Source organism: Tupaia chinensis, unplaced genomic scaffold (genome assembly GCF_000334495.1).
Source record: "Tupaia chinensis unplaced genomic scaffold, TupChi_1.0 Scaffold000085_1, whole genome shotgun sequence".
Taxonomy (NCBI): domain Eukaryota; kingdom Metazoa; phylum Chordata; class Mammalia; order Scandentia; family Tupaiidae; genus Tupaia; species Tupaia belangeri.
Genome location: NW_006159547.1, coordinates 7,308,104 through 7,380,192, shown reverse-complemented (window position 1 = coordinate 7,380,192; position 72,089 = coordinate 7,308,104). Strand labels below are relative to the sequence as shown.

At 35.0% G+C, this 72,089-nt stretch overlaps 1 long non-coding RNA gene across 2 annotated transcripts; it reads right to left on the bottom strand.

Moving 5' to 3' along the window:
* Nucleotides 1-17,479: 17,479 nt before the first annotated feature.
* Nucleotides 17,480-54,516, bottom strand: LOC102478073 (uncharacterized). 2 transcript variants are annotated; one of them, XR_333738.1, is made up of 4 exons: nt 54,406-54,516; nt 20,875-21,054; nt 18,038-18,186; nt 17,480-17,555 (listed from the first exon to the last, which is right to left on the bottom strand). It is a non-coding gene; the product is annotated as an uncharacterized LOC102478073 (long non-coding RNA). The 2 variants fall into 2 exon arrangements; XR_333737.1 differs by lacking the exon at nt 17,480-17,555 and having other exon boundaries at nt 17,996-18,186.
* Nucleotides 54,517-72,089: the final 17,573 nt, after the last annotated feature.

The window sequence follows — 72,089 nt, the reverse complement described above, 5'->3', positions numbered from 1 at the left end:
CAAGTTTTCTTAGAACAAGAATATTATTAGGAATAAAAGTTTAAAAACTTAAAGCTCCAATGTCTTTACTGTACAATCAATTAAAATAAATTAGAAGCAACAAGCCCCAAATGTGAGTAACCATAATTTTGAGAAAATCAGACCTTAAAGTTCTTCTCATGAATATTTTGAAAATACAAAGCAATGGCTCAGGCTTTGACATCTTTCGAAATAATAGAATAGAAGGAAAAAGAATATGTACAAGTCAGATATCTTTGAAAATATTAAGGTTCAATATTAGCAAGGTTTGAATGAAGGTTTTTAAAACACACCTTATTTATTATTATTATTATTATTATTATTATTTGTTTGCTACAGGACACATTTGCTCACCAGAGAGAGGCAGAGAGAGAGCGAGAGAGAGTGAGAGAAAGAGTGAGAAAGCAAGCCACCAGGTCCAGGACTCAGTATCCTAACCACCAAGCCACCTGATGTCCCTTTGGATGAAAGTTTTTTAATTAGATCTTGTCATCATAAGATTTCTATCTAATGAACCATTAATGTAGTAATTTGTTTACAAGATAATCTCCTACTACATTTTAGTTTTATTGCAATGGTTTATGGTTACTTTATTGTTAACCTTGAGATTTTGATACTTGCTTACTTGAGTGTAACAGAAAGCTGTACTTAATCTTTATGGATTTTTTGTTTTTTAGAAAATTGGTTTTAAATGGCATTCAAATTTAGCCTGCTGGCAATTACTTAATTGATCTTGCTCTAATTAATTTGACTTCTTTACAACAGAATTAAATCAATATGTATACATGAGTATTCAAATCCCCATGGAGTTAGCAATCAGTAAATTAAGTAATAGCTATTATGATTAAGTAAAAAACAAAGTAAATATAATACAAATATTTGTAAAGACAAAATATCATTGCCATATCAGGAAAAATTAGTGAATTTAAACCAAGTGTCCTGAATTTCTATAGGGAACTGTCAGAACCCAACCTGTTTTTCACCAATACCTATGTTCTCATCTTTTCTGACATGCTACTAGACATTTCTAGCTCCTTATGAGATGGAGCCAAGAGACCAGGTTCTGGTCCTTTTAATATGGGCCTGAGTGAAGTGTATCCTAAGATTGGTCTCATAAACCCTTGAATAATATCCTCCAGCTACTTTCTTCTTGTTCTTTGGCTGCACAAATTCAATAGAAGATCTGAAAATCTTAGATGAAAGAGCTGCATAAAAGGAACTAGACCCTGAATAACCTAACCATAGAGGCCGAGTTCACCACTACCTGTGATGTGATGAAAATAAATATCTATTGTATCAAGTCACTGAGATTTGAGGATAGTTAAAACAAATAGTCTAACCTGCTTGCTGAATATGCTTTCAATTCCTAACTCCCACTCAATGTGCTCACACTTGCTGTATACTAAGTTAACACTTAATTGTGTTAGCAGTTGGTCTAAATAAAGGTGAATTTGACTTGGGTATTGATAGAAAATCTATTTGTCAATTCTAGCATTTTTACAAGAAATATGAGTCTAAATTAAAGTATACAACCATTACTATAAAATCAAAATACTATTTATCCCACAAAACATTAAAATACTTTTTTTAATTCTTAATATTTTTTCTTCTGCAGACTCCATATTCTCTGCTAAGTTATTTTTACTAAACATCCTCCTATCAGTATAAAAAGAATAATTTGAGTTTCTAAGGAGTCTGATTTAATGAAAATCTATTTGGTAGTTAAAACCCATTTTACCAAATCATATTTTGAAATACTTGTTCCAATTATCATTAATCCTCATCTAATTTTATCTTATAAAATGAATATATTTCCTACTTTACATTGAATAACAATGTTATATGCTAGCTGCTAGACTGATTAGTTTTTAGCAATGTAAGTTTTCTCATTCTTTAAGTGTATCATAAGGAGAAATTTGATTACAGTGGCTAACAAAATGAGTACAATTAGTTCTGAGGCATCGTACATTGATTATACATAATTTTATCCAGAACCCAAACATAATAATAAGGTTTCTTTGTTACTCTGAAGTAGTAATTTTGGCTTATTGATCTCATGGATAAACAAAACGCTTTTCATAATTAATTCAACCTAACAGAAACTGGACATTTTACATTATATACTTCTCGTTTTACAGTTGAGGAAACTGGAAGAGAGAGAAAGTAACTTTCCTGGAGTTCTCTAACTAGCAGGTGGAGGAGTTATGACTTGATCCATTCAAGATTGTGTCTGATGACCTGAGCTCCCAATGACTAAGTCTAGTACCAGGATTTATTAGCCCTAAGAGTTTGTAGACTGTTAAGAATATCTGGGGCTCACTAAGCTTCTATAGATTAGGAAATGCTGTAAGTAACTACTAAATGCAATGTTATGTTATCTCTTGTCTAATAAAACAAAAAACACAAAATTGATGTTACAAGGTAAGTTGCACGGTATAATTAAACTATTAGATGATCTAAAACTTGTTTGTACATACATGCGTAGCTAACATCCACCTATTCATCTGATTAGTGAAGTCTGAACTTGAGTGGGGTACAAATAGTTTTAGTTTTCTCCAATCTCTGCCTGTATAATACTCTTTGCTCAGTTTGTGGACTGAGATATGCAAACCCCTATCAATCTGAGACCATAAGTCTTATTTTATAAGTCACTACCTGTCTACTAATGAAAATAGGCTAGCAACTTGACTATCTTCTTTGTTGTATATGGTAATTAAATGTGTTTTCAGATTTGAGAACATAACCGTGGAAGCTGGTGCTAGGATGATGGAATTGAAAAGCTGAAGGCAAAGTTCTGAGTACTCCAAAATGAAAGCATGCCATTTTCTTCAATCCTGACCTCTGGAACTACAACCCCATTCACAAGAAGCAGCCAAATCGGTCTTCACCCACTTCCCCTCAGAATTGAGAGGTTTTTCAAAGAATAGGGGGGCTGAAACTGAGCAGGGACCCCCTAAGAGGGATAGGTCCTCGGTCTCCCCTTCTGCTAAAGAAAAAGTAAGAATTTCCCAAACTGAACATTAATAAGGGCCGAACTAAAAGTAAAGTGTATTTTTTAAGGTTCTTGGGGAATACAAGGCCCATTTACACTGTAAGAACCCAGAGTAAGGGGTAAGATTTCAGACTTTGGTTATGATAATAAAACAACATTGGCCATGAATAAAGGCCATTAGACCTCTAAAATTCTCACTTAAAGGAAAGATAAGGTTTTCATTTCAATATGTAAAATCTTTTATAGGATGGAAACTGTTGGCTGTGAGCTCAAAACCCCCTGAATAGGCTGAATAGCTCCAGCAATCTGAACAGAATTTTGATGATCTAAGACCTCACCAATCAAGAATGCCCAGAGATGATCACACTCTCTTGAACCAATCATTTCATTAATCATGTGCCTGGGACCTCTCTGCCCCTAATTTTGTCCTTGAAAATGTATGTGGGAAACACCTTGGGGAGACCCTGGTCTTTTCAGCATAAGCTGCCTGCTCTCTTTGATTTGTGCTTTGCAATAAAGCTGTACTTCCTTCATCCTAAATAAATAAATAAACAAATAAATAAATAAATAAAATGAATAAAGGGGAAATATGGCTCTAAGATGATCAATTTCTTTATACACAATTCTTAAGTGTTATTTCCTGAGACTGATCTGCGAGTGAATCTGTAGAGAAAACTTAAGGCGAATCTCCATTTTCTACCCCTCTCCCTATCCTATCCTACTTGATAGATGAAAGGCACATACCTCAGAACCTTTCTGGATATCAAACAAAGTGACTTCAAAGTATCAGTCCAAGAAAAGAAATCGTTCTTAATGGATAACTGAGGAAACATAAAACATTTTGGGACTAAAATACCTTTTAGATATTTCTGTTGAAGGTGAAAGACTAGCATTTAAAAGATTATTGTCTTTAATTAACATTAATTATTTAATGTTAATGTTTAAAGACCTCGCCACTCCCATCTTCCTACTATGGTCAAAGAAACCAAGAATTTTGAGGGAGTTCCACAAGAGCAAAGAAATAGCGTATGAGTAAGAAATGCTGAATACTGAAAACAGCTTTTTTCACATATTTAAATAGAGCAGTTCTTTTTGGCTATTCTAAGCATTCATCTCGTGGTATCATATTAGATGAAAAGAAAAACCTTCAGTTGAAGCAGGACAGGTTAATGAACTTGATTATTTTAATATCATTGGAATCTATCTTCGGGCCACCAACATTTTCAAGATACACTGGATTAAAATCCATGGGTGTAATTTTAAAAAATTTCTTACAGATTTTACATGCATTATTCAAAAGGTTGGTAGGACTCCATTTTATCAAGTCATACAATACTTGCTCTTGTTTTAAAAATTAATTTGTTTATATCATGAGAGAGAGAAACACTTCAACAATCTCATGTCCTGCTTCTCCTCCCTCTTCCAAGTCTTTCCCTGCCAGCTAGGATCACATATACAAGCAAACACAAAAATCAAACTCCTACCTTCCATATGGCTTCCAGAATTGCAGTGTTGTGCTTCTGTCATGCTCCACAGGTAGGTCATGAAATACTGATTCTAATTACTTAATCCTCGTCTTATTTCATCTTAGAAAATGACTACATTTTCTACTTTTTATTAACAAAATAAAAACATATGGTTCTCTTTTTTTAACACACAATAAAGTTTGATTATGAGTTTGATTATGATAGCTAATGAAATTATTAGTTTTTTTGTTTGTTTTTCTTTTAGAGATTTTTGCTATAGGGTACGTGTTCTTGCTGGAGAGACAGAGAGACAGAAAGCAAGAAATCCCAACCCCCTGGGGGGGATGCCAAGCTACAATCCCTTCTCCTCCATTCCCCTCTCAGGATTTTGGGCATGCACACACATTTGCCTGGTGTGAGTTTTAAGCCACCTGGTCTGGGTCTCAATCCACAGTCAACTACGTGGGAGTACAGTGACATAACCATTTCGCCATCTGCTGGTTCTGATTCTTTCTGGTTTTATACATTATTTTAATTTAATTCCCAATTTTCCACCTATCAGAGTTTGAAACAAATTTGTACTAATATCTAGTATGAAAATATTGTTGGATTCATAATGATTTATGATATAAGCTAAATATTATATTTATTAATTAAAATAAGTAAAAAGAAATGGACACTGATTTATAACTTTATTTTATAAATTATTATAATATTGGGTTAATTAATCTTACAATTAAGACAATTAAGAGGACTCTATCTGATAAAAGGAAAATTTCTAGTGTTTTGAAATACAATAAGGTGAATATAATTAGCACCAATTTACTGTTTTTCAGCTCAACTAAAAACGAGGGTTTTAAATGTTTCTAACACAAAGTAATGTCAAATAGTTGAGGTGATGTACATACTAATCACCCTGATTTAATTATAACACATCATATTCTTATACTAAAAAAAATCACATTGTACCCTACAAATATGTACAATTACTATATGTAAATTAAAATATATAAGGTCGGCCTTGAAGCCTAGTGATAATGGAAATTGGATCACACATGGCCAGCCATGGTTCCAATCCCCGCCCTGGCCACTTGATAAACATGTATGATACATTCGCATATGTGCTCAAAATCCTGATGGGGTAGCAAAATGGAGGATAAGAGATTATACCATGATCATATCCCATGGGGGGGTACTTACCCTCTCTCTTCCGTCTCCCTGTTGGGCATATATGCCCTCTTACAAAAAAAAAAAATAAAAGCAGTATGTATTTCACAACACGTATATGACAATAATAACATGTAGGGCCTCATAATTTTCATAGAAACTTTTATGATTCATTTTCATAAACCTAGTCACCTAGAGAGGCCAATACAGCAATTTAATAAACCCAAGACTAATTATGATTACATTATATCTTAAAAATGGACATTATGTAATAAGGTGCAGCTAAACTCCCCCAGGAAAACACAGTGGTTATTTTCAATGGATATTTCTATTAGATACAGGAACAGTAATGAGCAGCTTTGAAAATTTAATAGTCTCTGTCCTCTCTGGAGGACTAAGTCAGTGGATAGAAATGAAATGTTATGTTGGATGTCAAAATAGAATATTCTGAACTCTATACACAAATTAATATCAGCAATTGTTCAGAAAAAAGAAAAACAATCAAACATTGTGCATTTTAAACCAGCCATGTAAAATGGCATGAGTTCATAAGTTCAAGGGCTTCATCAAATACTGCTGTGAGCAAATAACCATTTGAATCCAGACTGAAACTATACCCCTCAGGTCTCCAGTTGACCATATCTTCCAGTGAGTTACATATGCACTATCACATTTTTGTAATCATGGATCTGCAGGTCCTAAAAATAAACACAAATAGTCACCTTGCAGTCAAGTTATTAACAACTCAGTGGAATTCAATTTGGCTAAAAGCCAACATCGGCAGTCTTCTGTCTGATCTCCTGCAGATATTTTTTTCTTTCCTGTGCAATACAGCCAGTGTTTTAAGCGACAATATACATCAATGTTAACCATCACCAAACATATCTAAGTATGACCGCTCATGTATTTTGATATGTGAAATTGACAAATTATTTCTGAGCAAATGTTGCACATTTTAATTGCCATTTACTGATTTCTGGACCTTCCCCAAGAATAGCACTTTTGAGTCAATAATCCAACATTGTTATTGCTATATTTCTATGAGGCATTCTGTTAACTGTTTTTAGCATTCCATTATATGTAATTAGAGTTAAAAGTACAAATTAAATTAAAATAAAAATTCTACTGCATGTTTGATTCATCCATTTGTAAGGCAATTGAATAAAATGAAATCCTGCCATCTGTTCTTTGTATTTAAAACCCATGTGTTTGTACCATGGCCCTTTTTAACTTTTTGATAGTTATGATTTCTAGTGGAAAAATATTAATGATATTTTTTAAGGTCACTTCTCAAAATATACTGTATGGATTCATGGTTCTTGATATGTATCTGTTTTTCTTTTAATTACTTTTGTATTACATATCAGTGGGTTTTTGTTCATTTGTTTGTTTGCTTTTTAGGTTTTTGTCATAGGGTGCCTGTGTTTGGTGGAGAGAGAGTCAGAGAGAGATAGTAAGAGGGAAAGTGAGAAATTACCCCCCCCCCAGGGGGCATGGTCATGCCACAATTCCTTTTCCTACAGTTTCCTCCTAGTGTTTTTGGGCACACATGCATATGCACCTGGTGTTATTTTCAAGTCACCAGGTCTAGGACTTGAGTTAAAGTGGACCAAGGGGGTGGGGAGAAGTGAGGAGGAGTGCAGCACTTTTGCCACCACACCACCTGCTGGCTGTTGTGGGAGTATTTTAAATAATGGAAATAGTTTTTAGCTTGTTTTCTTAAGTGCTTAAATAAATTAAAGAAAAATGTGTTTCCTTGGGCACAGTTGCTGAAATCTCAAATGAAGGTGTTTTAGGCACATTACCATTGGGAAAAAAAAAGAGCTTGTTTTTATAGTAATCGTGTATAAAAATCACCAGATGGCATCTCCTAATCCCTATAGAAGATTTCTGTTTCCTTGGTAGACAAAACATTTAAATGAATAAAAGAAAATATGCTCTACCAAAAAAGAGGTGTTTCTAAATACTAGCTGTTTATTTTTGTATTGTATTGTACTTTTTCACTAAAGTTAGTCTCTGCTCCCATTTTTACTGATAGAAAAAGCAAAACAAAACAAGCATTTTATTGCCTACATAAGAGGATAAAGTTTATGGTCTTAGAAAGTTCTAAAAGCGACCACTAACATTTCCTTCTTAATATCTCTCTCCAAAGTCATAAAGCCCCTGTGTCAAATGTCTGACTGATGCCCATACCAGGATAATGGTACTTCTAACTGGTACTGGGAGCTTTGCCATTGCAAAGCACTGCCCAAAAGGCAAAATTAAATGTGCAATGTCGAACCAGAGCTCACTGATCGTTCTTGTTTTCCTTCAAGAATCTCAAGCTGTGGTTTACAAACAGTTTTTTTGTGAAATGTGTTGTGAAATAGCAAGCTGCTTTTTAACTTACCCTTTACCTTGGGGCTTTGTTTACAATCTTAAATGGAGAAGCAGCAGGATATAATGTAGAATTCTGGAAAAGTATACCATCTAAGACTGTTTCCCAAGTCCTTTTGTGAAGAAAAATACCATCTTGGACAAAGATGTTGTAGAAATAATCGATTAAACCAAGGTAAATGTTTTTGCTTGCCTGCTTGTTTGAGATGACTCAGGGTTTTTCCTATCCTAATGTCCTTGATGAAGTGGAAGGAAATATAGATAAAAGTTAGCTTGATTGAATTATACTACAGTGTGTACGTGCATCAAAATATCGCATTGTATCCCATAAAAACATATAATTATCATTTGTCAATTTTAAAAAATCATGTGTCAGGCCAGCTTGGTGGCAAAGAGGATACGTGCTACTGGATTCATATGGAAGGCCGCAGGTTCAGTTTCCCAATCAACTTATACACAGCGGATACGGGCCCATGGTCCTAGCTAGCTGAGAAGGCTGGGGGACGATTGTCCAGAGAGACCTTGTAGAGGGTACTCGTCTTCTCTCCCTCTCATGAAATAAATTAATATACTATGAAAAATAAAAATAATTAAAAAATAAGATTAAAAAGTGACGTAAACAATTATTTAACCTCAGAGTATATGTTTTGTTCATTCATATCAAGGTGCGACTTTAAATGACCATACCTTGGGAAATGTTGACCTGGTGGATGTTAATCACTTGTTGTAGTGAATCAATTATGAAAATTTTCAACATGATCTATGATGATTTCATTTTTGGTTTTAAGTGTGTTGTGAATGAATAACAAGAACCGGAATATTTTTCTATTCCATTTTTGATGAAAATGTAGTGCATTTTAAGTGTATTACATATCATCACATATTTCTCAGAGAGAAGTACTGAATTACAGTAAGTGGCTGAGTTTTCACATTTAATACAAATGTATTGATGTAAACTGTGACATGTACTGACATAAACTGTGTCATGCACAATTATTCAAATGTTAAAAAATTTGTTTCTGCTGAATTACTCAGAAGGCTAAAACAAAGATATCATTTGGATTATCTAAATAAACTCACTACCTTTACTTTAAGACTATTCCAGAACAAAGATATCATTTGGATTATCTAAATAAATGCATTACCTTTATTTTAAGACTATTCCAACTCAGAGAAGTAAAGTAATATTTTCAAGATTGAGTAATAGGAAGAATAAAAAGCAAAAATAAAGTTAAAACAATAATATTAAACAAAGAACTACAAACATAAACAACTTTGCTTCTCTCTCCCATTCAGGGAGTTCAAAGATTCCAGCCCAGACTCCCAGTCTTGTTATGATAATGGGTTTCATTTTCCAAGCCACCTGAAGGTCCTTGAAAATTGCTAAAGATTCTGTACATAGTTACTCATTCTTTATTTATTTTTAGAACTGTTTATTTATTTATTTATTTATTTTTCATTTGACCAGAAAGGGACAGAGAGAGAAAGGGAAAATGAGAAAGCAAGCCGTCAGGTCCAGGACTCAAACCATGGTTGGCCATGTGGGAGTTGAGTGCCCTTAACCATCAAACCACCTTCTGGCCCCTGTAGTTGCTCAGTCTAATCATCAAGAGAGAAGGATGAAAATGGCTGTATTTAAGAACAATTCCCAGGGACCAGCAGGTGGCATGGTGGTTAAGGATGCAAGACTCCCACATGACTGACTATGGTTCATGTCCCAGACCTTGTGACTTGTTTTTGCACTTCCTCTCTCTCTGACCAAGTTAAAATAATAACGATAATAAATAAAGTTAAATAAAATGATCCTTTAAAAATAATACATTTTAAAAACAAAAAAAGCACATTTCCTATAAGTTGTACACTCTACTCTCTTTATATCCATTAACTAGAATTTAGATGTATGGCTGAACCTAAATGCAATGAAGCCATGTGTCCAGCTAAAAACTGAGAATAAAGCAAGGACAGTGACTGGGAGATAATTAGTAGACTCTAACACTCAGGAGATTAGATAAGGCAGGACATTAGAGCCAGTTTAACTCTTTAGAATTGTCTATTCTTTTTTATCCCATTCTACTCAGGTTCTCCACCATTGTACTTTTCTTCTTTTTTTAAAAAAAAGCTTATTTATTTATTTCTTACCTGAGCAAGAGAGAAAGACAGTACCCAACAGAGTCTTGATGCTGTGATTCATCCCTAGCTTCCAAACTAATGTCAACCTGGAACCTTCCTGTGTGGGTCTGCCTCACAGACCCCTGTTTTACCATTGCTCCACTGCCTGGCCCCACCATTATTAAATTTTTCAAGTCCTGCTTCATGGTTTTTCCTACCTTATGTTTTTTCCTACCTCTGAATATATCAGAACACAAAGATATAAACCTCAGAACAATGGTTTATCTCTTTGAGTTCTGACATATCCAATCTACACAGCAAATTTTGGGTTGTAATGTATTATATAGGCACTTCTGTTTATATGGACACTCTCTCCAACAATACGGCAAGACTCAGGAGAACAGGGAATATGACTTTATTACAGGATTGGGACTGAACTGAGATTTGTAGGATACAATGGCCTTTCAGACATCATCCTAGGTGACTGCATGTGACCTTGTTGACTATTGCTATGACAGAATCTCACCTCACCCTTTGGCTTATGTGTCACCAACTTGTAAAGTTTTCTAATGAATGCCAACTCATGTTAATGTTGGAATACCGTGTACATGCAGTCCACAGAATTCTTGAACTTTGACCCTCATCAGTGCTTATTTTACTTTATTTATCTATATATTTTACATTCCATCACTGTATATCATTACAGTATACCACATGAGTTTACTTTTTGTAAATACGTTGTATATAGGTTCAGTCAAAGATATTACCATACATATGATCATCAACAGATCATTTTCCACTCCTAGGCTATTTTAATATATTCCAAGTTTTCAGACTATTGGATTGAAGACTGGATATATTTGATTTATAGATACATTTTTTTTTTTTTGGCTCATGTAAGGTCATTAAAAGAGTGATCTAATTGTCAGCCTTTAAAAATCAAGAGATGTTGTTGCTAGCAGGTGGTATGGTGATTAAGGTACTGGACACTCCCACATGGTCAACCATGCTTCAAGTCCCAGACATGGTGGCTTTCTTTCTCACTTTCCCTCTCACTCTTTGTGTCTCTCTCTTTGGTCAAATTAAAAGAAATAAATGAATATATAAATTAAATAATTAATTCTTTTTAAAAAAATCAAGAGATGCCATATCAAAAAGAAAACCCAATTTCAGCATCTCATGAAAAGTTGGAGAGTTGACAACATTGGGCCAACATTCCCATATGCTACTAATAGTTTTGGGCTGCAAAGCTATTCTCTGTAGAAGACATAATGCCATGTGTTCACTAGATCTCATTTAGTTTTCTTTCCAAGTACACAACTAGATTATGTTTCCCAGTGAATTAGGTATGACTGTTTGACTGAGTTCAGTCAGTTAAATATAGTAAAAAGTGTTCTGTACCACTTGGGAGAATGGCCATAAAAAATTGCCTATAATATAATCAACAATTACTTTCTTATCCTGTAAGTGAGACCAATGCAAAGGATACAGTTGGAAGACATCTGAAATAATAATAGATGATGGAGGCACTGCATGGAAAGACCCTGGATCCCTGAACTATTACATGGAGCAGAGTGCCCATACTAATCCTCACTGTAGCATAAGCAACTAATAAACTTTTATAGTACTAAACCATTGGGATTTGTTTTTACAGCAGTTAACCTAACCTGGTAAATGCATGCTTTTTAAATAATGGTAGGCAGTCTACTTCACTGCAGTCTCTACCACGCCTGATCTTTCCCCCTTATACCTGTAAGCAATTGATTTTTTTGACTCTTACATTATGCTTCTACACTACTCATAGAGTTAATTTTGAGAACCAAATTTTTTATAAATTTGACAAACCGAAGCATGGTTAAAAACTGTTTCTGGGACCAGCAGTTGGTGTAATGGCTATGTTGCTGGACTCCCATGTAGTTGACTTCAGTTTGAGTCCTGGACCCAGTGGCTTGAACTCATGCCGGATGCGTGTGCGCAGGTGCCCAAGATCCCAAGAGGAGAATGGAGAAGAAGGGATTGGAGCATGGTCAATCCCCTGGGTGGTGACTTCTTGCTTTCTGTCTCTCTCTGTCATTCTGGTGAGCGAACGTGCCCTATAGCAAAAAAACCTCTCGATAAAAATACAAAAAGCAAAAAATAACCAGCTTATCAAGGCCTGGACTACTTGTCATGAAAAGTAAAGCTGAAGGATTAAGTATGCGCAGGTTGGAAATGGAAGATTTAGAAGATACTTTAAACAATCTCCGAATATTTGAAAGGGTTTATGCCATGAGGAATTGAACATGCTCTGAATCATAATAAGGACCAACTGGGTAGAAATAGAAGTTGAAACACCATCTTCTATCTTAATATTGGATAATAGGTTAAACAAAAGGACCCCTGAATGCCAGAAAAATACCTCGATTATATTAAATTGATGTTATAAACCTTACCTTTTAAGTGAATGCATATACTTGTTATTGGATAGCTTTGCTTGAAATATTACACTTTTCATTTGTTTGATTTGTTTTAGTTTTAGTTGTCATAGTGAGCTCACAACGCTTGGTTATGACAAAGTGAACTTCAGCTGTATTATAAAGTGATTTGCTTATTATGGACATAAAATGAAGCTATTTGGTGGAGTAATTAGCCATCAATGAGTCCTGATCATGTCATTTTTTACCATCATTTTTAGTATTGAAGATAGATACATGAGTACTTGTTTCTTTGTGTGAATACACTTAAATAGGTCCAATAGGTATTCAATTTATAGCTACTTATAGATTTCATATGAATTTTTACAGAATTTCAGTTAATGTTAATATCATTAGATATATAAAATATATTTAAATGACTTTAAAAAACTTATTCTAAAATCCCCAAGTATTTTCATTCATCTATCTTTTTTTAAAAGCTTCTCTGGTCTAATATGAAATAAAAATGTAAATTGAGGCCAGCAGGTGGCATGGTGGTTAAGGGTGCTGGATTTCCACATGACCAACCACAGTTCAAGTCCCAGACCTGGTGACTTGCTTTCTCACTTTCCCTCTCTCTCTCACTCTGTCTCTCTCTAGTCAAATTAAAGTAAATAAATAAAGAGAGATACATTTTTAAAAAAAAGATTCTTATAAAAAAAGATACAGTTAAATTTCCCTAGATTCCCCTTCTATGATCCTATTTACGTCTTTCTTTTTTTGGAAATAATTATGAGCCTAAATTTAAACATATCATCACTATTCATTGCTTTGAATGATTATTGCATCAGCAAGTATCAATAAATTATATAGTTATTTCACTTCTATTAAAATATATATGCATATATCTATCATGCAAAATGTAACTTGCTTTTTCTTGTTCAACATTGTTTTTTTAAAAAAGCAAATGCATTTCTGTTACATATTTCATATATTTTTCCCTTTAAGCATTCAAATAATTAACCAATTTGTGGAATAGCTCATCTATTCCCATAGTTTGAAAGTCAATAAGCATAAATAACTATAGAGTTAAAAGTCTTCCTCCCACCTCTGTACTTTAACCACCCAGTTTCCACCCACTTCAGTCCCTCAAAATAAGTACCCATGGTTACAAGTTTTTTTGTGTGTATCCTTCAAGAAATGATTGTAATGTAGAAAGAAATGTTCTGCATACTGTTCTGTACATTGACTTTCACTTATATTATTTTTTAATATCAGTACATAAAGAACATCCTTTCCTTTCTCAGTGTAGCATGTTTCATCTTAGGAATAAACCTTAAAATATTTAACTACAATTCTATTGATAAGCATTTAGGTTATTTCTATTTTTTAGCAATTTCAAATAATGCAGTAATACATAGTGTGTGTGTATACATGTGTATACACACATATTTATGCACATATGAGTCATATTAATCATCTATTGCTGCATAACACGTTCTGCGGGCCCAAATTCAGGCACAGGTTAGCTATATTCTTCTGCCCCCAAATTATTACAAGGTTACAGTTAAGGATTAACTAGGTCTATGTTCTCATCTGAAAGCTTGAGTGAGGGAAGATCTGCTTCCATGGTCATTCACACAATTGTTTTTAGGATTCAGTTGATTAGAAGCTGAGAACCTCAGTTCCTTCTTGGCTTTTGGTGAGAGACCTTCCTTTTGTGCCAGATAGGCCTCTCCATAGGATAGCTTACAATATGCCAACTTATTTCTTCAAGAGCAAGGATTCTGCCAGAGGAAAAGAGAGAGAAAGAGAAAAGGGAGATAGATAGATAAATAGAAGATAGGTATATAGATTGACAGACAGACAGACATAGCAGAGAGGGTGCCCCATAATGAAGTTTTCCTCAACAGGAATGTGTGAGAGTACCCATTTCTATATATGCTTCCAATACATTTTTAAAAAACATTTATTATTTATTTATTTCTTCCAGCATGAATACATTATGTATTGGTCCAGTCAAGCATCAAAAAAGTCTAACTTAATGTGTTTTCATTTGAATTTCTCTTATTATAACCAAAGTTAAGCATTTTTCCATGTTTAAGACACACTTATATTTTCTTTTTTCTTTTTGAGAGAGAGATTTTTGCAATAGGGAATGTGTGCTCACTGGAGAGAGAGAGAGACAGAAAATGAGAGATCACCCGCTGGAGACAGGGATGGCCATGCTGCAATCCCTTCTCCTCCATTCTCCTCTCAGGATCCTGGGCACATATGCATGCACACACACCTGACTTGAATCTCAAGCCACTGGGTCCAGGATTGAAACCATTGTCAACCACAAGAGAGTCCAGCGCCTTAACCACCATGCCACCTACTGATGCCAATATTATCTGTTAACTTTTCCCAATATTCTATTGAGTTATCAGATTTTGACTTACCAATATGTAGGCAAACTTTTTGTATTAATTTGATAAGTACTCTGTTAATACTGTGAACTATAAATATTTTTGTCATTTTACTATTTGCCTTTTGGCTTTCTTTATAATGTTCTTTGTCATGGAGAGTTTATTTAGCATTTTAGTTAGATTTATTGGACTTTTTCATTATAGTTAAAAATTTCACATATATTCCTCTAATTTTTTCTTTTCTTTTTTTTTTACATCTTATCTTTGATTTATTTGGAATTTATTATGACATAGCATATGAGGGATAGATCTAACATTATTTTTTTTTAGTTGTCTCAAAACTATTTGCTAACTTTTCCATTGATTTGAGATGCCACCTATAAAAATTACTAAAATTGTTTCTGTATTAATATTTGGACCTGCTTCGTAATTTCCTATTATGTTCCATTTGTTTATCTTTTTTTTTTTTTGCACCGGTACTACGTTTTCACTACTGAGACCTTATACTGTTTTTGTATCTAACTAGGCTAGTTTGTTGCTCTTCTTTTTCAGAACTTGTTGGTTTTTGTGATATCTCAGTGAGGATACAGCCATATTTATATTATTAAACCTAATAGCATAATTAGTTACAGAAATTTTATGTTTGTACATACCATAGATGAGTACATGTATGTGTATGTCTCTTTGTCATAAAAACAGAAGGTTTTTTTTTAGCAACTGTAGAGCATTCATAAAAATTGACTACATATCATAACATAAGTAGAAGCTCAATAAATACTTCCAAGTACAAAGATTTCATTAACATCTTTGACAATGATGCAATGAAACTAGTAATTAATACTAATACCAGAAAACCAAAAGCCTCTACTAACCAGCATTTAAAATTAAAAAGACTTTAAAATTTTTGACCAAAGAAAAATGATAAACCAAATGCACTTAATAATTGAAAGTCAAAAAATTAAAATAGTATATATCATAACCTATTGGATACATTTAAGGCATTTTAAACAAAAATTTAAAGTCACAAATGTCAGTAAATAGTAATAACTTAGAACGTTGAAGTAACATCTCTTCTTCCTAGAATTTTTGAATTAATGTCATCTTGTGTGTTTTTAATGTATTTCTTTTATTTGTCAAAAAATGTTGATGTGACAGTATTAGTGTTCAGACATTTATATCAGTAGCCTCTCTGTACCCAGATTGACACACATAACTTAATCTTTTTTCTGTTAACTCAGAAAGGATTTGTCACTGAAGTATCTACAATAAGCTTACTAGAATACTGGTATCTCTTACTGATTGTTCCTAGTTATTTTTCCTAGTACAAAGCATGCACATGTAGTATATAGATTTAAGTCTCCTTGTAGTTCAGAAAAGCTTTCTTCAGTTATACTTCTAGAAATTTGTTTTATTCATTATTTTAGTTTCCTTTAATAGAGTCTTCAATTACAAATTCATATTCCCTATTAACTTTATCCTCTGCATCTATTACTTTGCTTCTTATTCTTTGTAGTTATTTCTATTTCATAATACTTATTTTCTTTATTTCTATTTTTCATGGAGTATTCCACAGTTCCTTTTTCTTGTTGTTGTTGTTGGTCCCAGTTGCATTTTGATTCTTATGTGGTTTAACTAGTTTGTTTCTACTTTGATTTTGAGTTTGTGTTCTTTTTATTTTTATTATTTTTTTTGGTCTTTATTTTTGATAGCTTTGTTTTGTTTTAGGCATGATGACTATGTGAGTTATGTTGGTGTTTGGGCTTGTAACAAGAATTAAATGACAATTTAAAAGAAAATTTTTAAGGAATTGACTTAGCTAATGATCTCAATATTGGTATAACTTGAAAAGCTTCTGTGAGAAAAATGTATACACATTTCATTCTATGGATTATAAAATATTAATCTTAGCTTCATTATTTTAATATACTCACTTCTCTTCAGTGAGAATTCGAAAAATGCTGTTTTAGAAAGCATTCCTGTATTTCCTCTTATTTTCTCCTACCACTTATTTTTAAATGTATTTCTTTCATGAATGAGAAAAACAGAGACAAAGAGACAGTACTCTAAAGAAGGTCTTCATGCCATGATCCATCATGTCTCAACCAGTCTTGGATCATGAGCATTCATGTACCTGGTGTAATGTGAAAGGTCTTCCCATGTAAACCCAGAATCTTCCCACATGGATCAGCCTTGTAGAGCATGGTGTTTTATTGCTTTACCACTGTCTGCCCCCCTGAATCCCACATGGCCGATCATAGTTCAAATCCTTGTCTTGCCAGTTTTTCAAATCTTTGAAAAACCACAGCATGAGTGACTACTCAAAATCCTATCAGGTTGGGGAAATGGAAGAGAAATTATTGCAGCATGACTGCACTCTACTGTGTAGTACTTTCCCCTCTCTTTTTCTGTCTCTATGTCTCTAATAGCAAACACACATGGCCTCTGACAAAAACAAACAAACAAACAAACAAACATAGAAAACAAGTCTAGACAAAGATTTATTTTTTAAAAAGACACTGGAATTTACATTTAAGAATTTTAAACCCAGCTGTGGTGTCACGTGAGAAGGCGCAGCAGCAGGGTAGCTGATAGTGCATAGGAAGTCCAAGTTGGTTCATGGCCCAACCTAGACAGATCATACATGGTGGCATGCACCTGTTATCCTATTTAATTTGGAGGCTAAGACAGGAAAACATTGATGAAATCTTGTTAAAAACATACCCATGACTTTTTCTTCACTCACTCACCCACCATGGTCCTTCTCTCATAGGAAAATAAATATAGTTGCATTGCCATAGTTTTGATTGCTATGATAAACTCAGAATAATGTAATATTTAAAAACATACACAGTAGTTTCCACTTCTATGGGGTTATATATTAAGACCCCCAGTGGATGCCTGAAACCATAAATAGTTTAAAATCCTCTACATAATATGCTTTTCTCCTTTGCATACATACTTATGATAAAGTAAATTTAAAAATTATGCACAATAGGAGATTATTACCAGCAACTAATAATAAAATAAAACAGGGAAAGTATAAACTTTAATAAAAGTTATGTGGATGTGGTCTCTCTATCTCAGAATATCTTATTGTGCTATACTCACCCTTCTTTTGGTGGTAAAGAAGGGATGGAGTTAGGCAGCATGTGATTTTACCATTCAGAATGGTGGACAACTTAAAACTTATGAATTGTTTGTGTATAGAATTTTCCATGCAGTATGTTCAAACCATGGTTATACGTGAGTAACTGCAACTGTGGGGGGGGGGAGGAAAAAAAAAGGACAGTTAAGAAGGAACTGTATGATTTAGGTAGATAAAATTTTAAACTTACAAAGATAATAAATAATTACCTAGGCAAGAGGACATGAGAAAACTTCTCTCTATAGATCTTTATTTTAAAACATTATTTACATAATTATTTTTAAATTGACAAAATCTGGGACCAGCAGTTAGTGTAATGGCTATGTCGCTGGACTCCCACGTAGTCGGCCGTGGTTCACGTCCTGGACCTGGTGGCTTAAACTCATGCCGGGTGCATGTGCGTGGGTGCCCAAGATCCCAAGAGGAGAATGGAGGAGAAGGGATTGCGGCATGGCCATCCCCCCTGGGGGGTGTTTTCTCGCTTTCTGTCTCTCTATCTCTCTCTGTCTGTCTGGCGAGCACACGCGCCCTATAGCAAAAAAAACTCTCAAAAAAATTGACAAAATCATTTGTATTTACTATGCATATGTTGTTTTGGAATATGTATACATTACAAAATTGCTCTATCAAGCAAATTAAATATGAAATACTTCACATATTTATTGTGTGTGTGTGTGTGTGTGTGTGTGTGTTGTGAAAACACTTAAATTCTATTCTATGATGGGGCTGACAGGTGGCGTGGTGGTTAAGGGTGTTGGACTCTCACATGGTCGAGTGCAGTTTGAGCCCTGAACCGGTGGCTTGCTTTCTCACTTTCTCCCTCTCTTTCTCTCTGTCCCTATCTGGTCAAATTAAAGGAAAGAAAGAAAGGAAGAAAGAAAGAAAGAGAAAGAAAATAAAGTTTAAAATATCTACCCCCCCCAAAAAAAAAATCTGGGACCAATAATTGGCATAATGGCCCCTGGGGGGTGACTTCTCACTTTCTGTTTCTCTGTCTCTCCCTGTTTTTCTGGCGAGCACACAGGCCCTATAGCAAAAACCTCTCCAAAAATAAATATATAAATAAATTAATTAATATAAAAAAAACCTATTCTGTGATCAATTTTCAAGAAACAATACATTATTATTGACTATAGTAACCGGTAGTTTTTTTTTAAACTTATATTTTTATATGTTTTTCACAGAAGTATAGCTTTACTAATTGTAAAACATTGTAGACTTTTAGGTGACATTTTCATTTCTGTTATAGTTTAATTTCTGGTAAGCATTCTTCATATATTAAAATTTTTTGCCACTCTACAGTCACAGACTGTCTGATGTGCACACGCAATAAATTGCTTCATTGCTGCTACCACAGAAACAAACTGCTTCCTGCAATTATGGCTTGTTTCTGTGATGTATATTGAGGCTATGCTTCATTTTCACTTTCGAATTAAACGAGTCCTTGGGGGCATCTATTTCCACCTCTGGTGGTAAAGAAGAAACCTGATTGTTGCATGATGAAAACAAATTTCACTTACAGAAAGTTCATTTTTCTCCCTCTGATATCTAGTTCCAGTGAACACACTGTGATTTCTCTGCAGTGTTTCTTATTCAATTTATTCCATGAAATGCCTGTGTGAGCCTATTGACTTTGGGAAGGGCTACAAGAAATGTTGAATCTGAGTATTGTTTTTAGACAATTGATTTGCCAAAAATAGAGTTCACAGGTTTTGGTCAATAACATTTTGGTCCCACTTATTCACCTCTCCCCATGTCCATCCTCTTGTCACTGGCCCTGGGGGGTTTGGCTATGTGACTTGATGTGGTGGGCAACGAATGGGCAGAAATGATAGTCTGCCAGTTCCTGGCCTTGATCGTAACAGGCTTTGTGTCGTTGCTTTCACTATTAGTCTCTGTCATTACTACCCTGGCTAGCTTACTGGTCCAAGAAGGATGGGAGACACATGAAGCAGAACCACCTCATGTGACACAAAGACCTGCAGTGAGAAGTGGAGCTATCAGTCACCACTGCCTGCTGCAGAGCTGCACTGATGAGCCCAGCTAACCTGCAGATGTAGCTGCAATGATAACTGTGTTAAGCCACCAAGTTTTACATTTGTTATGCAGCTAATGAATGCACATGTTACTAAACAGTTCTCTTTGCTTAAAAATTTTTCCTAGAGACATGGGAAAGATGATGATTTACTCAGTCATATTGATCCTAAAACACCAGCATTTAAAAATAATCACTTTTTATTGATTTAGGTATATTTAGTTCATTTCAAAGATTGCGGCAGTTTATTTTATATTACGATTTCTTTATTCAACTTCCTCTGTGCTGAACCTTTGTAATATTTGTATTTTTTAAATTAGTATTTAAACCATCTCTGAAAAGATGAAGGCTGTAGTGACAAGCTCAGTTTTTGAATCTTCTTAAATTTTCATGTGAAATTAGAAAAAGCATCAAGTTAGCAAAACCAAATCCATTGACACTTTTCTAGAATAACTAGTTGATTAAGTGTACAGAAAAGCTCTCAAATACAGATGCATGGGAGATAAACCAGCAGTAGCCACAAGATCTGTGCATGCATCTGTGTTTGGTGGCACAGGAGGAGTATCAGGGCAGGGGAAATAGGACAAAGCAATAGGGGCATGGTTAGGTGGAAGAACACCCCAACAGCCAATAACTATTCAGTGGAACGTGCTGATAGCCAGTAATAGCACTGAACTGGGAAAGGTTTAGTATGCTTCAAATAAGAGCATGCAGTAAGAAAGAAGGAGGTAGGGACACTCTTGCCCAATATGAATTGAAATTTACCTGCTAACACTCACATCCAGGACAGGGCCCCAAGGAGTAACTGCTGGGAGTGAGATCCAGATTTAGCATGTCTTCGGTATCAGAGTACGGAAAGGATGTTCAGGTGGGACAGAAAGCAGAGCCAGGAATCTCAGGACACAAGCAAGCAGAAGAAACTACAGGAAGGGGAGCTCTATAAAGCTGTAAATACAAAGGGAGTCATTTTGAAAGTTCAGAAAAGCGAATTGCATGCAAAAATGAGCAACATGAAAATATTAAGGTTGAATTGCATATGTAAAAATAAGGAATGAAATAGCATCCACACAATAAAAAGGACTCCAGAAAATACGTGGAATTAGATAGATAAATAGATAAATAATATATAGATGATAGATACATTGTGCAATAGATGATAGTTCAATTTTATATATTTTATATATACATATAGATAGATAAATAGATAGAAAATACACAGACACAGAAAAATTAATTTCAAAACCATAGTTACTATTTCAAAATAAAGATATCAAGAAAATGAGATAAATATATGGGTGGAGCCAGCAGGTGGTGTGGTCGTGGTGATATTGGTACTGGATCCCACCTGGTCGAATCCATAGTTCACGTCTCCAGGCTCCACGACTTGAAAAACACACTGGACACATGTGTGTGCATGCCCAAAGTCTCAAGAGGAAATCCGAGAAGAGATTATAGCAAGGTCATCATCCCTGGAGGGTGGGGGTGATTTCTCACTTTGTCTCTCTCTCTCTCTCTCTGGTCAGTATACTCAACCTATGGCAAAAATCTAAAACAAGAAAAAAATAGCATGAATCTAGATTTAGAAAAACTCAGAAGTTAAATGACAGAACCCAAAACCTGATCAGATTTTATTTTTTAAAATACTCTGAATATTTTGTACCTGCAACTTAAAACATGTGTGCTAGAATCTCGCTAAGTTATATGCTTCAAAGTGTAATTACTTCATCAAGGTACATAGACATCTTTGAATTTGCTAAATATTGCCAAATTATCTTATGTATTTCTGCTAGTCTGCATTCACACTATTTTAAGAGAATCAACAGTTTTACATGTATTTACCCCCATTTAATGTCAAACTGTCTCAGTTTTGTCAATTTAGTCAGCGTGAAACAGTATGAAAATATTATTTAAACTTTTATCTCTGTGATTACTAGTGAAATTTAACTTTTTTTCATTTTTTATATATATATATATACACATATATATATATAGTAGAGTGACCAAATCAGGCTAATTACCATATCCATCACTTAAACTACTTTTTTTTTTTTTTTTTTTTTTGTGGTGAGAACATTTAAAAGATACCATATAATGGGACCAGTAGTTGGTGTGATGGCTATGTCACTGGACTCCCATGTAGTCAACCACAATTTGAGTCCTGAAACTGGTGGCTTCAACTCACGCCAGGCACATGTGCATGTGTGCCCAAGATCCCAAGAGGAGAATGGAGGAGAAGGGATTGTGGCGTGGCCATCCCCCCTGGGGGTGATTTCTTGCTTTCTGTCTCTCTGTCTCTCTCGGCCTTTCTGGTGAGCACACACGCCCTATAGAAAAAAAAATTCTCTCCAGAGAATAAAAAGGTTACCATATATTTATATAATTTTATGATATTTTCTGTGAATTACCTGCTTATATCCTTTATTTTCTCTTTTTTTGGTTTTGTTTTTTCAAATAACACGTAATAATTTTCTGAGTTATTCTGAAAAACAGTATTATATGCATTTTTAGTATCTTTACAAGTATAAAAATACATATTTTTAGTTTATAGTCTCTCTTTCTGAAACAAAGCTTGTCATTTTAACATGGAATACTTTAACAAGGTTTCATATATATTCCGTGTTATTATTTTTTGTGTTTTTGTTCTTCCTATCCAATAAAAACAATAAATGCCCCACGCTTTTTTTTAATCATTTTTTAAAAACTTTGTTCTTATGTTTAAATCTATAATTTATGAGGCATGGACTTTAAGTGTAATGTTAGTTATGGTTCTAATTTATTTTTGTTATGTTAGTAATTACATAGAAACCAATTTTTCACTAATTCAGCTACAACTGGCACCCTTGTGCACAGCCTGTGTTCTCTATGGCAGCACCCAGGCATGGGGAACTGGGGTGGAGAATGTTCATTTCTGAATTCACTAGCCAAAACAAAATTGTACTCCTGAGGAATTTTAAGTAGGAGTTCTATTTTCCTATGAGTGTTATCAAACATTAATTTTTGCCAATTTGATGAGTGTTATTGTGCAAATAGTCATTTTTTAAAAGAATTATTTTATTTGAATTTATTTATTTATTTTAATTGGACCAGAGAGGGACAGACAGAGTGAGAGAGAGATTGGAGAAGTGAGAAAGCAAGCTGCCAGGTCTGGGACTTGAACTGTGGTTGGCCATGTGGGAATCCAGTGCGCTTAACTATTGCATCACCTGCAGGCCCCGGCATATAGTCATTTTTAAATTTAATTTTGTATTTATTATTTTTTGTTTAGATTCCATCATTGTACATCTCTGTAGCACACAATATGGTTTTCAACATATACTTGTGATACATGACAGTCAAATCAAGGATAATATCACAAATATAATTTTTTTTAAAAAGATTATTTATGTTGATTTTATTTATTATTATTATTATTTTAATTTGACTAGAGAAAAACAGAAAGAGAGAGAGACTGAGAAAGCAAGCCACCAAGTCCAGGACTTGAACTGTGGTTGGCCATGTGGGAGTCCAGCACTTTAACTACCATGCCACCTGCTGGCCCCATGTATACATCATTTTTAACAGAGAACTTAACATTCCTTTATAGATTCTTTTTTTTTTTTTGAAAGGTTTTTGCTATAGTGCGCATTCACTTGCCAGAAAGACAGAAAGAGACAGAAAGTGAGAAATCACCCCCCGGGGGGATGGCCACACCACCATCCCTTCTCCTCCATTCTCCTCTTGGGATCTTGGGCACACATGCACACGCACCCAGCGTGAGTTTAAGCTACTGGGTCCGGGACTCGAACCACGGTCAACTACATGGGAGTCCAGTGACATAGCCATTAAACCAACTACTGGTCCCACATTCCTTTATCAATTAGATGTTCCTTCCCTCTGCTCCTCCCACCCACCCTCTCCCATCTACTTCCCTCCCTTAAAGTCTCTATTATCTACATTATCCTCCCTTCTATCATATATTAAGATCATTTAATTTCTGGCATAGAGTGCAAACATTCAGTATATATTGAGCAGAGCTATACAGATTCTAGCTTATTACACTTAGCATTAAATCTTCTGTATTCATCCACTTTGAATCAAATGATAGGGTCTAATTTTTTCTTATGGCTTAGTAGTATTCCATAGTATATGTATGTCACAGATTTTCAATCCAGTCATCAGTTCATAGACACTTAGGTTGGTTTCATGTCTTAACAATTGTGAATAATGTTGCAATAAACATGGACATTGAGATATCTCTCCAACTGTGTATTTTTCTGTCCTTTGGACAAATATCAAAGAGTAGGATTACTAGGTCATCTGGCAATTCTACTTGTAAGTTTTTGAGGAATCTTCATATTGTTTTCTACAATGTTTGTACTAATTTACATTCCTGCCAATAGTGTAGGAGAGTATCCTTTTCACCACTGCCTTGCCAGCACTTGTCATTCTTTTTATTTAATCATAGCCATTCTCACTAGGCTTAAATGGTATCTCATTGTAGTTTTGACTTGCACTTTTCTTATAAGTGAGGTTGTATGTATGTCAGATGCATCTTGCTATTTACATTTCTTCCTTGGAGTGTTGTCTGTTCAGTTCATTGGTCCATATTTAAAAGTGGATTATTAGTTTTTTTATGGTTGAATTACTTGAGTTTCCTATATATTCTGGTTTTAAATCCCTTGTCTGAGGCATAGTTGCAAATATTTTCTTCCATTCTGAGGGTTGTCTCTTCACCCTAGTTCTTTTGTCCTTTGCTCTGCAGAAGCCTTTTAGTTTGATGTAATTCCAATCTTTTTAAATTTTAATTTGTTTCCTTGAGATACACAATTACTTTTTCAAAGTAGACAGTCCATTATCTCAGTTTATGTAAATTTGTGAGCCCAAGCTTATTTATTTCAGATAGGCAAGCATCTCCAAAAATGTATCACATAATTATTCTCTTCCTCATTATTATCTTGTATGAAAGATAGTACAAAGCGTCTTCTGAGAGTTCATGGAAAATGCCTATTATGAAAAAGGTGCTTGAATTTTCTTTTTGCATTAAAATAAAGTTGTACTTTAACTCAATTTTCCATGAAATTTTTGAAGTCCCCTTATATTTTTAAAGGTGATAAGGAAAGTGAATTTATAACTATTTACTTGAATTTTCTTATCCCATGCATTACATATTTTTAATATTATTAATATCTTTCACCTATATGAGCACTTGACAATTTTAGAGTTCTAACAATGCATTTCAAAAAGCATTTAAACCTCACATTAGAGTTTCCCATAACTACACACAATAAAAGAAGTACAATGTTCTTTTTTTGTGCCTACGAGTCTCTCAGTTTCTTAGTTACCTATTATGTTCTGTTTCATCAAAAACACTTGCATATTTATATCAACATTCTGTTTACCGCTTAGATTATTCATGCCTGAGTAAAGTGTCAGCTGCAGAAATAGGAGATTTAATGAGTTTCATGGGAATACTTCATTCCAAGAACAAAAACTGGAAAAGGAATAAAACGCAAGTGCCTGCATGCTAATATGGCCCCTTGTTAGAACTGTTCTCAGGAGCATAAGATGATAGATAGTCCCTACACAATATACAACTCCCTTACAGGGGCCTTTACTTTCAATTTGGTTTTCTTTGTATAAGCCAATCTCCCACAGACTCAGCACTAATGCTTAATACATATACCACAAATGCCCTAAGGGAAAGGTTGCCATTACTCTCTCCTGAATACTACATTACTCTGCACCTGCTCAGGTTTTTTTTTTAGACTATTACTTTGTTCTGCTAATTTTTATCGTTATTTTTTAGAGAACCATTATTGTTTGTAATAGAAATAGGATGACATAAAAGTAAACAGTTAACTTATTATCATTCTACACATTCAATCTTTTTCTTTGAAAGAGAGCCTTAAATTACCTTGGTGGAGATAATGCATTATAAAGCATCTTCTTTACATATTTAATATATGCTACATAATGCTAGTCTATTGGGATAAAAGCAAAGTTAATTTAAAAGAGTAAAATTTAAGGCTCATTGAAGCATATAAAAAATTGAGAACTAAAGCAATTATTTATGCTTTTCAGATTAAAAATTTCATACATGTATAAATAAGAGATTTTGGATCTATATCATTAAGATATACTATATTATGTGGGGTTTCTCTGTGTGTGTGTGTGTGTGTGTGTATGTGTGTACACAAGCATGCATGTGAAGCATTAATGAGTTTCAAGGGGATACCTAATTCCAAGAACAAAAATTGGAAAAGGAGTAAAACACAAACACAAGTACCCGCATGCTAATATGGCCCCTTGTTAGAACTGATCACTGGAGTATAAGATGATAGAAATAATCTTTGAATTCTAATGTTCATGAAAATTTCAGTTTTATGTTTTACAAATAAAATTAAACAAAGACTTCTAAAGGACCATACATTTTTCAAGTCAGGTCAGGTGTTTGAAGCAATACTTTCCAATGGCATTTAAAATAATTTCATTTACTGGCCTGAAACAGGGAAAAATAGCCACTGTTTGATTCTCTTTTAAACCTCACTTTGAACTCTATTCAGCACATTCAGATGAACATTCTTACCAGATTTTCTGATTTCAAAAAGAATAAGTTTTAATCATTAAATGGTACTGATTCTTCCACACATGAAAGAAAACTCTGAGGGGATCACTTCAGTAAAAATGAGGAGATACACAAGGTGGATGCCTGGCAATGAACATCAAAGTAATGAACAATTTAGAGAGCCATTTTATACCTTTTATTTTTATTAATACTGTGGCTGAAGCTATCTGTTTTAATATGCTCATCCATTCCATAAAAACATTCTTCTAATTTTTCACAAACAAGAGAGAAGGTTGCAACTTGTCCAATTTGTATGATTAGTGAGCAACAGAATCAAGATTTCAACTTTATAAATTCTACAATTACAAATCAATGTTCTTTCGAACACATCATGCAACAAGGAGAAGTAAGAAGGTTATTTATTTAGTTATTTATTTATTCTGCTTTTTGCTATATGAGGTAGAACCTTGAATATGGATATAAAGTATGAAAATGTGTATAATAAACCATTGAGTTTTGCTTAGTGCCCTTTTATGTTGTTGAGAAGGAATAAATTGACAACATTTATCTAAGGAAACATATTGCTTAGAGAATTTTTTAAAAAAATTAGGTATGGGAGGTCAGCAGGTGGTGTGGTGGTTAAGGTGCTAGAATCCTAAGTAGAACCTTGAATATGGATATAAAGTATGAAAATGTGTATAATAAACCATTGAGTTTTGCTTAGTGCCCTTTTATGTTGTTGAGAAGGAATAAATTGACAACATTTATCTAAGGAAACATATTGCTTAGAGAATTTTTTAAAAAAATTAGGTATGGGAGGTCAGCAGGTGGTGTGGTGGTTAGGGTGCTAGAATCCTAGATAGCCAACTTCAGTTTGAATCCCACATCTGGCAGATTGAAAATCATGCCAGGCAAGTGTGTATATGTGCCCAAAATCTGAGGAAGAGAATGAAGAAGATTGAGGCATAGCCTTCCCTCTTGTGGAAGGGGATTGATTTCTCACTTTCCCTCTTTACCTCTCTCTATCTCTCCAGTGAGCATGTGTGTCCTATGGCAAAACCTTAAAAAATTAGGTATAGTATATAATTTACAGAATTCACAAAACACTTTATATGACTTAGGTATCTTACTGGAAGTTCACTCTCTGTCAGTCATGGTTCTCTTATCATATTTTATCTGTTCAACAAGCAGGTGAGAGAGGTGTTATTAACTAATTTTTATAGAAGAAGATGGTGAGGTTTGAAGACTGATCAATATCACAAACTCCTTCAAGGCCTTATAATGATTTAATCAAAGGATCCCCAACATCTAATCCACTAAACTCATATTTTCCCTGCCTTTCCATAAGTAGACTGTTCAATACGTCAAAGACAGAGGACACTCAAGGGCTCAAAAATGATTTTAAGTTAGAGAAATAGAACAATTATTAGAATTATTTATGTTTTCAAAATTTCTTTTTTATACTGAATAACTCAAGTATTTAGGATCCAAAATATCTAAATAATTATCTCAATCCCTTCTTTCACTTTGCCCAATAACTTTCTTTTTTAAATCATCAACAAAAAGTTGCCAACTAGATGAAAAACTAATAAGAAGAACTTCTTTTTTTATATTTTAATTACCAGAAGTCAGGTGTGCTTGCTTGCCAAAGACAGGAAGCTGGAGGGGATCAAGGAGAAAGCATCCCCTGATTGGGTATGGTCACACCATAATCCCTTTTCCATTTTTTCATTCTGTCTAGATTTGGGGCTTGCTCATGAACCCTACATGTTTTTCAAGCTGCCAGGGCTGAGATTCAAACCATGGTTAGACATGGGATCTGGCTCCTATAATCACTGGGCCACAAGGCCAGCCCAAGAAACACTTATTAAAAATTCCTTGAATATATTGATAGTAAATGCTATAATATTTTAAAAATATTTATTTTATTTAGGACCAGCATTTGGCATAATGGCTATGTCACTGGACTCCCATGTAGTCGACTGTGGTTCGGGTCCCAGACCCGGTGGCTTAAACTCATGCTGGGTGCCTGTGTGTGTGTGTGTGTGTGTGCATGCCCAAGATCCCAAGAGGAGAATAGAGGAGAAGGGATTGCGGCATGACTATATCCCCTGGGGAGGTGATTTCTGGCTTTCTGTCTCTCTGTCTCTGTCTTTCTGGTGAGCACACACGCCCTATAGCAAAAACCTCTCAAAAATTATCTTATTTAATTTTATTTATTTATTTTAATTTGACCAGAAAGGGATGGAGAGAGAGAGAGAAAAAAAAAAAGAGAGAGAGAGAGAAAGAGAAAGCCACCAGAGTTCTGGGACTTGAAGCACAGTTGGCCATGTGGGAGTCCAGCACCCTTAACCACCATGCCACCTGCCAGCCCCAATTTTTTTTTTTTTAAGAGAGATTTTTGGTGGAATGCCTTCTATGTTATGAAACATCATAACTCTGAATCTCAGACTTCCTGAACCAAAATATTTATTCTAGAATTTATTATATTTTCTCAGGCAATAATATAAGTATTTCTGAATCTCACTTTCCCCCTTGTATCTAATGAAGATAATAATAAGCCTATGAATCCTTTAGGATATTTGGTTATAAGTTTCATAAAATTCTTCTCAAATTTAAAATGGGTTGGTTCACATAAATAAAGAGGTAGAAGATTCAGTTGCATTGATAACAGCTCTGGCTCCATTTTTCTAACGTTTTATGCTAATGCTGGCTTACCTCAGAGTGGTCAAAGGCTGTTGGAGTTGCCAAGCTATCTACACGATAACTCAAATAAGGGGCCTATTCTTCCCCTAACCATCAAATATGACAAGCCATTAGACTGCATACAAATGTAACTATTTAGAGGCACATGACTACACTTCAGAAAGGTTTCTATGATGGAAAGAATGAGAGAGAGTCAGAAAGGTTTCTATGATGGAAAGAATGAGATTCAGTATCTTATAGATTTATACCAAAGCATGGATCTGTAAACAGAATTCATCTGAAACTGCAGAATGACTTCACATTGGTGGAAAGGACAGGATGGTGCTTGGAAATGCTAAAATTATTGTCTCTAACAGGTCGCCTTATACAGTGGTTATGGGATGGAAAGAAACAATACATGGAATGCATCTAGCAGGGACTCTGATACAATAAAAGATACATAAGTATTAGATAATAATGTTCTTCTAACACTATTTGTGTTTCATTTGATGATTTTATCAGCAATATAGAGAAGGCAAGATTATATGCTACATCACAGAAATAGTTTTTTCTAGGATATTTGTTTTCTAGGATATCTGTTTTCATAACTGAATGAGATGGTTGTTAATTTATATCCTGAATTGGACTTGTACAGACATCCAACTTAAATCTTGGCTTAAACAATTTTTTATTCTCATCCTTCTTAGTGTTTTTCTATGAAACATATTTATAAATTAAATTAACCATTTGGCAATAGCTTATTTGGCAATATAGGTTACAATAAAGTTATTTTATGAACTAGCCTACTGGTTTCTTGAACTGCATGTTTTCACAGTACACTTTCAAATATGACAATTTCTGGCTAAGTAGTTAAAGGAATTTAAACAAAATTGGTGATTTTTTTAAAAAGCATACTTTAGCACATCAAAAGAAGAAAGTCCCCCTTTTCAGTTATTCGGCTAACTGCTTAAGAACTGAACCACTGTGTAGTTTTATCTTCTACTCTATTAACATTCTTATGAACCTGCAAGACAACATTTTCACAAGTTCTGATGGGCATGTCAATTTCTTTTCTCCATCTTCCCTTTTCTCCTTGCTGTTTTTTGTTATAAGAGGTTCTGTGTCATTTTATCCCACCCAGCTCTCCATAGTGATAATCAGAACTAATATTTATTGAGTATCCACTATTCTATGATTTGTCAGAAACTTTTAAATCTTTTATGTATATCAAGTCTTTAAGTCTTTGAAGTGGTGACTTTTTTGTGAAAGATTTCTATGGTCCTCCATTATTATAAGCACTTGAGTAAGCCTATCTTTTATAGCAATCCGTACTTCAAGGAGTTATTGTGATAGATTGAGTAAATCACAAGAAAGAATGGTTATACCATCGCCCAAAACACACACAAACACACACATACTTTCTATGTTCCTTGTCCAGAGCACTTCAACTAACATGAATCTCTACGTGAAGGAGTCCCATGATTACTAAGTTTACAGCTTTGGGCTCACTTTCACAGACTGCCCACCTGTCTCTGAATCATAGTTTCCAATTCCTAGAATGTGAATCTGATTGTACCTGCTAAGGTTAAATGTCCATAAATGATTCATTCAGCTATATCTAAAAGTAAGTATCTTATAGTAAAAAAAATATGGTTTATCACAGACTGATCAATTTAGTTATTAGTAATGAAGTCCCTGATAAGAGCAAGCAGCGTTACATCAGAGCCTAACAGGATTGGATGGAAATGGGACATGCAGAGATCAGCAGAAGTTGAATAAGGGGGGAAAACGATGCTTTACAGAGTTCCAGAGCTATCTATGTAAGGACTGAGCAAGCAGTTTAGTAATGAGTGTGGGAAATCAATGAATTATTTATAGTTGACTATTTAATTATGCTTAACTAAAAGCAAACTTTTTTTTTTGTTCTGTGGTGAGTTGAATCATCCTCATGCAATTTCTCATAATTTAAATCAAAGAAACTTTCCCAATATTATAAAATTGTATCAAGATAGGAACTTCCATCAGAAATTGTAATTAAGATTCTCGTACTCAGAAAAGGCAGACCACAAGAAAACAATCCTACTGACTGCAGTAATAAGATAATGTCTTATGAAATATTCTGCCATTGTATTCATGCTGTTTTAAAAATGTTCTTTCTAGGACTAGCTTCCATAGTGCAGGAGGTAGTGTACTGATCTGCAGTACTGGAAGCCACAGAGATGACTCTAGGTTCCCATCCCAAGTCAATCTAAAACATGTCGGGTACAGGTAGGCCTGACTAGCTTTAGGGCTGGGTAAAGAGAATGACAGACTCTGTTGGGGGCATCTCTCTCCTGTGCTCTCTCTCACTAGAGAAATAAAATAAACTCTAAAAAATGCATTTTTACAAGTAATCAAGTGCAAAATAATAAAACAAACAAGAACTAAGAATTCTTTTTCAGAAGAGCAATACTCAGCTCCCAAGTCAAGATGTTTATAAAAGTCTCTTCACATCCTTCTGTAGAGAGTAACTCACATTATAAGTGAATCTTCAAAACATCATGATAAATATTTTCGATGATGGATATGGTTTTTGTTGTGATCTTTATCTTGTCAAGTTAACTTTTGTGTTATTACTTATGACTCTCTAATTGATCCTGTACCATTTAATAAAAAAAAAAATTCATGTCACAACAAATTTCAGTTGTGTTCTTATCACAAAACAGCTGACCATAGAGTCCAGTCCCAGTCACAATAGGGCACGGATTGTACTCACTGCTTGGGAAGCTGGAAGCTGCATGAGAAACCTGGATTCAGATTTCTTGGCAGCTGGGTGCAGTTGGATGCACCTGTAATCCTAGCTAAGTAAGAGACTGGGATAGAGGATCACCATGGTGAGACTATCAAAAATACCCTATCTTTGTCTCTCTTTCCTTTCTCTCTCTTTCCCCCTATTCATTTTTCTCTGTCTCTCCATCTCATAAAGAAAAGCAAACAGATGAAAATCTAGAGAAACATACATATATAGGTTATTGTAGTGTATTAATCCATTTGTACGTCTATTCTTGCAACACTACAATTACCCTGTATGCATTCACAATTACTGTGGCTCAGTAATATGTCTTGATATCTTATATCTGGAAGGGTAAGTAATCCAGCTTTATTCTTCCTTAAGATTTTCTTAACACATAAATCCTTAGCATTTTCTTATAAATGTTAGAATTGGATTAACTGCCATTAAAAATTATACTGCTGGGATTTTGATTTGGATTATGTTTAATCTTTAGATCAATTTGGGTGAAATTTTAAATCCTTAAATAGTAGTGTCATTTTCTCTTGCTTTGTAACAAATTAGCACAAATTTAGGAAATTAAAACAACACTAATTTATTACTCACAGTTTCCAAAGTCAGAAGTCAAGGTAAGGTTTATCTGATTCTCCACCCAGGAAGCACAACGCTACAGTCAAACTTCTGGAGGGGCCTGAGATCTCAGATGAGACTCCGGATCCTGTTAGAATTTGTTCCTTGGGCTGGCAGGTGGTTAGAGGCGCTGGACTCCCACATGACCAACCATGGTGCAAGTTCTGGACCTGGCAGCTTGCTTTCTCACTTTCCCTCTCTCTCTTTGTCTCTCTCTGATCAAACTGGAAAATAATAATTAATAAAGTTAAACAAAATGATTTTTTAAAAAAAGAATCTGTTCCTCGCACACATAGAACTCACTGCAGCTTGTTTCTTTGAGACCAGGAGACAAGAGAATCTCTGACTTCCTTCTCTGCCATCAAAACTCCCTTTAAAGGGTTGACCTGATTAATCAGGCCCTCACAGGACATTCTCCTTTGTACTTAATTTAACTTCAACTAATTAAGAACTTTAATTATATCTATAAAATCCCTTCACGTTTGCCATACAGCATAACATAATCATGTGAGGGATATCCATCACCTTTCCTATATTCTGTCAGAAGCAAGTTAAAGGTCCCGCTTCAGTCATGTGGAGGAGAATAAGCAAGAAGGTGAATTATTAGTGCTAATTATAGAATTCTGCCCTCTACAAGTAGTGAGACTTTGAATCAGAAACATGTTGTTCTCTTTATGCCATTTTAAACTTCCTTCAGTCATGGGGCTGGCATGTGGCATGGTAGTTAAGGCACTGGACTCCTACATGGCCAATTGCGGTTCAAGTCCCATACTTGGAGGCTTGCTTTCTTACTGTCCCTTTCTCTCTCCCTGTATCTTTCTGGTCAAATCAAGCATACAATAATGATGATAATAAATGAAATAAAATTATTCTTAAAAATGTCTATCAGTCACATTTTATCATTTGCGTTGCAGAGGTCTAGCACATCTATTAGATTTATTCCTAGAAATTTAATTTTTTGTGCTCTTATAAATCATATTTTGAAGTTACTTTCTAATTTCTATTTTGAGCATAGGGAGATACAATTTACTTGTGGGTATTAACCTTGAATGTAGCAACCTTGCCTAATTGATTTCTAATAGATTATCTATGACTATTAATATTAATAAACTTTATATATATATGCAATCATATCATTTGTTAGAGCAATGTTTAATAGAAGTGATAATAGTGGCATCCTTGTCATTCCCAGTCTACGGGGAAGGGTGGACTATTACACCATAAAGTATGATATTAACTGTGGGGTGTTTTTTGTTAAAAATCCTTTACCCAGTTTCAGAAGCTTAATTTTATTGCTAATTTGTGAACAGTTTTTAAAAATTATTATTAATTATTGTTAATACTGTTAAATAATTTCTGAATCTATGGAGAAGATTGTATTATTTTTATTAATTGGTCCCTTAATTGGTTGATTATATTGATACATTTTCTAATATTAAGCCAATTCCTTACTAAAATAGATAGACCCCTCTTCATCATGATGACATATCATATATTTTATATATTGCTTTATTTGACTTCCTAATATTTTATTTAATAATTTTATTTGTTTTCATATCGTGGGAGATATTGGCTGATAGTTGGTAGTTTTTCTTCTTTTTTTTACTTTAGATTTTTGCCTTAGGATATGTATACTCCTAGAGGCAGTGAGAGGAAAAGTGAGAAATTATCCCCCAAGGTGATGGTCACACAGCAATCCCTTCTCCTCCATTCTCCTCCCGGGATTTTGGATATGCATGCACACGTGTCTGGCATGATTTTCAAACCTCCAGACCAGGATTTGAACCAAGGTTGGCCACATGGAAGCCCAGCTCCTTCACCAGCATAACACTTGCTGACTCAAGTTTTCCTTTCTTCTATTGTCCTTATTGGGTGTTAGTATCAGATTTATTCTGGTTTTATAAAATACATTAGGAGCAATCTCTCTTTTTATGTGTCCTGAAAGTGTGTTTGACAATATTTCTTCCTTATATATTTAGAAGAATCCACTAATGATGACTAGAGTGTTTCTGTGAAATTATGTTTGTGTGTGTGTATATATATGTGTGTGTGTGTATGCACACAACTTTATTGAGTATAACTGACATACAATAAACTTTAAATATTTCGCGTATGTACATTGATGAGTTTAGTCAGATGCATACAATAGTGAAACATGCCATACTCAAAGTAATAGGTATGTTCATCACTTCTGAAAGTTTAAGTTCCTTTGTATGCAGGTTTGTGTGTGTGTGTATTTTCTTTTTTTGTGCTAATAACATTTATCATGAGATACTACATCTTACCACTGAAGTTTTTTTTTTTTTTTTTTTGAGAGATTTTTTTTGCTGTTGGGTATGTGTACTTCCCAGAAAGACAGAGAGATAGACAGAAAGTGAGAAATCATCCCCTCCTAGAAATGGCCATGCTGCAATTCCTTCTCCTCCTTTGTCCTCTTGGAATTTTGGGCATGCACACACACATGCCCAGCGTGAGTTTCAAGTCACCAGGTCTGGGACTCAAACCGTGATTGACTATGTGGGAGTCCAGTGAAATAACCATTATGCCATCTGCTGGTCCCACCACTGAAGAAATTTTTAAAAATTTTCTCAGAGGGCATGTGTGCTCTCCAGAGATAGAGCGAGAGAGGGAGAGAGAGAGAGAGAAAGTAGACCCCTCTCCCTCTCTGTAGCAGATGGTCACAATGCAATCCCTTGTCCTTTATCTCTAGCTCTTTTTGGAAACTTGGGCACACATGCACACTTGCCCGCTGTGCTTAGCCCCTGGATTTGGGACTCAGATTATGCAATTAGCCCCGTGGGATCTACTTGCCTTAACCACCACACCACCAGCTGCCCCCCTCATGGTTTTAATTACTGATATAGGGCAATTTAGATACTCTGTTTTTTACGAAGTCCATTTTGGTAAATTGTCCTTCTTAAGGAATTTTTTTTTTGTTATTTATCCTGTTTTTCCTCAGCTCTAGTTGTAATTGAGAATCTCTCTCCAAATAATTTAATCTAATTTGATCAGTAATTATCTGGAGAGAGATTAGTAACAAGAAGACAGAGTAGTCATCTCTTTCTGCATTCTTAGTATTCATACCAATTATGAGAAACCACCAATGAGAAAGTAAATTAAATACTGACAAAGAGTCTTTCGAAGCTGTTTGGTAAGTGAACTATAAATAATTATATACTCAACAGTTTTTAAATATATTTCTTATAACCGATCAACCATAACCAATAATCCAAAAGTTTTTATCTCTACTTTGCGTTTTTTAGCTATTTTTTTCTAAGTCTTTTTTTCTAGCAGTTTTACTAATAAAAATCTCAGTAACTGAAATAAGAGAGTTAGTAAAAAGTTTGAAAAGACTAAGGAACCTTGACTGTGATAGTCCTTTTATTGAAATAATAGTCGTCACCTAGTTAACTTAGTATTCCCTAAATAAGTTATCAACATGACATGTGGATATGCTTCAAAATAAAATAAAAATAAATTTTCTTCTGGTCATTATAATGTCAAAACTTTCTAATGTAATATAAAAAATTGAAATCAAGTAACTGTCTAGATTTTGGTAGCTTGCATGTAAAATCTGTTTTCGTTTATTTTATCCTTTATGTATTTTAAGTAATTCTGGAGACTCTTTAATATATAGGTATGCTAAGATTTAGATAACAGATTTTCCCTCAAGGGTTCATTTGTTGTAATTTGGTCCCTAATGTAATGGTATTAGAAGTTGGTGAGACCTTTAAGAGAAAGTTTCACCTTCAATGTGTGTGGGCACCATCTAATTGGCTGGGAATATGGAAGGGACAGAGAGGAAGTGGAGAGGAAGGATTCTGTTCTCTCCCTTTCTCTCTCCCCCCACCATGTGTCACTGTTCCCCTGCCTGCTTCTCTTGACCATACTACAGTATAGAACCCATGATCTTAAATTTTTCCGCCTCCAGAATCATGAGTCAAATAAACCTCTGTTCTTTATAAATCATCCTATCTTGGTATTTCTGTTGGTCAATACAAAAATGGACTAATATAGGCAATAAGGCGTTAGCAAATGTATTTGAATTTTAAGAGAATATGGAGTTTGTTACAATAGTTATATAAGGTTTAAATAAAATGTATGTATGGTTTAAAAATTAAAAATGTATTGTGACTAATTCATAAGTGAAATGGCAATAGTAGGCTATCTAGTATGCTGTGACTAAGGCAAGTCATTTATACTTGGTCAGCTTTAATTTTCTTTTCTGCAAAATAGTGTGATGGGGTTAGACTAAATATGTTTCAAGATTTGTTTAGTTACGAGTTTATTTGAATATTTAATTTGTACCTTTAGGATAATATTTATGAAAATAATAAATATATCAATTACATAATGGGAAAAATAAAAATATAAAATTATACCTGATGTTTAAACAACATCTGTAAATTTTAAAGGACGCTAACATAAAAAGAGCATTAATGAGGAGGAACAGGATTGTTTAAAAATTGTCTTCAATGGAACCACCAATATCATGATAGGAAATTTTAATATCAAATGATCAGTGTTGGGAGATGTATAGAGATATCTATGTGTTTGGTATGGGAAATGTAGAGCTATAGATACATGTTAGGTACTTTGTATGAAAAAATGTTTAAAACATAATGGTGAATATTATAATAGTAATAATAAAAATACCAATCCATAGGCCAGCCTTGTAGCTCTTCAGTTAGGGGACTCCAATCCCACATGGACCCAGTGGCTTGAGGGATATGCTAGGTCCATGAGGGTGCATGCCAACCATCCTGATGGAAAAGAGGAATAGAGAAGGAAGGATTGTGGCATGCCCATGCCCAACTGGGGAATGTTCTCTCTTTCTCTCTCTGGCAAGAACATGTGGCTTCTGGCAATAAAAGAACACCAATCCTTTAACAGTACATTCGATACTATTTTAAACATAAAAATATACAATTCAGACTCCCTGTTGTTTCTAGACTACTACTGAACATGACAAGCTCATTTCCATGAGAATAGGGATTACTCCTTTGGATAGTGTTGGCTCAATGACTCCCTTATCAATCTGATCAGAATTTTCTTGAAACCTGCTGCAAATTTAGGCTTTCAACCCAATCCTTCTCCCTTCCCACTCTTCTTCCATAGGTTTCAGCCCTGATTTTTTAAGGTCTGAAGCCTCTCCTCTCTCTCTCTCTCTCTCTCTTTTTTTTATTCCCTTCTGCAATAAATCTGTTTTGAGACTAATCCCATCTTGGTTTCTACTTCTTGAGTGATCCTAAATTGTGTCAGAAACTTTCAGAAGCAAACTAATTTAAACAACACAAGAATCGTATAGCATAGGTTAGGAAATTAAGACATTAAAAAGATAAATAGCTGGAGTCAACAGGGGGAATAGTGATTAAGGCGCTGGACTCCCACATGGTTGATTGCTATTCAAATCCTATACCTGGTGGCTTGAAACTCAAGCTGAGCGACTGTGTGTGTCTGTCCAAAATCCTGAGAAGAGAATGAAGAAGAAGGGATTGTGGGAACCAGCAGTTAGCATAATGGCTATGTCGTTGGACTCCCACAGACCCGGTGGCTTAAAACTCACGCCGGGCACGTGTGCGTGCATGCCCAGGATCCCAAGAGGAGAATGGAGGAGAAGGGATTTGTGGCGTGACCATCCCCCCTGCTGGGTGATTTCTCGCTTTCTGTCTCTATGTCTCTCTCTGTCTGTCTGGCGAGCGCATGAGCCCTATAGCGAAAATCTCTCCAAAAAAAAAAAAAAAGAAGAAGAAGAAGGGATTAGAGATTGCAGTATGGCCATATCTCCCGGGGGTGATTTCCCACTTTCTGTCTCTGGCAAGTGCACAGGCCCAATAGCAAATATCTCTAATGAAAAAAGGATAAATAATTAAAGGTAATTTTATTAGTAAGTGCAAAGCAGATACTCAATCCAAAATTTGTCTAACTCTGACTTTTTATTCTTAATTATTATGTTATCCTGCTTTCTAGTGAGCTTTAATATGTGTTTTAAAATTTTATGCTAGGGGCCGGCAGGTAGCATGGTGGTTAAAGGCTCTGGATTCCCACATGGCCAACTGTGGTTCAAGTCCTGAATCTAGTGACTTGCTTTATTGCTTTTCCTTTCCCCCTCTCTCTTTCTCTCTCTGGATCTCTGGCCAAATTAAAGAAATAAAAATAACAAATGGAATTAAATAAAAAATTCTTTAAAAAAATGTTATGCTAAAGAATTCTAAAGTGACTACTTCCATCACTAATTAATACGATGGTTTTAGAAGTGTATCCTTCATCTTATCTCACCCTCTGCCCATATGTTACTTTCTTAATTGGTTGTATGGTTGACTAGGTCAACAGCATACAGACTAAAGGAAATATTTTGCAAGTATATGATCTCTACACTGAACATATAAACCATTCTACTATAAAATCATTGTTCTCAAGACCTTGTATAGACTCTAATAAATATTTAAATAAGCTCCACCACCCTAGATGTTTTAAAAATCACTTTTAAAATTCTTGCTTTGCACATTTTCTGTTTCTGTTTTAGTTAGAAAGGCCAACGTCTGCTGACTGAAAACAAAAGGTAATGAAGACTAAGGCTTAATATTTTGAAACCTCACAGCTTAACACTTGCTTAATATAGTTTTTAAGCCACTCAAAATCTCAGTTATCTCTTGCTGAATGCCTCTTCAGACTAACAACCTACTAGCATATTTTTTTGAAAGAATTATTTTATTTAACTTTATTTATTTATTTACTTACTTATTTTAATTTGACCAGAGAGGGGCAGAGAGAGAGAGAGGGAAAGTAAGCCACCAGATCTGGGACTTGAACAGCAAATGGTCATGTGAGAGTCCAATGCCCTTAACCACCACACCATCCACTGTCCCACTGCTAGCATCTTTAATTGAAGAATTAAAAATGAAAGATTTAATTTGTGTATAATGTGATCAAATTAGTAAGACTCTCTGAACATATTAAGTCCTTTTCCTGTCTCATTATTATATTTGTTTATCCTAACATTTCCCAATTATTTCCATTATTGTTGCTACTATTCTAGTACTAATCATTAACTCACTCATTATTTGCTTTCTATGGGTTCACTAGAATTTCTCTCTTTTTCTCACTACTTTTTTCCAGTCACAATCTTTTTTTCCTGTACACAAATACATAGCGTCCAGTCCAATTTTAACATCTGAAAAATATGTGTGTATGTGTGTGTGTGTGTGAGAGAGAGAGAGAGAGAGAAAGAGAAGAGATTGAATATTTTGAAATTTTCACTTTTAATACATCATTATGTCTTATATAATGTAAGACATACATAATGTAATGTCTTATTTACCTATTAACAATAGTTAGTGGGGAGGGTGAGAAGAAAGGAATTAAGAAGAAAAATAAAGAAGCAAAACATTTAGGGGACACAAAAATGGAAAATTATCTGCTGATAATGTGTATGATAATATCTTTGACTGGGCCAATGTACACTGTATTAATTTTGAAAAAATTCATTTACAAGCTGTAATGATATACAGTGATTGAATATATAAAACATTAAAAAAAATTAAAAGGTTATACCAAAATTTTTACTTATTTGAAACAATCTTTAGACATATTGCATTATCATCTTATCCAATCAACCAAAGAGATATTTGCTTTTACTAAGTATAAAGAAAAAGGTTTTTCACTTTACATCATTCTGTAAAGTGATGAAAATTTTGTTTTCTGGTCTATTGATGATTTTTCTCTTTTGCTTTGATTTGGGTTCTCTTGGAGGATACAGAAAGATACTGGAAGGTTTAGTGAAGGATCCAATGGAGGTCGTGCATGCTAAGACATGCATCCATGCTCAATGGTCTTCCACAAGCTTAAGGTGAATGTTCTCAGAGAGTGTTGTATCTTGACAAGCATTACCAATGTTTCACACACTGTGTATGAAGAATCCGAGCAGAAGGCTATGCCTTCTGAACATTTTCACTCTGTCAGCCTGGATAGGTACTTGTTGATACCGAAGTTGGCAGGGAACATGCTTCTTTTTTTTTTTTTTGGAGAGGTTTTTGCTATAGGGAGTGTGCACTTGCCTGAAAGACAGAGAGAGACAGAAAGTGAGACAGAAAGTGAGAAATCCCCCCTCTGGGGGTATGGCCATGCCCTAATCCCTTCTCTTCCATTCTCCTCTTGGGATCTTGGGCATGCATGCACATGCGCCCGGCGTGAGTTTTAAGCACTGGGTCCGGAACTTGAACCGTAGTTGACCACATGGGAGTCCAGCGACATAGCCATTACGCTAACTGCTGGTCCCAGCAGAAACATGCTTCTGTTGCTTCTTACTGTCAAATATTTCTTTAATGGCCATTATCTAGACCTCAGCCTCCGATTACATGTTATTTTTTTTAATTTGCTAGAAAATGCATATGCTCACTGGAGAGAGACAGAAAGAAAAAGAAGACAGTGAGAAAGTACCCTACAATGGTTCACATCACAATCCTTTCTCCTCCACTTCTTTTGGAATTTGGGGCATGCAAGCACACTGCACCTGGTATGTTTTTCAAGCCTCCTGGTCTGGGATTCATACTGAACAGTTGACCATGTGAGATCCAGCCACTTTAATCACCATGCCACTGGCTGGACAGACCACAATTTTAAACTTGTAAGCTATTTGTATTCTTATAGTAATGTAAGTATGAATTTGTGCCCCAGACCCAAGGAATTACATATCTAAGAATTTAATGTGATAGTGCAAAAATTATGACTTGTTTTCCTTCTTGATAGACTGATGGAAGAAACTTTTGTTTAAATATGCAATAATATTGAGATTTTATTATGTATGTATTCATTTTTTAGATTCTCATTATTAAAAACTATGTATCTCTCACTGTTTAGAGTAATACCTTATACCTCTTCTGCTGCCCAAATCAAGAATCATTTGAGAACCAGTCCCAATATTACTGAGAAAAAAAAAGAAGAAACTCCCTTTGATAGAAAAGATATCAGAAAAGTAGAAAGAGAAGCTTAGCATTAAATACTTAAATGTGGGAAGATATCTTCCTGTGGGGTCTTCACAGATTTGCCTATAGTTGATTCTCTGCAAATATATATGTATTTTGTAAGGGGGAGTAAATAAAAACAGCTACTTTACTCAAAGTAAAAGACTGTATTTTTAAATATTTCTTCTGATTTATTATGATGCAGAGAAGAATTAAGTCTTCTTTCTGCACTATTTGCAAGTGTTTTCAGTTAAACAAATATCTCTTGTCTGTGTGCGAAGTTATTTTTCCCCAAATACAGGAGAAATGTACAGGTTGAGTATGAGAAACGAAAGAAATGGACATGACATATAGCTTATCTTCCAGCAAAGATAAGCTTTATGTTTGCCACTAAGCCATTGTTGTAGTAGTTTCAAAATTCTTTGTGAATCTACTAGCGTCATGGAACTTTAGGGTTGATAAAGTCAATCTAGTCTAAGCCCCCCTCATTGCCCATGTGGTGAACAAAGGTCATCTAAATTCCAGTTCAAAGGTATTTGCACATCAAAATGCCATTATCTCCTCAGTTTTTCCTGAAGTAACCAATAACAAGTAGATTCCCTTTTATTTATAATTGTTTCAGGAATAGACCCAATATCTGTAAGAGAATAATGTCCACATTGGTTAGAATACTAGGGTAATTTTGAACTAATATATTAGACAAACTATATTATTTTAGTAATAATATGACATTTTGTTCAAAAAAATGACTAGGTATTTTACTTATTTTCATGTCATATGCAGATACAGAAATAACATTGTCAGTATTAAAAGCTTACAAGTTAATATGAATTCTAATCTAAATTCTTCCTTACCGAAGTGGAGTTATTATAAATAGCACATACATCACTTGAAATTTCCATTTACAAAAAGCATAAACTCAGGTCTTCTAGTGAGAAAAATCAACAAACAGTCTATCTTTAATTAGAGTTCAAATCATTTGCATTTTAAGCATGAAATTTACTGAAAGTACTTCTTTTAAATTCACACAGTGTTTTTAATTTCATGTAGTGCTGTAAGTATTGAGTGTCCTGCGGCTCTGGTCTTGCACTCTCCTATTCATTAAATAATTATTTTGAACGAAGAGTGGACTCCTTGAAATACATATTGTTGCATTGTACTAAATGCATTATCTAAGTAGATCAAGAAAATAAAAATTGTGTTTTTTTCTGAGTTCATAAAGAACATTTTAGTGCCATGCAACATAGAATTGAAAAACTGCTTACATTTGGAGTTTCAGAAATTATATTAAGTAAAAATTACCCAAGGGAAATATTATCCCATGTAACATAGATGTTCGAAATTACTGAGGTCTGTAAAATTTAAGTTACAATCTCCCTTACTTCATTACTTGAAGATTCTCTGCCTTAAGCTATTTTCTTTTTATTTAGCCACAACTTTAGAGAACTGGCTACTATAGAGAAAAAAAGAAAAGAAAATGAATAACCTACTTTTTGAAAGTTTACTTATTTATTTCTGAGAGAAAGACTCCCAACAGGTTGTCTGTCATTCCACATTCAACACCCGACTCTCAGTCAGACTGGATCATGGGCATACACATGTGTGCTCAGGATGTACAGGCTGGCCTTGGCATATGAACCCGGGACTGTGTCAAGTGGGTTCAGCATCACAGAGCATTTTGTTGCTGCTGCACTGCTGGTTGGCTTCCAGATAATTACTCTTTTAAAACACCTGACCACTGATCTTTCAGGTTAGCTATTTTCTGATCGTTATTTTTTATGCTTATCTACAATTGTATAGCCACTTTTGGAGAATCATTGCTTTACCACTTTCTTCTCTGTCTCTACAATTGTATAGCCACTTTTGGAGAATCATTTCTTTAAACCACTTTCTTCTCAGTCTTTTCCTCAGATCTATTTTAATTGCCTTATTTTCTAAAGTCATCTTTGATTATTCCTATAAAAAGTCATCCCTTCTTCTAAACTGACAGTTTATTAGGATACATGGGCTATATTGTTACTATTATTTTGATCCATATGAAATTAACATTTGCTTAGTCAAAACCATTAAGATGTTGGTAATTTCATATAATTTAAACTATGTGCTAAAGTAGTTTGTGAATGCTTTCAAGTGGGTGATTCTTTTTTACATGTAGTCATTGCATACTATATTTTATTTTATATAAATAAATGCATATCATTTTTCTGTCTAGTTCCTAATTAAAAGGACTTTCTATTTATTAATGGAAAAGAGCACCAAAATTGTTTGTTGAAGGAATAAATGAGAAAATAAAGGTAGCAACACATAAGGGGTAAATTTAGTCACTATATTAACAAATGAAATTAATGCAGTTAGCTCTTTTCTTCTTGTAACAGTTCCTAACCAGAGCATCTTATATAATTTGACAAGAAATAAGAAACATAAAGTTTTGATATGTGACATGTATTTTTAAATTCAGAAACATACTTATTCCTACATCATTCATTCATCAATATAGAGTCATCAGCTGTTACATTTTAGACCTCATACTAGGTTTGAGTGACAAAATGATAACATCAATTATTGAGTTTTTAAGATACCAAGCACCATTCTAAATACTTTCCATGTTTTAACTCATTTTATCCTCAAAAACAAACAAAAATCCAAAATTGTGAAATTTTACTCCTTACAGTTTGCAAGGGGTGACAATGGGACATGGAGAACTTAAGTAACTTGCTGAGGGATACACAGCTTATAAATAGTAAAGATGGGATTCAAACAAGGTGATCTAATTCCCAAATTCCATCCCATTGACCATTATTTAGTACTGTTTCTGAAGATAAGATCTGGATATAATACTCAGCAGACTCTGAGGGCAGAAATTATTTCTATTGCTTTAATCACTGCATTCTGAACACCCAGACAGGCCTGATACCTAGAACATACAAGGTAGTTGTCACTGAATGGATGAAATAACACTTAAGAGGAATTTTTCTAGAGAAATGATATGGTGAGATAAAATATATTATAGCAACATAAAATATTGTGGAAGGTCTTTGGTGCAGGATTTATTGTTGTCTAATAGAATTAGGACATGTTTTATGAAGGAGTTACAGGTGAGCAATATTTAAAATAAATTAACTACAAGAAAATCTCTGGTATAGTAAACAGCATTTGCAAAAGTCTTTAGCTCAGTTAGGTTCTACCGTTGGATAGTAGTATACTATAACACAGATAAAACTAGAAAGCTCCTCTGGGATGGACCTAGGATGTCTCTCAATCCCAAGAGGTTGCATTTAATTTTATGAGCAATGAAAAAGCAGCATATTTTCTTACTTCCCCTCTCTCTCAGTTTGAACATGCATTTTAAAAATGTTTCAATTAATGAGTGTTTTTGTTTTTTTCACTTACCTGGTCTATGTTTCAATTAATGAGTGTTTTTGTTTTTTTTTTACTTACCTGGTCCAAACTGTATCTCAGCTAGATTTAGTAAAAAAATGACTATTGTTTTAATAAATAGTATGTTTTAGATACTAAAACAATGTAACAAAATAGTAAGCCAAGCCTCCACAAACTTGAGGTAAATAACCAGTAACTTTACTGTCTGATAGAACAAAAGCAACAACTTTCAGAGAAAGATAAAATGCTAGTTCTTACAACTTTCCCACCTAATGCCTAATCTGCAATAAAATGAACTAGACTTCAAAGAAGCCACAAAATATAGCACATTGTCAAATAAAATTTTAAAATTTAACAGAAAAATCCTTGAGTAGCCAAGATATTGAAAATAGCAGACAAGGGCTTTTGTTTTGTTTTGTTTTGTTTCCCATAGAGGCAAATGTGCTCATCGGAATGAGATTTAGAGAGGGAAAGTGAGAAATCAACCCCCCAGGTATGGCCACACCACAATCCCTTCTTCTCTGTTCTCCTCCTGGCATTTTTAGAATACACTCACATGTGCCCAGAATGATTTTTAAGTTACAAGGTCTGGGACTTGAACCATGGACAAAGACTTTTAAGGAGCTACTATAAATATGTTCAATGAGCTTGACAGCAGATTGGCGACAACAGAAGAAAGTATCAGTGAACCTGAACACAGAACAATTGAAATTATTTAATCTGAGGATAGAGAAAAACATTGTAAAATAAATTAACAGAGCCACAGCACACTGACGAATACCAAGTGGTCTGAAATATATGTGAGTGGAGTTCTAGAAAGAAAGGAGGGGAAGAATAGAGCAGAAACATATTTAAAATAATTTCACAAATTTGGTGAGAAACAAGAAATTCAGCTAAATCTCCATAGGATATATATATATATATAAAGACAGCATACCTAGGGGTATCATAATCCAATCACCAATATATATAAAAAATAGAGTATCTTGGGACCAGCAGATGGCATAATGGCTGTGTCGCTGGATTCTCATGTAGTCGACTGTGGTTCAGGTCCTGGACCGGTGGCTTAAACTCACACTGGATGCATATGCATGCATGTCCAAGATCCCAAGAGGAAAATGGAAGAGAAGGGATTGTGGCGTGGCCATCCCCCGCTGGGGGGCGATTTCTCGCTTTCTGTCTGTTCGTCTCTCTCTGTCTTTCTGGTGAGCGCATGTGCCTGATAGCAAAAACCATTCAAAAAAAAAAATAGTGTATCTTAAGTAGCAAAAGGAAAATTAAGTCATGAGTTGTGTGGCCTGAATCCTCCTCTGAACACAAAAAATATAAAAAGGAGTAAAAATGAAATGCCATCTCTAAGACACTCCTGATGGTTTTGACATCTCCTGAAGATTTATGTATTGGGACTCGGTTATATTCCAAAGGTGTTAAGGAAAGAATCTCTTGCAGTATGGTGCCCCTGGGTGGAGGCTTTTGGGTGTAATAAAGTCATTAGGGTAGAGCCCCTATGACTGAATTCTGGTGGATGTACAAGAACTAAAGGAGACCAAGACAGGAATAAGTTTATGGATAGTTCTCTCAAAACCCTGCCTTCTGCCATGTTGTAGCCTCACGAGAAGTTGGTCTCTGATACTAGGAACTTCAACTCTGTGTTGAATACATTTCTGTTTATTTTTTCTCTAAGAATTATTTTATTTATTATCATCATTATTACTGGTTTAATTTGACCAGAGAGAGACAGAGAGAAAGAGAAAGTAGGAAAGCAAACTTTTAGGTTCGGAACTTGAACTGTAGTCAACCCTATGGAAGTCCAATGCCTTAACCACCTTGCCAAAATTTCTATTTCTTTATAGAAGGTATTTATGTAAGCCATGCAATAGACAAAGACAGAAAATTGGCGTAGTCAAATGGGATTGTGTTGCTCCAGATATCTAATAATATGAAAATAGCTTTGCAATTAAGTAATGAACAGGAATTTAGAGAGGTCTAGCAAAAGCCTAGATTACGGTGGCAGCTCAGAAAAAAGAACAGTTTAGAAATTATAACGTTTTAGAGATTTGTTAAATATTGTAAGTAGAATACTAATAGGAATATGAATAGTAGGGTTCAGCCGTTCTGAGGGGGTTTGAAAGAAAAATGAGGAATATCTTATTGGAAATTGGAGAAAAGTTCATCCATTCACCATAGGGAAGAAATTGGCTGCAAATATTTGTGTCCTAAGATTTTATTGATTTTGAATGAAAGAGTAGTGCAGATCTGGCAAATAAAATTCAAGTCAAAATTTAGACAGAACTATGTGGTTACTATTAGCTGCTTTTAGTGAAATGAGTGATAAACAAGATTTAAAGATAAAATTGATAATTAGAAGCAGAGTAGGAAAAGTTGGAAAATTCACAGCCTGGCTATGTGGCAAAAATGAAAAAGTGTGGTTAACAAAGTTTGAAAGTGTTTCAGAGAGACTTGTTTCTAAAGAGATTACTACAGATAAAAGGGATCCAGAAGGGTGTGAGGAAGGAAATTAAGGAGAAAAATAGAGGCAAGGCATTCATGGGACAAAGAAATGGGTTATTTTCTGTTGAAGATAATGTATATAGTATTCTTAATTGGACTGGTGAGAAATGTATATACATGTTGAAATATTCACTTTGCAAGCTAAGTGAAATATATGATTGAATGTACAAAAGAACTTGAAATAAAAATTATTAAAAAAGAGAGAGGGAGAGATCCAGGTGAAAATAGTCAGGAAAATAAAAGAAACACCCCCTGGGGTTTTATGAGATCTTCAGAGAGATCAGAGACCATGGAAAGCAAAATTGTTCCCAGGAAAAGACTCAAGGTGGGCACATCACTCTGTGCAACCTGGAACTCCCCACATCCCACTGAATTGCTTGGTTACACCAGCCATGACTCAAGCAGCCCTAAGTACAATTCTATATAGTGATCCAGAAGACATGAGCTATAGGATTTGGCAGTGGTGATGGCAGCATCTGCATCCATGTGGAACTACACGTGGTACTAATTCTGCAGGAGTACAGAATGCAAAAACTGTGAAGGCATGGCAACTTCCTCCTAGATGTAAAAGGACACACTGAAAAGCCCAAGAGCTCAAGCAGAGATCTATGATTAGGGTGGACCACAAGATAGAGCCTGTAGTAAGGCCAAGTCTAGTGAAGCCACAGAGGTGGTACCACCCTTTAGACCCCAGGACTGTGGAACTAACAGTGTCCAGCACCAGCCAGAAAGAACCGCAGACAAGACACGCCAACTAAAGAAACTTGCAGTCTGGACTGCACTAAACAGGTCCAGAAAGACAAGGCTGCCTGATGCTTTGGGGGCCCATCCCCCTCAATATGTCTAAGAGATGGCACATGAAGGATCAGGATTAAATTTGGCCATTTCCAGTTTCAGCTTGCCTGGGGCCTGTTACTCTTTTCTTCTAGTGGAATGGGAATTATATCCCACTCAAGTCTGACCACTGCATTTTGGAAGTATGGAATTTGTTTTGATTTCATAGGCTCACAGCTAGGTGTTTGTCTTGAGTCTCAGGTGAAACCGAACTTGAGACTTCAGAGTGAGTGTTGTATATAGTTGAAACTTTCGGGATCATTGAGATGAACTTTGTATGGGGAAAAGTACAAACATTTTGGAGCCAGGTTCAGAATGCTTTGGTTTGTATGTTTCCCACAGATTCATGTGCTGTAAAGATATTAAGTAAAAACTTAATTCCTTCAAGGTCTTCTAAAGTGGGGCTTTTGGATGTGATAAAATCATTAGGGTGGGGTGCCAGTAATTGAGCTCTGATGTGTATATATGGGAGGAAAGGGAAACCAAAACAGGTACAAACTTATGGGCAGCTACACTTTTCAAGAGCCTGCCTTCCGCCATATTAAGTGTCAGGAAAAGTTGGCCTCTGGAGTCTGGATCTTCAAACCACAATCTGAATTAACCTCTACTTTGTTATAAATCACCCAACACAATAACAAACTGACAGGTACTAAAAGAAATCAGAATCCTATGTGCAATAAAAATATTCTTTAATATAAAGACATTTTGCAAGGACCAGTGATTGGCATAATGTCTATGTTGCTGGACTGCCAAGTAGTCCACTGTGGTTTGAGTCCCGGACCTGGTGGCTTAAACTCATACCAGGTGCATATGCGTGAGTGCCCAAGATCCCAAGAAGAGAATGGAGGAGAAGGGATTGTGGCATGGGGGGTGGGGTGGGGTGTGCTTTCTGGGAGGTGATTTCTTGCTTTCTGTCTCTATGTCTTTCTCTTCTGGCAAGTGCATGCGCCTTATAGCAAAAATCTCTCTCAAAAAAAAAAAAAAAAGATATTTTACAGTTAAGTTGAAGTGGAGATAACTTATTCCAGAGATTTGTACTACAATAAATGGAGATTTATGATTATAAAATGCTCTTGGACAGACTGTTTCTTACTTCTCTATGTACTCCTCACACTTAATGTCATAGTACCTTACACAGGGTAGATAGCAATAAAATAATTTTCCGTCTACATTTACAGTTAATTAAGAAATAAAAAGTAGTTTTGTGCCAATTATCTAAATCACCAGTACTTCATTCTGCAACTTTTCTTTTCAAGTCTCCATTTTACTATCTCAGGTCTTCTTTCCTAGCATTTGAAGATTTTGATTTATTTGCATTCTCCAAGAATTTTACTAAAATTAGGTCAATGTTTAGAGAAGGAATAAGAATTTTGGTATTCGAATGGAAATTCTGAATATCAATACTTTTCCTTGAAAAATTTATAGTTTAATTTCATTACTGTCTGAAGTAGTCAAAATAATTGCCTTTTATTTAGAGACATTACACATGATCATGGTATAACATATTTAAATATACCTACCTTTATTTTCTAGACATAACACAATTTAAAAAGCTTTAGCATATATTTCACTGGGGTAAACTTTAAACTGGGGCCTACAAGAAAAAATTATGGAGGAAATTCTGCTGCTATGGTTTATTTTCCAGGACAAAAATGTGTTCTAGTCCTAAACCTTCTTTTCTATTCTTTTAATTGCTTTAATTTCTGTTATGGTTTGGACAATGGCTTGTCCCCAAAAGGTTCATATTTTGTATATCCCTCCCCACACACACAAAATAATGTGTTGGGACCTCCTTGTATTGTAGAAGTGTTAAGTGAAAGCTTAATTCTTTAATGGTGTCCCAGAGTGGGGCTTTTGGTTCTGACAATAGCATTTGGGTGAGGCCCCTGTGGTTGAATTCTGGTGGGTAGACATGCAGAGGGAATGAGAACAGAACGAGTCACAGAAACATGAATACAGACCATGCTCTTCTCATGATCATGCTGTCCACCATGTTACACTCTCTCTGGAACTTGACCCCTGGAGCTCAGACCTTCAAACTATGAGCTAAATTAACCTCTATTTCTTTATAAATCACCCAGTCTCTAGGGTCAGCAGGTGGTATGGAGATTAAGGTACTGGATTCCACACAGCTGGATGTATGGATTGAGTCCCAGACCTGTTGGCTTGAAAATGACCCCAGCCCAAAATCCTAGCAGGACTCTGGAGGACAAGAGATTGCAACATAGCTATCCTCCCAGGGAGGGGAGGGATTTCTCACTTTCCTCTATCTCTCTCTCTCTCTCTTGCTGTGTCTCTCTGGTGAACACACACCCTATAGCAAACAAAACAAAACAAAACAAAAATCAAACAAAAAAAATCAACCAGACTTAGGTATTTCTATTAGCAATGCAATGAAGGACTAAGTTCTCAAAACTAGACTACAAACTTATATAAATAGACTAGAATTTAGTCCTTTCTAGAATCTTCTGGTACAATACTTTCTACCTACTAGGAACAAAAAAAAAAAAAAAACTAAGTTTTTTTTTTTTTTGGAGAGGTTTTTGCTATAGGGCGTGTGCGCTCGCCAGACAGACAGAGAGAGACAGAGAGATAGAAAGCAGGAAATCACCCCCCAGGGGGGATGGCCACGCCGCAATCCCTTCTCCTCCATTCTCCTCTCGGGATCTTGGGCACGCACGCACACGCGCCCGGCGTGAGTTTAAGCCACCGGGTCCGGGACTCGAACCGCGGTCGACTACATGGGAGTCCAGCGACATAGCCATTACGCTAACTGCTGGTCCCAAAACAACTAAGTTTTATAGTAACAGATTCAGTCGTTGTGTGTACTATTTTTTTTTAAAGAATTATTTTATTTAACTTTCATTTATTTATTTATTTTTTAATTTGACCAAAGAAGGACAGAGTGAGAATGAGTCAGAGAAAGAGAGAGAGAGAGCAAGCAAGCCACCAGGTCTGGGACTCAAACCATGGTCAACCATGTGGAAGTCCAGAGCCCTTAACCACCCACCAGCCCTGGTGTACTATCTTTTCAGTTCTAGTTATTCTAATGTCGGTATTAAAGAAATTGGATTGTTTGGCACAAAATATATTTATTTATATTTTGTTGGCCTCACAGCCAAACACCACAGGATTATCTGTGCTTACGCTTGTCTGGCTTCTTCCTCTCCATTCTCTCAGGTTTCTGTACCTCACATTCCACTGAAACTCCATTCATTGTCACAATGATTTTCTTTATAGTTTTTATAGCATTTCCGTATTACTAAATGCCATGCCTTCTTCCCTTATTACAATCAACTGTTAGTATCTCATTTCCCAACGTGATATAAAGCCCTTTGTTCTCTAGAGAGGGAAACAGGGAAAGCAAACCACCAGGTCAGGGACTTGAATCATGGTCGGCCATTTGGGGGTCCTGCATCTCAACCACTGTGCTAGCTACCTGCTCCAATATTGAAATTATTTTTAAATTATATTTCTCTTTGTTTCCTTTTTCTTTCTTTCTTTCTTTTTTTTTTTGAGAGGTTTTTGTTATAGGGCGCATGCGCTCGCCAGACAGACAGAGAGAGACATAGAGACAGAAAGTGAGAATTCACCCCCCAGGGTGGATGGTCATGCCGCAATCCCTTCTCCTCCATTCTCCTCTCGGGATCTTGGGCACGCACGCACACGTGCCCAGCGTGAGTTTTAAGCCACCGGGTCTGGGACGCGAACCGTGGTCGACTACGTGGGAGTCCAGAGACATAGCCATTATGCTAACTGCTGGTTCCCCCAAATTATATTTCTTTTATAAAATTTTATAAATAATTTTTCTGCTGGATCCTATTTTTTTTCTTTTTCATACTTTCTGTAAACTGTTTTCTTTCCTCTATATTACATGTTTGAATAATTTATTGTTATTTTGTTCTTTTAAAATAATGCCCTTTTTGAATGATTTTACTTTACCTTTGAGTATACATTTAGCTCAAGAACTTGTTTTCTTCAATATCTCACTCATTTATATCTAACACTTGTATTACTTGAACAGTTATTTTGGGAATTTTTAAAGTAAGTTTTCTCTTTTAAAAAATTATTTAATTTATTATTACCATTTTAAAAATTTGCTATAAGGTACATGTAGTCACCAGAGAGACAGATGAGAGAGAAAGTGAGAAAGCAAACTGCCAGATCTGGGACTCAAACTGCAGTTGGCCATATGGGAATCCAGCATCTTCACTGTGAGACCTGATGGCCCTTTAGTAAGTTTCCTAATTCCTACTCTGAATAGGAATTTTCCCCTGAGAGAAATTACTTTCTTGTATTTGCTGTCAAAACTTCCCACCTGCCCCTGTTAAACTGCACCCAGCAGCTGCTCCTTCATGTTCCAAGGGTATCATGGGCTTTTGTTGCATGTACATAGTTTCCAGAATTTCCATACTTACTACAGTTTAATAGAATTTGTAGTTTGTGAATGCTCCATTTTCTGGCTTCTTTCTCCTTGATGCTTTGTATGGTTTTTAGGAGAGCAATGTGAAGATAAGAAACTAAGTCATTGCTACCTTTTTGGGAAACTGAACTTATAAAATATTTATAGTGATTTAAATTTGCTATGGCAGAAGAATATTTTCTCTCTGCTAAAGTCTCTGTTCATTGAAATATATGAATATACTTTTTATAGCATCTCCTCACTATGAAAGTTAATGTTAAATTAAACTTTTTCATCAACTGATTTACTTTTCAGTTAATTAATGTTCAGGCATCCTGTGTCTATTCGATGTGTGATTAGAATTTTAAAAGTTTAATTGAGTTTATGCATAGGGAATTGTACCAACAGTAGTAACTGGATTACAAAGCACTTTATAGAATAATAATAAAAATGAAATGACCAAAGGAAAACACAGTGAGCTATTTACTTGAATATTTCAATATTTAGAAAATGAAGTGAATCACTAGGAATAGTCTCATTTTATTAAGGACTTAAGATTTTTATGACCTCCTGAACTATCCTGTGACTTCTTTCATTAGACTGTTCCAATGAATTTGTAGATATGCCATAATAAAATAAAAAAGTTAATTTTGGACTTCTTAACTTTCAAATAGAAAATGATAGTCTCTTACAGCAAAAGAGAAATGAAGAATAAAATTAATATCTAATACTGTAAGTTTAATAACAGCTCAAAAAAGGTATTGAGTTTCTAATTTAATATTTTTGATAACAGGTTTTAAATGGTGAGTAATACACAAGATTCACTCTTACCGAAGTTGTGGTGTTTTACATGTGAGCTCTATTAGTCATCACAGATGCATAATCACTCCCCCAGGTAGCACAATTATCTCTAAAAATTCTAGTGATACATTTACATTAATGAGGAGTAACAAGTCTCATGTTGTTATACTATGTGCATATTTTAAGCTACCATATACCTTTAAAAGTTGCTAATTTCTGCTTGGTTACATCCGAATACTAGATTTTGTTTATAATTCTGAACACACTATATTGTATGTTCTTTTACACTTTCATATCAGAGTTCTTATTCTAATCTCCCATCATTGTTAGATTGATAGCTTATAGGGGAGCCAGCAGGTGGCGTGGTGGTTAAGGGTGATGGACTCTAACATGTTCAACTGCGGTTCGAGTCCCAGCCCTGGCAGCTTGCACTCACTCTCTCTCTGTCCTTCTAAATAAGTAAGTAAATAAATAAATAAAGTTAACTAAAATAGCTTACAAGTGCTTTGTAAAATCTGCTTCTAAAAGTAAACAGAGTAGTACTAGAACAATAGTACTAGAACAGTACATTTTTATTCTATTAATAATTTCTATAATACTGATATTAATGAATTTTTATGTAGTTTACCTCCAATCACACAGACATTTACTTATTAATAATTGTGATGCCTACAAAGCTTAATCTTTCTCTTCTTTCAGGTTTTCACTCAAATGTCATCCTCTCAGCAAGGACTTCTCTGACAACCCTTTTTAAAAGTTATATTGCCAATATCCTTACCCCTTAACTCGATTCATTTTGCTTCATAGCACTTATCACCTTCTATTTTATATTTAATTTCTTTATTTGTCTATGGTCTCTCTCCTTCAACAGAACATAAGCTTCTTGATGTCAGGGATGGTTTAATTCTTTGTTCATGTTCTAGCCACTGACTACCTTTTTGGGAAACTGAACTTATAAAATATTTATAGTGATTTAAATTTGCTATGGCAGAAGAATATTTTCTCTCTGCTAAAGTCTCTGTTCATTGAAATATATGAATATACTTTTTATAGCATCTCCTCACTATGAAAGTTAATGTTAAATTAAACTTTTTCATCAACTGATTTACTTTTCAGTTAATTAATGTTCAGGCATCCTGTGTCTATTCGATGTGTGATTAGAATTTTAAAAGTTTAATTGAGTTTATGCATAGGGAATTGTACCAACAGTAGTAACTGGATTACAAAGCACTTTATAGAATAATAATAAAAATGAAATGACCAAAGGAAAACACAGTGAGCTATTTACTTGAATATTTCAATATTTAGAAAATGAAGTGAATCACTAGGAATAGTCTCATTTTATTAAGGACTTAAGATTTTTATGACCTCCTGAACTATCCTGTGACTTCTTTCATTAGACTGTTCCAATGAATTTGTAGATATGCCATAATAAAATAAAAAAGTTAATTTTGGACTTCTTAACTTTCAAATAGAAAATGATAGTCTCTTACAGCAAAAGAGAAATGAAGAATAAAATTAATATCTAATACTGTAAGTTTAATAACAGCTCAAAAAAGGTATTGAGTTTCTAATTTAATATTTTTGATAACAGGTTTTAAATGGTGAGTAATACACAAGATTCACTCTTACCGAAGTTGTGGTGTTTTACATGTGAGCTCTATTAGTCATCACAGATGCATAATCACTCCCCCAGGTAGCACAATTATCTCTAAAAATTCTAGTGATACATTTACATTAATGAGGAGTAACAAGTCTCATGTTGTTATACTATGTGCATATTTTAAGCTACCATATACCTTTAAAAGTTGCTAATTTCTGCTTGGTTACATCCGAATACTAGATTTTGTTTATAATTCTGAACACACTATATTGTATGTTCTTTTACACTTTCATATCAGAGTTCTTATTCTAATCTCCCATCATTGTTAGATTGATAGCTTATAGGGGAGCCAGCAGGTGGCGTGGTGGTTAAGGGTGATGGACTCTAACATGTTCAACTGCGGTTCGAGTCCCAGCCCTGGCAGCTTGCACTCACTCTCTCTCTGTCCTTCTAAATAAGTAAGTAAATAAATAAATAAAGTTAACTAAAATAGCTTACAAGTGCTTTGTAAAATCTGCTTCTAAAAGTAAACAGAGTAGTACTAGAACAATAGTACTAGAACAGTACATTTTTATTCTATTAATAATTTCTATAATACTGATATTAATGAATTTTTATGTAGTTTACCTCCAATCACACAGACATTTACTTATTAATAATTGTGATGCCTACAAAGCTTAATCTTTCTCTTCTTTCAGGTTTTCACTCAAATGTCATCCTCTCAGCAAGGACTTCTCTGACAACCCTTTTTAAAAGTTATATTGCCAATATCCTTACCCCTTAACTCGATTCATTTTGCTTCATAGCACTTATCACCTTCTATTTTATATTTAATTTCTTTATTTGTCTATGGTCTCTCTCCTTCAACAGAACATAAGCTTCTTGATGTCAGGGATGGTTTAATTCTTTGTTCATGTTCTAGCCACTGATTCTAGAATTAGAATGCACATTTACCAACTTTATTGTTCTCAATAAATATTGGTTGAAAAAAATACTTTTTGGGAGAGATTTTTGCTATAGGGTCTGTGTGCTTGCCAGAAAGACAGAAAAAGACAGAGATACAGAAAGCGAGAAATCACCCCCCAGGGGGGATGGTAACGCCGCAATCCCTTCTCCTCCATTCTCCTCTCAGGATCTTGGGCACGCACGCATACACGCCCAGCATGAGTTTAAACCAACGGGTCTGGAAGTCAAATTGCAGTCAACTACATGGGAGTCCAGCGACATAGCCATTATGCCAACTGCTGGTCCCTGAAAAAAAAATTTTTCAGTGAATCTCAGAGTTACATGGACATTATACAGGAATATCTATAAAAAATATTAGATGATTTCAAGCACTTAGTATGCTTTGCCAACAAATTAGGTTCATGTGAGTTTCTGCCCTTCCTTTTAATAAGTACACAGATCTACAGAGCCATACTATTTTGCAAAATCTTGAAATAGAATATAAGAATATAATCCATTTGATTATTATCTGTTGATGATAATGTGTGTAGTATCCTGAACTGGCCTGTCATGAAGTGTATTCATGTTGGGTAAATGCACTTTACAAGCTAAGTGATGTATACTGATTGAATGTATAAGATAAATTAAAATAATAAAAAAATCCTTTTAGAAAAAGAAAATAAGAATAAAGTTCTTAGAACTCAGAGTTCATGTTCACAATGCAGATATTAAATTATTAGTGAAATGATGAGGTAAGCATATGTGGTGAGGGATGGGGATCTGGTGGAAGCTAGAAAATAGAATCAGATATACTAGTAGTGCATTGCTTCTCCATTTCCCCTTAGTGCCTGTATCTCATTCAGTCATCCTCATGACTTCTCATTGCCAAGAATACTCTGCAGCACGAAAAATGTAAGACAGTTCTGTCTCTATTGATTTTTCCCCCTATCTTCTGGCATGCATAGTACTCTGGAAAATAAAATCCCAAACAGAGTTGGTTGCTGTACTATTTAAGGTGCTCCTTGGTGTCTAATGAAGCAAACTGAGTAGGTCGGGGCATCGACAGCAAAGCAGCTGGAGTCGTAGCTCATTTTGGCTCTAGTGACTGATGGAGGATGAAGGAAGTAGCAGTATGCCAGGTGGAGATAAGTCACTTAGCTGGCTGATTACATCAAATTGCCTCCAATATAATCAGCCGGGACACATTTACCAAATTGGCATTTCAAATCATTATGCGGAAGCTGAATTAATTCCCTAGGTATATGGTGTAATATTCTGTGTTCCTATGCTCATAGTAGGCACCTAATAAAAATTAATGATAATAGACGGAGGGGGAAATAGAGCCAAATAAAACCATAGGTGATTTTTTTGTAATGTTAGACTTTACATCCTGACTCAAATATTATTCTAATCAGACACTTTATTTACCAATAAATGTTTTTGATTTGCCTAAAATCTGCACGGAAGCATCAGCTGATAAACTTGGGAAGACAGTTGACCACCTATCACAGTCAGTACCTGAATTTCTTTGTGTCACACTCCATTTAGATCAATCAAAATTGGATTACAACTCATTTTTAAATTTTCTAGTTCTCTGTTGCTATGGGTCTGCCAGCTCCTGGATCGGAATTCAGCTGTGTTGTGTCCGGCATACATTCCTCTTGATTAACAGGTCTATTGGGTGTTTGTGATGAGGTTTTACACAGTCCCTGGATCTCACAGAGTTCATTTAAACTGTCTTGCCATTTCCGCATTTCACTACATGCAGAAAATAAAACATGGCAAAGATTGCCACATAGTATGCATCATTTTTCTAACCTCTTGAAACTGGTGACATGACAAATGGCAATATAAATGTGTTATACACCTTGGTAGAGTGACATTGGAATTAACATGCATGGTGAGTCCTGTGACTGTTTTTCTCTTCTTATTTGGAAAATAACAACAACCAAAACCAAACACCATTTAGTACTACTGCCTTCTGTATAATAAAGAATTCTTCCCATGTGCTTAAGCTGTTCTAAGGACTCCTTTTCTTAAAAAAAAAAAAATAGAGTTTCTGTACAACATTGTGATTAGAGTCAACAATACTCTATTGTATACTTAAACATTTGTAAGAAGGTACACCATATGTTAAGCATTCTTCTTCCAAAAGAGTTGACGTCCTTATCTCTATCACTGTCATTAAAGTTATAGCATCATTCTCTATACATGGATACTTCTATGATAAAAAATGTTAATTTTTATAAAGATAAGTAAGGTAGGCTTTCCTTTATTCTTTCAAAATAATTTGGCCAAGGCCAGCAGATGACATTGTAGTTATGTTGCTGGACTCCCACATGGGTGACCACAGTTTCCGACCCGGAACTAGTGGCTTGAAAATCATGCTGGGCATGAATGCGTGTGTGCCCAAGATCTCAGGAGGAGAATGGGGAGAGGATTGCAGCATGGCTATCTTTCCTGGGAGGTGAGTTTTCACTTTCCCTCTCACTGTCTCTATCTGTCTCTCTCTGGTTGGTGAGCACATATGCCCTATTGTAAAAACTTTGAAAAAAAGGAAAATTATTTGGCCAAAGAAACTTCTAGGGTAGCTCTCCTGGCACAAAAAAAGACTAAATAAATAAATAAATAAAAAACATGCCAAACTATCTAAATAAATAAATAAATAAAAAACATGCCAATCTATTAAATATAACTGCCTTAGGAAGGATCATGACTCCCCCCCACCACCACCATTTGATTTATTAAAATAGGAAACACTATTTTATGAAATTTAAAATCTTGCTAATATAAATTTAATCACACAAAGCAGTGATCTATTTTAAATGAGTTAGAATACTCTTAATTTTTATTGAGTGCATATTGACAGTCCATAAATTGATTTGCTAAAAGTGAGGTAATGTACCTATTCCACTGAATTGATTCTTGAATGTTTTTGCAGTGGGGAGTTGATTTTGTTTTCTATTCAATAGTCTACCACTCATTTTATTTAAAATGAATTCCCCTGCTCAAAGTGATGAGAAATTCCTACTTTCTATTATAGAAACCAACGAGTCCAGATACCTCTCTCTGGCCCCGTAGAATGCCACATCATGATTCTTGACTGTGAAATGCTCCAGCTTTTGACCTTGAATCTCGAGGTGGTCATGCAAAGATGCATGTACAGTTGACTTTAGTGTAGCAGCATGGATAGTCTTGCAGAGATGCAAAGAGTAGTACCCTAGGCATAATCCTGGCTCTGCTCCTTGATATCTAAACATTTTGTGCCTTTTTTCTGAGACTGACTCCTCAGCTTTCCAATGAATTTTTGAACTAATCATCCTTCATTCAAGGAAATAATCTCTACATTACTTCTCCAGAATCAGAGTTCTTACTCATGACAAAAACTCTGGTGAAGAAATAGGTATTATTAGAATAGACTGTAGACTGTAGCTATTTAGAGAAACGAGGATTCTAGTCTAAAGAGTGCCAAAGGAAAATTAAAATCTATAATTATCAACAGGAGGAAATCTAGCAACTGAAGAATGCAAGGAATGTGGAATTCAAAGCTGTAGAGTGGAGTGGTTACTTACAACCACTTGGAAAAACTTAAAGAATAAAACTTTGCTGTCCATTATGGTAGTCATTAGTCCCATGTGGCTGAATACACCCAGGATAGTGAATACTTCATACTTAAGAAAGGAATGTAAAATATATCATTAATAATTTTATATTTCTTATATGTTGAAATAGTAATATTTTGTGTATAATGGGTTAAATAAAATGTAAATATTCATTTTATCTGTTTATTTTTACTTTTCAAAATGTAGCCACTACAAAATTTAAAATTACATATGACGTTTGCATCAGTATTTCACACCGTATTTCTGTTAATAGCACATCCCTTAACTCATCTACTTGACGTCCAATCTGAAACTCTGACACTCTTATTGTGTTTAAAAAATAAAAATATAAAAATTAAAAAGCCTGAAAACCAACATGCTTCTTTTCTAGCATTAATACTTATATTCCTTATGAATAGTTTTGTGTTGCTATAACAATATACCACATTCTAGGGACCAACAGGTGGCATAACGGTTATGTAGTCAACAGCAGTTCAAGTCCCAGACCCAGTGGCTTAAAACTCACTCTGGGTGCATGTGAGTGAGTGTCCAAGATCCTGAAAGAAGAATGGAGGAGAAGGGATTGTGGCATGGCCATCTTTCCTGGGGGATGATTTCTCTCCTTCTGTCTCTGTCTTTCTCTGTCTGTCCAGCAAGCACATTCACCTTATAGCAAAAAATCTTTCTCTTAAAAAATATTCTACATAATTTATAAATAAGAGATATTTATTTCTCACGGGCCTGGGGGCCTATAAACCCATGTCAAGGTGCCGACATCTGACAGAGATTTCTTGTTACATTGTTCTGTGAAAGAAGGCAGGTGATATAACAGAGAAGGGAAAATAAGAAAAGGCTGAACTCACTTTTATAACAAACCAACTCTCACAGTAACAACAATAACCATTTTATGAGGGCAGAACCCTCATGATCTAATCACCTCTTAAGTTCCCACCTTTTAAATTATTTACTTATTTATTTGGAGAGAGAGATTTTTTGTTATAGGGTACATGCACTTGCTGGAGAGACAGAGGGACAGAAGCAAGAAATTACTCCTAAGGGGGCATGGCCTTACTGTAGTCCCTTCTCTTCCATTCTCCTCTTGGGATTTTGGGCGTGCATGTACACATGCCCAGTGTGAGTTTTAAGCTGCTGGGTCAGGGACTTGAACTGCGGTTGACTGCTATGTGGGAGTCTAGTAATGTAACCATTACACAATCTGCTGGTCCCAAGTTCCCATCTTTTAGTATTGTTGCATTTCCAACACATAAACTTTGGGCAGCATAATCAAACCATAGCAATACTAAACTAGTTAACTACTATAATTTGATTTTTAAATTAAAATGACATCAAGTTCACAGACTTGCTAGTTCTACGTAAAATTTATGCCATTGTCTGAGAAAGGATGAAGACACAAGAGGAATGGGTATTTGGGAGACATTCTGGAAGACTTAGAATATCTTCATTGCTCATACCCATTAACTATCTCTTGTGAGAAAAAGAACCCATTTCCACTTGCTTAAAATATTACAATTTTCTTTGATGAGTATTATATAGGAAATGGTTCCAATTTCCTTTATCTCCAGTGGTGGTGCATTCTACATCATCTCCAAGTGTCCAACTAGTGTCAATATCAACATAGTTCCTATTAGAAAAGGCTTACAGACACAAACAACTTTGGAATTTGGATATTTATGTGTGGAAATACAAATGAAAATATATTCTGAAGGTACGACAAAAAGAATAACATAATTTATGATTGAGTTGAGGAATCAATAATAGCACACCTCCTAGAGATTCATGATTCAGTGTGCTAGCACAAACACTGGGTCTACTTTTTGCTTCTCTAAGATGGATTGTCATTTTACTTCTCTAAAGTAACTTTCAGGAAATGGTGCACTGAACCAGTGTTAATTCCCAATATTTCTACTGCCGTTGCAATCTATCAGTAAGAAGGAGATTCATGGCAGATAGAAGGTTGGTAGGGTTTTGACTCAAGTCTGACTCTTGGTTGACACAATTAAAGCCCAATTCTCATGATTTTATTTTATAAGTTTCTGAAATGATTCTGTAAATTTAATTTTTTCTTGCTTGCTTTTTTTTTTTTTTTTGGAGATTTTTTTTTTTCCTGTAGGGTGTGTGCGCTTGCTATAAAGACAGAGACAGAAAGTGAGAAATCATCCCCCAGGGGGTAATGGCGATCTCTTCTCTTCCATTCTCCTCTCAGGATCTTGGCCATGCATACACATGCACCTGCATGAGTTTTAAACTGCTGGGTCTGGGACTCAAACCATGGTTGACTACATGGGAGTCCAGCAAGGTAACTACTACACCATCTGCAGGCCCCAAATTCTTAATTTCTTACACCATAACTAACTACATGTAGCAAACAAGCAAGCAAAATGTGTTTTTAAACCAGTGATTTAATAGCTCCCACCCTGAGTATTCATGTGTCAACAGAATTAAAATTATTTATTTATTTATTCTAGAAAGAAGAGGGAGAGAAAGAGTGGTAGGTACCCCTAATAGGGTCTGATGTCATGATCCATCTCCAGTCTCAGCTGGTCCAGACACAGGTACGTGTACATACCCCAGTGTGTTCACAAAGGTCCTGGGATCAACCCAGAATTCCTCTTCTATGGGTCCAATATCAATCTGTTGTTTTGTTTGTTTGTTTGTTTTAGCCTTCTCATTGATGTAGCCACTAAAGTTCTTAAAAAAAAAACAAAAAACTGTATTTACTAGTTTGTCCCCTGGAGAAAATAAAAAAAGTACCTCTCCAACCTGTTTTATTTGAGTGTTAATGTACAGTAACTACAGCCAAGCCAGCATCTCTGGTCTACTATATGACATAATCTCCAGGAGAAATAAAAGAATAATATAAGATCAATAATTTTATAAATATGCAACACCACTTGTGGTAAGTGCTATGGAGCTGAATGTGGTGCCATGAGAACACAGGGAGGCAGATGGCAGATAACTGCCTCTGAAGGAAGCAATGCAGTTTGCAGAGGTGTGCTGAAGATGGACTCTGGATCCCATTAAGACAGGCAGCTGATGTATTTAATGCAGATCGAACTGAAACACAGGGTAACGTGCGGTGTGTCAATCTGCTGACATACAACTGTTTCATTAATCCTCTTTTCCTCTTGGAGTTAGGAACCTGACACCTCAAAAGACTTAAATCTAGGTTTCTCCCTTCACCAACCTCATACAGATGTTCACAAGCCAGAGGGAGATAGCAATGAAAAGACAACTAAACACCTCCCAAATACTTCAAACATCAAGATATCTGCAAAATTCTGCCTAATGTGTATGCAGCCTCTCCTTCTGGTTGGTTCCATCTTCTTTTAACTAAGAATAAAAGATTCCATGGGCAGGAAATAAATTCAGGGTTTTCCTTGGAAAGCACAGAGTCCCATAAAAATCCACTACCCACAAAGCAGAAGTAGAAAGTAGATTTTCTTTTAGGATACTGTCCTCATTTCCTTTGCCACTTCAGTTTAATTTAGGTCCTGGGCATGAGTTTATTTTCACAAAGGTATTTTTAGAGAGTAGGAAAGAGAGAGAAGTTTAAATTTGGAATTCTCCAATGCATTTAAGTGATCAGTGAACACGAGTACATTTTCTCCATAGAGGCAGCTTCCTAAACAGGATAGCATGGTGGGTAGCTACACCCAGAGTGAGTAGGCCAGGTTATTATTTTACACTGCCGCGTGCATGGACAAGTCACTTAATCACTGAGGCCTTAACTTCTCAGTCTGTGAAAAGTAGGTAAGAAGATTGTGTTGAGAATTGAATGAAATATGGATGTAAAATGTGTCACACAAGGCTTAGCCAATTCCTGCTCAATAAATGTTAGCAATTGACATCATCATCCTCATCAAACCATCATCATCTTCAACAAAGAACCACTGTGGGAATAGTGTTGGAAGGGGAGAGTGCAGAAAGAGAAGAAGGAGTCTATTCATGTCACTCGGATGCTTCTGAAAACAGTATTTAAATTTATTTATTTATTTTTCATGAGGAAAAGAGGAAAAAGCAAAAACCCTTTAAGGAACCCCATTTTGTAGTCCCTCTACCCTGAGTCCTCCCAGCCAGTCAGTCATAGACATGTACCTGGCCACCTGGCATGCATGGGTTGACCTGGGGACTCAAGCCTCATCTTCTATATGGCCTCAAGCATTGCAGAGTATTGCCTACCACTGCACTTTGGAGCAATTCCTGAAGCCATTATAATTTATATAAAACGTATGCTCACCTATCTTAACCATTGTAATCACTTATAATTGATTGTATATCTTTGGATTGACTTTTTATACTTTTTAATTTGTATAAAGGATTTTGCTGAGTGTGGTAAGAGTCAATTTATTATTATTATTATTATTATTATTATTATTATTATTGTAAGTCAAAGCTGAACCAAGCAGTGTTGCTGAATCTCAAAATTTTCAGGATTGGTGAAGAAATGTCATGGTGTCAATCAGGCTTCATGCAAAAAATATAAAAGAACCCTTTGGTATTTTAAGTGAGAAGAAATTTAATATGGGAAACTTGGTAATTTAGAAAACACATAGGAGGACCAGCAGATGGCATAGTGGTTACATGGCTGGACCACCACATGGCTGACTTCATTTCGAGTCCCAGAACTGGTGGCTTGAAAATCATGCCAGGGTTGGGACGAGCAGTTAGCATAATGGCTATGTCACTGGACTCCCATGTAGTTGACCGTAGATCGAGTCCCAGATCTGGTGGTTTAAATTCACACCAGGTGTGTGTGCGTGCCCAAGATCCTGAGAGGAGAATGGAGGAGAAGGGATTGTGGCATGGCCATCCCCTGGGGGGGTGGGGTGGGGTGATTCCTTGCTTTCTGTTTCTCTGTCTCTCTCTGTCTTTCTGGTGAGTGCACATGCTCTATAGCAAAAACCTCTCAAAAAGAAAAAAGAAAAGAAAAAGGAAAAGGAAATAAAATCACACCAGGCACGTGTGAGTGCCCAAGATCCCAAAAGGAAAATGGAGGAGAAGGGATGGAGGAATGGCCATCCCTCATGGGGGTGATTTCTCACTTTCCCTCTCACTGTCTCTGTCTCTGTCTCTCTCTCTCCAGTAAGCTCATGTGTCCTAAGGCAAAATCGTCTTAAAAAAAAGAAAAAACTGGAAAGGGCTCGAGGGGCAGAGATTATGGAGACAGTGCTCACTCTTACGGTACAGCACCAGCATGAGATTAGGAAGTTTCAGGAATCACAGGACTCCTCCATTAATCACCTCAGCTCATGAGAGTTCTGAATGAACCATTTCCAGGGAAACTGGAAGATCTGCAAAACACCACCTCTGCCAAAGCCCACGACATCTCCCTTCTGAATAAAGAATAATAGTTTGTGTTTCTCTTTGATCTTTAAACCTTGTAGCCTCTTCTTGGTGAACTCTAATCCAAAAAATCTATGTGCAAGAGATTCTGGAAAATGTATTTCCTAGGCTTCCAGTCACTGTGGTTTGAGGAAAAAGAAAAAAAAAAAAAAAAGGATTCATTCTGGGTGCTCTTGAAAAAAATTTTATGTATTTATACAGACACACACACCATTACTCCTTGGTCCATACCGCATCTATATATACTTTTCTTCCTATTTTTAAAATTTTCTTCCTATATTTAAAATTATAAACAGCAATAAAAATAGCAACATTTTCAAAAATCACATTGCCATCATTTCTTATTCAAATAAAGTTATGCTCACTCTTTAACTACAAAGGAAAGATCCCAAATACTGTTACTTTACCCAAGTCAGTGTATTCTACTAGTTACACATCCTACTAGTTCTGTATTACTCCTTTTTGTTTTGTTTTTATAAACTTTAACCTAAACACTAAATTATAAGATTAGTTACCAACAAAATACTATATATAAGAATTATATAGCTTAATACACATACATTCATAGAAAATCAAACAAGAAAGTATGCCTAGGTAGTACAGATTTCTGAAACTGAATATGGAGCAATGATTGATATTAATAATTTCCTTTTCTGATAACTATTCAATATCCTCGGCTAGCACTTTAGGTTCCTGTGGTTCTTTACTGAGTGAGATGCGAGAAACCTTACTTGTCTTACCTGCATTCAGTGGCTACAGTTACCTTTTCAATTCTCCACTATAAATGGAAGAAGTAATCGTTTTCTAGAGCAGCCCTTTTATTACACTCACTCCACTGTGTAGCAGCAACCATGTTTCCCCTTAGTCATCGGGATCATTTATCCTAAACTGTTTAGCAAACTCCTCTTTTGCCTGTAGGTTCATTGACCTAAACTTCGAAGGTGGCCGTCTTCACTTCTTGTTTCATAGAAATTTTGTTTCTTCTGTGTTGAAAGAATTCCTCCCTTAAGAACTAAGGAACCCAAAGTTCTTAGTCCGGGCATGGGATATTAACAGTGAGATGAGTCACTGTCATTAATTTCAGAGATTTCAGATCCCTATGTTCTCCTGTACTTCTAGATAATGTAGTACCTGGTAAGACCAATGATTCTATGGGTAATAATTTACATCCTCATTTATGTCAGAATAAATGAGTTCCTTGGTCGGAAACAGTATTTCAGATCCTCTGACAATAAGTAATGCAGTCTAGTTAGTACAAACACGATGCTGCTGTCTGAAGATTATGGGACTGGAAAGCAAAATCTCTACCCACAGTGTGTCTACTCCATAGAACTCAAAATGCTAGGCTTAGCATATACAAAATCCAATGTAATCCATTTGCCACCAGGTGCCTGGTTGTTTCTGGGGAATATGCCATACTGAAGACTCAGCTGTCATCTCAGCTCTTGGCAAACTGGAAATTAGCCACTTCCCTGGCCAGATTAGCCCTGGAGAAGGTTATTTCCACATAGATTAACTTTTGCATAACTTCCCTTTGAGCTGCCTAGGAACTTTGTTCTTGAACTTATTGAGCAAACACAGTGCTGACTGTTGAAACAGTCATATCCACAGAACAGGTCACGTTGTCTCATTAACAAGACACTCTTCTGCACTGACTGCAGTATATATATGGGACACAAATATCCCCACACTCAATAATAACCTGTGAGCCTTTCTGCCGATCTCCCATTTGCCTCCCCCCTTTGATATCCTGGTCACTAATCCTCTAGTCATGTTTCTTCCAGGTTCACGACTATTCAGCCAATTCAATGAGGTCATTCATTATTCGGCATATAGCCATGTATCTTGTTATCTCTGTTACCAGCAAAGTAACACATTAAGTACACTGTTCAGGGTTCTGCCCACTAGGAAAATCTCTTTTTCCTACCTCTTCTAGTGCTCCAATTGAGTGGAATTGTTATTTTCCAGTCATGTAGTTTTGATTTGCTACAAGTAAATCTATTTTCAATGTGTAAACAAAACAGTGTGGGTGAAATTTTTTTTTTTGTTATACAGTTGGTTTTAGGAAACTACACATGAGATCATAGATAGGGTCTTAGGAAGAGGTAGAAAATGCATGTTGCCTATGGAATTTAAAGAGACCTTTTTCTCCGTGAAAAGAGGTACAAGGTTTATCAATTTTCTTTCACTTTGGAGCTCATGTGTTATCATGGCATAGGCAACTGACACTAGAAACTTCACCAAGGCAGCAGGATCCTGCATTTCATGGAGAATACTTCCCACCGTACCAAGAAATCTAGAGTATTTGTTGATTCTTGCCAGCCAGCTCTAAAGAGGTTGTCATCAGTGTAATGAACCTTAAGGATTGGAGAGATGATCAAGATCTTGGTGGAGAATTCCTGCAGAGATATAAAATATTAAAATAACTCTGATAAGTGAGAGAGAAGTCGTCTTAGTAATCTTTTCTAATTGGTTTAACTTCAAAGGCAGGCTGTAGGTTTTTAATGTGTATAAATCCATGTTTTGGAAAAGACAAAATTGGTAGAGAAAGGAAAATGTTTTAATATCTAATAAGATTTATAAAGCAGATTTATAAAATAGGTAATAGGAGTATTACATAAAGAAAATAATCACATAAAATGGCAAGAAGTAGCAAGATAAGATCACAAGATAGGGAAGTAAATCAGGGGAAATAAAAATAAGTTTTAGAGATTATATAATAAAAAATAAAGCCTAAGTATAGCTAAAGGAAGAAAGGAAGCGATGATTATAGAGAATGTTATGATAGTTGGAGATATCCTGTCATAACTTCCCTTTTTAAACTAACAGCTATGAAAGGGAAAGTATCCATACTGGTTAAAGCATTTATTACTCATATATGAGAAAAATAACAATTTGTTTTAGTGCCGATGTTGAGAAAATAATCGATTTTATTTGAAATTTAAATATGCCTGAAGTTCATCTTTACCTATACATATATAAATCTCAAATATGCTGATATTTTATTTTCATATTTTCTTGGTTGCCATTATTTCTGTTGAATAATTCATTATTATTCTCTCTTAGCAAAGTTAGTCACCTTCATGCTATCGTTATAAATTAGAAGGATATTACTGGTTCTAGAAGTAACTTTCCTTGCTTCGACTGGATCATAATAAATACACGAACATACATTTTCTCACATTTATTTAAATTTAACATCATGTACTAATTCTTTTAGCATCTTAATTTTTTTATTTTATTACTTCCATTTGATGTTATTACCTTACTTTATTTTTACTTTATAATAATGTACATATAGCAGACTTTTAAAATTTAGAATTTATTTCCAGGCTCTATAATTTCACTAAATTTAGATTATTAATAGTCCACAGTCTTAAAACCACAATGCTGCAACTTAATGAGAAGCATCATTAAAAATATATATTAGGCGTCCACTTTGGATTGACACATCACATTGGGTACAGTATAGAGCACAAATGAGTATTGTCATCTGGTAATGTATAATCTATTTTATAAACTACTCTAAATCTCTCTTTATTTAAGATGTCCATGAATAAAAAATGAATCTCATTGAATCATATTATAGTTTATTTTATATTTCCTAATTTACTATTCTTCTAAGTATCTGTTAATACAAGAGGTTCAGTCACTGGTGTTCTATTCTTAGGCTTTCCTTTATTTTAGATTTCATCTTCTCCGTTTTTCTTAAATTATAGTTCTTTTTAGACATAATTCACATACCGTAAAATTCAACCATTTGAAGTGTACAGTACAGAAGTTTTTAGCATATTCATCATTATCTAATTTCAGAAAGACCACCACTGTCTAATTTTAGATAGTGGGGACAAGAGCAAGCATATATCTGTCTGTATCACTCCCTCTCCTTACGAACCAACCAGCAGGGGGTTCTGCCTGATGACTTTATCTAATTCTAATCTCTTCCCCAGAAACCTACGTTTCAATACCATTACAATGGCTCACCAGACTAATGCATGAATTTGGGGGTAGGAGGACACATGCAAACCATAGTAGATTCAATTTCATTATTCTGTATACAGATATCCTGTTGTTCCACCATTTATTGAAAAGACTATTCTAGTTATTGATATAGCATTTATATATATATACATATATATATATAAAGAAATGCTATATCATTTTTTATAAATTCAATTTTCTTATTACTCATCTGTTAAGTACATATATATTTACATAATGTATAAATAAATATACTTATTGAAGGTACACTTACCAGTATAAATATATTCAGTCATTCTTTGCCAAAATAAAAATGTCCTATGCTAAAAATTTTTGGAATGTCTTTTTTTGTTTGTTTGTTTGTTTGTTTGTTTGCTGTAGGGTATATACCTTCGTTGAGAGAGATATTTTCACCCCCCCGGAGGGGTGGGTACACCATATCCATGTTTTCCTATTCTTATCTCAGAATTTTGGGTATGCATGCACATGTTCCTGCATGGCTTTCACGATGTTTGGTTCAGGGTTCAAACTGTGCCATTCAGCCATGTGGGATCCAGCCTCCTTAACCACCACACCACCAGCTGGCCCAGAATGTCTTGTCCTTAGTGAGACAAGGTAATACCTCTATGTGTATAAAAGTTATTTTCTATTATTTTCTGTGATGGTTAGTACCATCTGAATCTTTCTATCTTCTTTTCCCCCTTACCATCTGAATTCTGGAGTGCCGATGTTGAGAAAATAATCGATTTTATTTGAAATTTAAATATGCCTGAAGTTCATCTTTACCTATACATATATAAATCTCAAATATGCTGATATTTTATTTTCATATTTTCTTGGTTGCCATTATTTCTGTTGAATAATTCATTATTATTCTCTCTTAGCAAAGTTAGTCACCTTCATGCTATCGTTATAAATTAGAAGGATATTACTGGTTCTAGAAGTAACTTTCCTTGCTTCGACTGGATCATAATAAATACACGAACATACATTTTCTCACATTTATTTAAATTTAACATCATGTACTAATTCTTTTAGCATCTTAATTTTTTTATTTTATTACTTCCATTTGATGTTATTACCTTACTTTATTTTTACTTTATAATAATGTACATATAGCAGACTTTTAAAATTTAGAATTTATTTCCAGGCTCTATAATTTCACTAAATTTAGATTATTAATAGTCCACAGTCTTAAAACCACAATGCTGCAACTTAATGAGAAGCATCATTAAAAATATATATTAGGCGTCCACTTTGGATTGACACATCACATTGGGTACAGTATAGAGCACAAATGAGTATTGTCATCTGGTAATGTATAATCTATTTTATAAACTACTCTAAATCTCTCTTTATTTAAGATGTCCATGAATAAAAAATGAATCTCATTGAATCATATTATAGTTTATTTTATATTTCCTAATTTACTATTCTTCTAAGTATCTGTTAATACAAGAGGTTCAGTCACTGGTGTTCTATTCTTAGGCTTTCCTTTATTTTAGATTTCATCTTCTCCGTTTTTCTTAAATTATAGTTCTTTTTAGACATAATTCACATACCGTAAAATTCAACCATTTGAAGTGTACAGTACAGAAGTTTTTAGCATATTCATCATTATCTAATTTCAGAAAGACCACCACTGTCTAATTTTAGATAGTGGGGACAAGAGCAAGCATATATCTGTCTGTATCACTCCCTCTCCTTACGAACCAACCAGCAGGGGGTTCTGCCTGATGACTTTATCTAATTCTAATCTCTTCCCCAGAAACCTACGTTTCAATACCATTACAATGGCTCACCAGACTAATGCATGAATTTGGGGGTAGGAGGACACATGCAAACCATAGTAGATTCAATTTCATTATTCTGTATACAGATATCCTGTTGTTCCACCATTTATTGAAAAGACTATTCTAGTTATTGATATAGCATTTATATATATATACATATATATATATAAAGAAATGCTATATCATTTTTTATAAATTCAATTTTCTTATTACTCATCTGTTAAGTACATATATATTTACATAATGTATAAATAAATATACTTATTGAAGGTACACTTTCCAGTATAAATATATTCAGTCATTCTTTGCCAAAATAAAAATGTCCTATGCTAAAAATTTTTGAAATGTCTTTTTTTGTTTGTTTGTTTGTTTGTTTGTTTGCTGTAGGGTATATACCTTCGTTGAGAGAGATATTTTCACCCCCCCGGAGGGGTGGGTACACCATATCCATGTTTTCCTATTCTTATCTCAGAATTTTGGGTATGCATGCACATGTTCCTGCATGGCTTTCACGATGTTTGGTTCAGGGTTCAAACTGTGCCATTCAGCCATGTGGGATCCAGCCTCCTTAACCACCACACCACCAGCTGGCCCAGAATGTCTTGTCCTTAGTGAGACAAGGTAATACCTCTATGTGTATAAAAGTTATTTTCTATTATTTTCTGTGATGGTTAGTACCATCTGAATCTTTCTATCTTCTTTTCCCCCTTACCATCTGAATTCTGGCCTAAATTTACCAATGAGATGCACTCATGTAAGAAATGGAAAGCGGAGAGAGACTAAAAATATCTTATTGCTCTTGAGACAGCAGTAGGATATCAGTACACTTCAGCAGCTGTGAAGCGGGAATTCTCCTGAAAATTACCTGCCTTAGGGCTCTAGGCAGCTATGAACATACATAGTAACTGAATCTCAGAAAGCAAGCGATGACCCTGAGAGATACATGGCTTCTCCTGATCTTCACTCTTCCAACATACCCTATGTTTTGCCAAGCTTCCAACTTTTTGTACTAAAGCTTTTCCTTCTAAGATTACTTAGAGCACATTCTGGTTTATTGTTGTTTGTTACTCTATTTGAAGCCTAACTCATGCATTTGTGTTGGAGAATATGCCAGATACATATTTTAGATATTTGAAATCAAGGCTGTAGCTACACATGTATGAGGGCATTCAAA